This window comes from Ceratotherium simum, chromosome X (assembly GCF_057802395.1).
Source record: "Ceratotherium simum simum isolate JZ-2026a chromosome X, ASM5780239v1, whole genome shotgun sequence".
Taxonomy (NCBI): Eukaryota; Metazoa; Chordata; class Mammalia; order Perissodactyla; family Rhinocerotidae; genus Ceratotherium; species Ceratotherium simum.
This window is the reverse complement of record NC_141940.1, coordinates 43,528,156-43,589,103: the sequence shown is the minus strand read 5'-3', so window position 1 is coordinate 43,589,103 and position 60,948 is coordinate 43,528,156. Positions and strand designations below refer to the sequence as shown.

General features: G+C 42.2%; 2 protein-coding genes and 1 long non-coding RNA gene across 4 annotated transcripts; 2 read left to right on the top strand and 1 right to left on the bottom strand.

Moving 5' to 3' along the window:
• The first annotated feature begins 2,894 nt into the window (after positions 1–2,894).
• TCEAL1 (transcription elongation factor A like 1) lies at positions 2,895–4,679 on the top strand. The gene is made up of 3 exons (XM_004443711.3): positions 2,895–3,059; positions 3,507–3,571; positions 3,927–4,679. Exon 3 carries the CDS (start codon positions 3,939–3,941, stop codon positions 4,416–4,418), a length of 480 nt encoding a protein of 159 aa, XP_004443768.1. The 5' UTR covers positions 2,895–3,059; positions 3,507–3,571; positions 3,927–3,938; the 3' UTR covers positions 4,419–4,679.
• Positions 4,680–22,247: 17,568 nt separating this feature from the next.
• On the top strand, positions 22,248–25,994 carry LOC147911847 (uncharacterized). Its single transcript, XR_015550665.1, has 3 exons — positions 22,248–22,500; positions 24,626–24,707; positions 25,850–25,994. It is a non-coding gene; the product is annotated as an uncharacterized LOC147911847 (long non-coding RNA).
• Positions 25,995–33,630: 7,636 nt separating this feature from the next.
• Positions 33,631–45,020, bottom strand: MORF4L2 (mortality factor 4 like 2). 2 transcript variants are annotated; one of them, XM_087426944.1, is made up of 4 exons: positions 44,919–45,020; positions 43,432–43,521; positions 36,573–36,697; positions 33,631–35,184 (listed from the first exon to the last, which is right to left on the bottom strand). In XM_087426944.1, the coding sequence occupies exon 4, from the start codon at positions 35,158–35,160 to the stop codon at positions 34,294–34,296; it is 867 nt and encodes a 288-aa protein (XP_087283070.1). In that variant the 5' UTR covers positions 35,161–35,184; positions 36,573–36,697; positions 43,432–43,521; positions 44,919–45,020; the 3' UTR covers positions 33,631–34,293. The 2 variants fall into 2 exon arrangements, with proteins under 2 accessions (XP_087283070.1, XP_004443769.1); XM_004443712.3 differs by having other exon boundaries at positions 36,573–36,677.
• Positions 45,021–60,948: the final 15,928 nt, after the last annotated feature.

Sequence of the window (60,948 nt, the reverse complement as noted above, 5' to 3'; positions counted from 1 at the left end):
TTATTCCTTCTTGAGAGCCCTTTCTCTCAAGGGAACCCCAAATCAAGGCAGAGACTTAGAGCCAATACGAAGACACAGTCTTCATTCCTCCTTTCCCGGTTCTAATCCTTAAATCTCCCTTGTCTGCCCCCCCAGTTTACCAAGTTCTCATCAAGGGTTAATTCATACTGGTTTGGCAGCTTTCAGGGGCAACTGTGTCTTCTATCAGCAGCACTAGAAAGTAATCCCACCCTCAGAAGTCCTACTGAGAGTGGAAAGGAGGGGAACTGGCCTGACAGGGCACACTCCCGGCTGGCACACCCAACAGGGAAAAGGAATTTTTTCATTTGGAGTCAGAGCTCTTTGCTGAGATCTCCTTTAGATCTTTCCTGAGTTTGCTGAATTTATTATCGTATTTAGTACTAATGGCGTGCTTTAAATTAATATTTTGTAGCTCATGTCCTGAGTGACAGAATGAGGATTCAAAGAATGAGGGAATGAATCGAACAGGACAACATTTAATCCAGAAAAACAGAAGCTTCTGTACTTGTTTAAAATTAAAAAGATTTACACAAGTGCATTAACAGGGATGTATGAAAGAGATCTGGGGGTCTCAGTTGACTTCAACTTAAAGTGTGATATGGCATCCACAAAATCTAGTATGATCTTAGGATGCATCTATAGATGTATAGTGGCTATTCTAGAATGAGAGCTGTGATGAGATCACTCCATTCTACACTAGGCAGAATATTCAGTATTTTCAGAGACATTTACAAATTCAGAAGCATGTAGGATGGTGAGTGACTTTGAAAAAATATATCACGTCAGAAAGAGCTGAAATAACTGGGGAGATTAAACCTAAAAAAAAGTCTTGGTGAGAACATAATTGTTTAAGGATTAAATGAGATAGCATATTGAAAGTGCTTAGTGCAATGCCTGGCATAAGTACTCAATTAATTTTAACAATAAAAGAATGATAATTAGTAGTACTATTAGCACTAAGTCATTCTATTATTATTATTACTATTACTATAATTATAGTTAATGCTTATAGAGTGCTTTCTATGTGCTAGGCACTATTCCAGGTCCTTTACATATACTGACTTATTTATCCCTCTTACCAATCCTATGAGGGAGGTATTACTATATCTCCAATTTTGCAGATGAGGAAGTTGAGTCACAGAATGGTCAAGTAGATTTCCCAGTGTGTCTCACAGATGGGAAGGGGAAAGAACCAGAACATTAACTCTGGCAGTGTCAGGCTATCAAGGGTAAAAGGCACTTTTGTTATAAAATACTTGTTTTGTACGACTCCAGAGGGCAGAACCACGACCAATGTGTGTGAACTACTGGGAGGCAGATTTCAGCTCAACAAAAGAAAAAAACACTCTGAATGATTAGAACTGTCTGAAATTTCAATGAGATGTCTTTTAAGGTAGTGAGTTCTTCATCCCAGGATGTAAGGGAAAAAAGGATAGAAATGAATGAAATGGGGCTCCTCCTGGAAAGAAACCACACAAATGATGAAGCTAACCATCGGTGAAAAGGATAAAGAAGGTATAGTGAAACTTGGTTTAAAAGACACATCACTGAAAAATTGAAAAGTAAAACAGTTGTGGAAACGATATAAAAGTGAACTAATGTCTGTCTTGCTGCTATCTCAACACAAAGTAAATTAGACGGAGAGAAGCGACACAAAGCTCTTAAAACAGGAAATTTCACACATGAATTTCTGTTTGGAAACTTACTAGACAGCTTGGGTTTGAAAAAAACAATCCCAGGATCCTCACAGATCTGATGGCCACCTACCCTGAAAGTGTAAACTACAGAGAGGTATAGTCTGCTTTCTGGAGGAAAGGGCATCTACATGAGGAAGTAGCACCCAAGCTGATGTGAGTAGGTGAGAGGCAGGCATGAGGCTGAAGATCATAAAACACCATTAGATCCAAAAATATATACTTGTAATGACAATTGAGTATGTGAGCATGATTTTAATCCTGCTACTCAGTGTGTGATTAACAGAATTATTGCATAGTTTAATAGGAATGTCCTCTGTGGTGAATCTATCTTTTTGCGTCCAGCAGTCCCAGGACCCAAATATTTGCTGATTTAATGAACTAATATAAACTTTCTCAACCAGCAACACCAGAGGTGGCTGGTTAAGGATTTAGAGTTCCAGCAAAATCTCTTTCTTCTATTACCAATAATAACTACTGAATATATGTATATACATACATATACACACACATAATAGTATGTATGTATATATGTGTATATATATACATAAATATATAATAATGCCACACTCTCCACTAAATATGCTCCCATTTCAGATAAGTTTTCAGACTATTTGTACTTAGATGGACAAATGTGTATTTTGATTTATGAAAATCAAAGTGTTCAATCTTTTTAGATTTATATACTTTACAAACAACTTTTTCTAGAGTTCTAGAATTGAATGATTACCAACTTAGAATGGAGCTTCTATTCGTAATATAGGTCTGAAGGCTCAAAAAAAAAAAATGCTGAAGTCATGGAAAAGTGAAAGTTTATCTTTCATCAAAGTGACAAGAGATGAAAACCATGTTGATCGAGCCTAAGTGGACATGATGGAGTTATGAATGTGGATTAAAACTGGGAGAGGTGGTATATGATATTGATTCATTAATGAGAAATAGTCGAATTTCAGTGGAGGATCTGGACTGTAGAGGAAATAATGGGCCTTAGTGGCTGATGACAGGAGAATGAGGGAGAGGGTATCAGGCAAAGCGGCAGAGAGGAAGAGGCAATAAACCCCAAGACTAGACGCTGATCGTCTCTGGTAACCAGGAAAAGGCAAATATAAACAAAGAGAGGTGAGTGACGGTGCTTGGTGTGTTGGGGGTCAGGAAATACTGTCAGGTTGCTGCAGCACGGCCCCCGGTCAAAGCGGTAACTGGGGATCTGAGCTCGGCGGTGACGCGCGGCCCTCACGTGACCAGGAGCCTGTGTCTGCCCAAGTCCCTCTCGTCCTGGTCCTTTTTGCCTGTCCAGACAGCGTCTGCCTATTGCCCTTTGGTCGAGGGGAAAAGCACAACGAAGTAAGTCCCCTTGGTCCTCTTAAATCGGTGTGAGTGTCGGTGCCGCCCCGTAAACCCTGGAATCGGGATGGCAGCGTCCAGGCCTTTCCCTATGCCCAGCCCCGCCCCCCGCGCCCACAGTTCGGTGCAAAAAATGGTGGTCTTAGAGGTGGGGTAGGGAGGTGAGTGAGCCCCCCCCCCCCCGGGAGGGAGACACAGACACTTAGAAATAGTTTCTAACCCATCTTTCGCTTCCACTTCCCGCCTGAAAAGAAATGACGAGCATTGCGGGGTGGAGGGGTGGGGGCACGGAGGACCAAGCTTGAGATGGGGCATCGGGGGGAGGGGAACTAGAAAGGGGCTGGCGTGGGGGCAGCGGCTGGTGCCCAGAAAAAGGGCGTGTGTGTCAGTCAGTCTTTCCCTCCTCTCCACTCCCCGCCCCCTACCCTGTCTTGCGTCTGTCTGCAGGTCTGCAGGTCGCAGCGGGGCACCTCGAGAGGACGCCTGGGAACAAACGGCCAGGAGAGGTCCAGGTCGGGGAAGGGGTGGGCAGTGGGCTAGGATGGGGTGAGAGGGAAGACGCTGATGGGCGCGGAGTCCGCGGCACCACCGCCCCGCCCCTGCCACTGCGGGAGAGGCCTGTGGCAAGGCTTGCTGGGAAAATGGTGGGCTTTCGGGAAGGAGGGGGCGACAAGGGCGGGGGGACGAGACGCGGCGGGGTCCCCAGGGCCAGAAAGCCTCTCAGCAAGCGTAGGTTGGAGGACCTGGGCCCCGAATCTGGAAAAGGCAGGTTATTGGAACCCATGGCCCGGGTTTTGGTCCAGCCACCAAGTATTCTGACTCGACTCTGCCTTTCTTGTCTCCTATGAATAACTGTGCTTAAAAAAGACCATTCTCAACATGGAAAAATCCTGCAAAGAGAATGAAGAACAGCCACAGAGCGCGCCCAAGGCAGATGAGGAGCGGCCTCCTGTGGAGCACTCTCCTGAAAAGCACTCCCCGGAGGAACCCTCTTCGGAGGAGCAATCCTCGGAGGAGGAGTTTTTTCCGGAGGAACTCCTTCCTGAGCTCCTTCCTGAGATGCTCGTGTCCGAGGAGCGCCCTCCGCAGGAGCGCCTGTCTAGGAAGGACCTTTTTGAGGAGCGCCCTCCCATGGAGCAGCCTCCTTGTGGAGTGGGAAAACATAAGCTAGAAGAAGGAAGCTTTAAAGAAAGGCTGGCTCGCTCTCGCCCGCAATTTAGAGGAGACATACATGGCAGAAATTTAAGCAACGAGGAGATGATAAAGGTAGCAGAGGAGATGGAAGAGATGAAAAGAGTACGCAACAAATTGATGATCATGCACTGGAAGGCAAGACGGAACCGTCCTTATCCCATTTAATGTGTTCAGCGTTTAATTCTGTTTTGCCTGATATAAGTATTGCCACCTGAACTTTGCATTTTTCTCATATACCTTTCCCCATCTTCTTAATTTTAACTTTTTGTGTGGCTTTATTTTAGGTGTTTCGCTTGTAACTGGCATAAAATTGGGTTGCCCCCCCAATGTGCAAGTCCCTCTCTTTCAGTCCTGAGTCTCACCCATTTGCATGAAAAGATGTACATTATATATTGTGAAGTGAAAAAAAGCAATTTTCAAGAAGTATATGTAGTATCCCAGTTTTGTAAAAAAATGTATATTTATATATTAATATGCAAAGAACTGAAAGTATATACTTCAAAGGCTTAACAGTGACTGTGTGGTAAGATAATAGGTGATTTTTTTGGTTTTCCATTTTTGCTTTATAGGAATTTCTCATTTTTTCAACACGAACACATTTTACTTGTGTTGCAAAAAAATCCCAATATAATGAAAAATTGTAAAACAATTTAAAAAACTGTCAATCAGCTTATAAAGACAATGTGGCACTTAATAAATACTTGTCAGAACTTAAAAAAAGAAAAGTAAATCCCATGTTTCTTCTGAATCTCTTATGCCGAAATATAAACCAGGTACTTATATTTGTTTAAAGGTCATTTTTTTCCCGTTTACATAGGAATAATACTTGACTTACAAGGCTGCTGTGGAACCAAATGAGGTAAAGATTGCATGAGCTGTGTGTTTCTTTCCCCCACCCGCACATGCAGGACCCCAGCCCCTATAGATTCCCTTCAAATACACAGAGTAGTACCCAAAGGAGATCTCACTTGTGCTCACAAATAATTCCTGTGAGATTCCAGGTGAGTGCCACATTCTATTTCTGTCCTCCTATTCTCTTCCCTTGGATACAATCATGTCTGCTGGGCACAGCTGCTCCTTCTCCTGGGTTCTGCTCCTTCCCTGGTCCAAAGTGCCAGCGCAAAGCCTTACTGATTGCTCTGGAGTCCCTGCCGGGCCAAAGCTGAACTGTGTCTCCTACTGATATATGGAGAATGCACCTTCTCCAGCTTTAATATTAACACTTCTCCAGGTGGATGCCATCCCAGTGTTCCTTAAACCTCCATGTCTTAAAGAATTCTTAGCAAAATAGTCCTTCCCATTTTTTTTTTCTGAAAGCTTCCCTTTTCTCCACTGGAATCAAACATGAGTTCACTGGGTCCTGGGCTAGAAGAGAAATTGGTGAGCCAGACACAATGCTGTGTACTCAGAATTGGAATCTCCCTCCCAAATAATCTCCAAGGGTTTTTGTTGTCTAACACTTGCCTTAGGATGAGTTCCCTCCCAGGGGCCTCTGGCAGGCTTGCCTTACCAATTCAGCTGATTTGCTCAATTTGTATAAATTAAAGAGGAAAGTAAGACTTAGGCTCAAGCTAGGACATTTCCCTTCTGCCCCACCCCACATCAACAAGAAACATGCAAAAATACTTTGTAAGACATTAAAGTACTTAAAGTCATTAAAGTATATGTATATGCATATACATATATATGTGTGTATGTGTATCAGATATTATGATTTCTCTGTTTCTCTATCCTTATAAAACCTAAGATTTTGTTTTATTGATCCTGTTTATTGATTTTTTTATTGATCTGGTTAATTCTAGAAACACAAATAGTTGTTAACAATTTTTTTAAATTATGACCCAGTCATAAACCCTGAGTTTCTGTTTGATTGGCGATGTAAACTTCAGTAAGTGTGTTCACTTCTCTAGAAAGTATGATTTGCAATTCCAAAAGGATCACAGTCAGGGGAGGGATTGTTTCTCCAAATTCAACATTAAAATTATTTAAATATTTTATATATCAATGTTTCTCTTATCAAATATGCAGAGACCTGGGTGCTACCCCAGACCTAGTAAATCTGCTTTTCTGTAAATTAGGACACAAGTTAGACAGCCACTGCTATATACAATGTACTCTTGGTTTTATTTTATTTATTTATTTATTTATTTTTGTGAGGAAGATCAGCCCTGAGCTAACATCCATGCTAATCCTCCTCTTTTTGCTGAGGAAGACCGGCTCTGAGCTAACATCTATTGCCAATCCTCCTCCTTTTTTTTTTTTTCCCCCAAAGCCCCAGTAGATAGTTGTATGTCATAGTTGCACATCCTTCTAGTTGCTGTATGTGGGACGTGGCCTCAGCGTGGTGGGAGAAGCAGTGCGTCGGTGCGCGCCCGGGATCCGAACCCGGGCCACCAGTAGCGGAGCACGCACACTTAACCGCTAAGCCATGGGGCCGGCCCAACTCTTGGTTTTAGTAAGAATAAACTGTGACATAAATAGAAGAAAATATAGATGAGTGTATCAGAATTAAAAGGGTAAAAGTCTTTTCCAAGCATATGTTTTGTGTGTGAGTGAGGAAGATTAGCAATGAGCTAACATTTGTTGCCAATCCTCCTCTTTTTGTTGAGGAAGATTAGCCCTGGGCTAGCATCCGTGCCATCTTCCTCTACTTTATATGTGGGACGCCTGCCACAGCATGGCTTGATAAACAGTGCGTAGGTCCATGCCCGGGGTTCTGAACCTGCAAAACCCAGGCTGCTGAAGCGGAGCGGGCGATCTTAACGACTATGACACCAGACTGCCTCCCCAAGCATATTTTTAAGTAAGAAATTAAAAACAAACTCTTCAATTTTACTACATAAAATTTAGATTTTTTGCAACGAGGCAAGACCATACACAGAATAAAAGGCTAAGAGAGATGACAAAATAGCAAGAAGTATTTTCCATGATTAACGTTATGTAATGCCTGGCATTGCTTCCTTCCAATATGAGTAAAAGGCATCGGAAATAAATTCAAAGTTCTCCTTTAGTAATCAGCTCACAAAATTGTAAGCCAACTCTATGCCCTTGACTTTGTTTTTGTTTTAATTTTTTCACTATATGATGCCATCTGGGGGGATCTTCACGTCTCCAGACCAGTCTTCAAGGTTGCAACAGCCTGATGGATGCTGGTCGGGCTGGATTCTGGCTGGAGTGAGACGAGCATCCAACCAGGGGCTCACTGTGGCAGTTTTACAAGACAGGATGAATCCAGCCCCCTGGCGCTCTGAGGGGTGGCACTGGGGCAGCATGTGGAAGGGCTCACCCAAGCCACACTCCTCTCCAGGGTGGCCTGACTTTGGTTTCTCTGCTCCAGCCTGCAGCAGGCACAAGACCCTCCTAGGCTGATGGCCGGGCTGTCCTGACATGCTTACCTGGAGGACGACGACTGTCTCCATCACAGGTCAGAGCACTTTGCCTTTCTCTCCTTTTCCCTTTCTCATTTGGGAAAACTTTTGTAAGGGAGGAGATAAAGCCCCAAGGATTCCTAACTGGAAACATTGGTTGGGATAGTCTTTGAGCAAGCAGATATCTGACCTGCGTCTGATCAGGTAACTTGGGGCTGACGCAGAAGAGGCTGACCCTTCTCTCAGAGTCCAGTGAGGTAGGCACACAAAATGGGGTTAAACCTCAGACAAGACCTTACCTTCCCTCTCCCACCCACCTTTCTCAGACTCCCAGAAGGACCTCGGATGTACCCCAGCCTGTTTGAGTGGTTTTGCAGTGACTTTAGCTCTGTGTGTGCGTGGTGCATTGCTTCTGCTGTCTGTGTCAGCTCAGGCTCAGAGACACGGGAGACCCCAGGGAAAGGGTGCTTGCAAAGGCATGTGGTCCTGCACTCAGGAGAAAAGGGGTTTCACCTCCTGTGTGACCACCCCTATGCACTGCAGGCCCAGCCCACGACTTGGGGGCCAGGACAGTAAAGCTGTGAATTGGTGTGAAGATGCTTTTGAAGGCATTAATGGTGGAGGGTCAGCAGGATCCAGAGCCTGGTTCTCTGGGCCCCTCACCACCTCCCTGCCAGGCAGAAGGCTGGTATCTCAATCACATGTCCAAGAAGTGACTCGTCTGGCCAACTCCAGAGCAGAATGCATTGAGGTTCCAGGACCTTGGAGAGAGAGCCCTCTGCTGATCAGGATGCCCTGGCTCTGAGGAGACAGAGCATGAGAGTGGGAGGCCTTGTGCTGAGGCAGCGCAGAGGGATCAGGTTCAAGGTCCTTGCAAAATGCCCAGAGACTCCTCTTTCTCTCATTCAGAAATACTAATCTAAAGTCAATTATTTTTACAAATGAAGAATAAGATTATACAAATAAATAAGAGGTAGATCTTGTGTTCTAATTCAGATTTGTCTGAATCAAATTCTATATTCTCCCCACTCTACCACACTGCCTCCAATTTAGATTGTAGCTTTCCAGGACTTAGGGGGCTTAGGGAATAATTGACTTAGACTTGCTAAGTATGGTATCCCTGTTGGTTTGTACATTTGGGTGAGTTTTCACATTATGATCTTTCTCCAGGTGGAAATGTCCAGTAGGGAGTTAGATATAAGTGTCTAGAGTTTGGAAAAGACACTGACATGGAAATAATGGATTGTGGCTGGTGGTACCTGGTACATAGTAAGCACCCTATGAATATTTATTGAATTAAATGAATGAAGAATCCAATGTTATAGCCTTCTATCCTTTTCTATGAATATGTATTTTTAAAATAGAAGTGGAATTCTACTGAATGCACTAATTCATGACCAGTGTGTAAAAAATGAACTTGTTCTTTAAACCCTCTCTACCAATACCTGTTTTGAAGAATATTTAGAAAATAGGTGTAAGCTCGCCATCTGGTGACCAGAGACAGAACTGCGAGTGGAACACAGCTAACAAAGGAGAGAGGGAAGGAGAAAAACTATTGGGAAGTGCAGTGAGGAGGAGAGACCATATTGGGGAGGGGAATGCCTCAACCCTGACTCTCACTGGACCTGATCCCTCCAGAATTCAAAAACTCTTAGTGAGTCTTCTTATTTTCATGGCAATGTAGTTATTTGCATAAGTTCAGTAAAAATCTGTTTTCCTTGTAACAGGACACAATTAGAAACGTTGGTTATGTTACCAAGGCCTCGACTGCATAGGGGAGGAAAAATAATTTTTCCCTCTCCCCTTCTAGGTTCCTGGCTGAGAACTCCCTGTAATAAAAGACAGATTAACAGGAGAAAAACAAACAGAAGTTCAATACCATGTATACCACCTGTATACACGGGAGAGACCCAGGAAAACTGAGTAACTCCCCGAAATGGGCCAAGCCACCACCTTAAATACCATCATCAGCTAAAGACAAAGGAGGATGGGGGTGGGGCGCAGTTATGGGAGATTACCAGGCAAAGCACAGTAACCAAGGGTAAGGTTGTTAGCAGATTTAAGTCCTTGCCCTCTCCATTGATAAGAGTTTCTAAAGATTTAGTCATCCTTCCCTTCTTGGTACAGTACAGAAAGGGAGACACCCATACAAATGGAGATTTCTCTTGTAAATATAAATGTCCCTAACAAAAGGGTAACTTCCATTTGGTATTCAGAGATTCTCCTGTGTCTATAGCTTCTCAAAAATAATCAGCTCATAATAATCCTCATGCCAAAGAGGCATATTTTGGGGTGTCATATTCTGTTCCCTTACAACTGGAATGTCATATTCGAGAATGTGTCTAGATTCAGATATGACCAGACAGCTTTAAAGAACTAAGGATGACTTTATTTAGCCAATAAAGCCCCTTGGAAAACCAGCCTGGCACCTTGCTTACAGGGTTCACTGCAGCCTTACCAGGTGATAAAGGAAGGTCACTTCCTAGTAGGCCCAGTAACCTCAGGATATTTTGGGGACCTCAAGAAGAGAGGAATTCACCCAAATCTATAGGTATTGCAGGTGTCGGGGGAAGAGGGAGAATCTCCCTCTGCCCTTTCCCTTAAGGTTCTTCTGGCTGGCCAAATAATCAACAAGACAGGTTAGCAGGAGAAAATAATACCAAGTTTAATAACATGTATACATGGGAGAAAGCAGGGACACTGCGTTTCTCAACACAATAGCAGAAATTCTCGTCTTAAATATCATTTTCAGCCAATGACAAAGGAGGATTTGGGGGTGGGGGGAGTCAAGTTACAGGAGATTACCACTAAAGCACAGTAAACAAGAGTAAGGTTTATTATACAGCCCCAAGGCCTCATCTTCCACATTGATAAGTTACTAGAAATGAGCTCACCCCACCTTTTTCTCAATAAAGAGAGGAGATACCTTTACAAATAGAGACTTCCCTTGTAAATGATTGTCTGACAACTCCTCGCAGGGCCATCCAAAGAATGTGGCCAGAGAGACAGAACTCCCGATAAGATGGGCTTGTTGGTGCCTTTTCTATTGTAACCTCTATCCTAAATTATCTTTTATAACAGTCATGATAATAACCCCTTTCTAAAACAGATTTTTTGGTTTTAAATTTTTTTAGGCAGTTTGGGAGGAGAAACTCAAATATTTTTCCTGAGCTCTCTGAGTCCTTATTGTCTTCAGCTCAAAATAATCCACATACCAGAGTGGTGCTTCCTGGGGCAGCTTGCCCTGAGCACCATCACAGGCAAAGTCTGATGGTGAGTTCTTGGCTTGGTTTTCCGGCCTCAAGAGGTTTTTAAAAGTCCACTCAGAAAACTGTATAGAGGTTACCAGGGGCAAGGGAGGTGGGGGGTAGACACAAGGGGTGAAGGGAGACATGTATATGGTGACTGACAAACAATAATGTACAACCAAAATTTCACAATGTTATAAACTATTAAGACATCAATAAAAAAAAAAGCCCACTCTGAGACATCTTATGAAAAGTTCCAGGAAAGCAGATTTAAAAGAGTCTATATGGTCAATCACTATTCTTGTTGCATATATATAAATAATCAGGTCAAGTTTAATGAGACTAGACTTATTTTGCAAGCAAATTAGTCTTATTTTGATTATCTCTGATAGAAATGGGGCTGACCGTAGAGAGTAAAATTATGTTTTCAGTAGAAACTATAATACACCTGTCTGGATATCAGAGTCTGGTCCTATTAATTATCTTTGAGGTTTTATATTCTACCTGATAGCCTCCCATAACTGTACTCCCCCCCACCCCCCGCCAAACATCTTTCTTTTGTCTTTAGCTGAAGATGGTATTTATCGTGGTAGCTTAGGCCATTTCTGGGAGTTACTCAGTTTTCCTGGGTCTCTCCCATGTATACAGGAGGTATATATGGTATTAAACTTCTGTTTGTTTTTCTCCTGTTAATCTTTTGTTACAGAGGGGTCTCAGCAAAGAACCTAGAAGGGTAGAGGGAAAATTATTTTTCCTCCCTTACAAGATGCATGTACTTACATTGTGTGTGTATATCTCTCTTTTTATATACCATGTCAATTTACTTTTATATATAGTATATATGTATATTACTTTACATGTTTATATATTATACCTGCAAATACCTTTATGTATTCATTTATATGTTTGTAGTTATATCTTACGTAGCATATATTTTATTTACAGTATTCCTTTATTTTTCTTTGCACACATGCCATGACATTCATCCATCTGGGTTTTCCATCAACCATACCCCTTGATGGTGATGTCTGTAATGAAGATAGAATTGTTCTCTTTGATCTCAGAGGCCTATGTCTGAAGGCCATGTGAATGGACAGGTTCCCCAAAAAGCGTAAGGTAGAGGAAAGGGCAGCAGCTTTGTTTGGAGTTGAGGAAAGAAAGTCAAAATGATCAAGAACCTACTTTGGGCCAAGTGTTTTCTATTTAGGATCTCTTTTAATCCTTACAACTCTTTGAGGAAGGCATTATTACCTTACTATAGATGAGGAAACTGAAACTCAGAAAGTTTGAGTGACTTACACAGGGTCACACAGCCAGTAAGTGGAGGACCCTGGATTTGAACTCTAATTTGTCTGACTCTTAAGTCAGACCTCTTAACCATTATGCCTTGCTTACTCAGAAAATTTCACACCTTCTCTCTTATTGCCAAGTCTAGTGGGCATTCATCTTTTGAAATTCAGAAAAGTTGAGAAAACTCCCCCACTCTCATGCCCCACTCTTGTTGAGTTTGAATTTGCTACAAGCATGCTTTTGCAATCAGAAAAATTAGTAAAGAATTATCTCTTTCAAAATCTTTAACAAAAAAATCTCAAAGAATATTAAACTGAGGGCCGGCCCTGTGGCTTGGTGGTTAAGTGCGCGCGCTGCAATGCTGGTGGCCCGGGTTCAGATCCCGGGTGCGCATCGAGGCACCACTTCTCCATCCATCCTGAGGCCGAGTCCCACATACAGCAACTAGAAGGATGTGGAGCTATGACATACAACTATCTACTGGGGCTTTGGGGGAAAAAAATAAAATAAATAAAATCTTTAAAAAAAAAAAAGAATATTAAATGGAACGTGAGAAACTGGGATGAAATATTTAAAACATATGTTACAGATTTTGAGATATCTTTGAAAAATATAAATCTCCACTCACCCAATAGAAAATGAGCAGAATACATGGAGAAGTAATTCACATGAAAAGAAACACAAATTACACACGCACACATTCATAGACTCTAAATGATATCGCACAAACGGCATTATACTCTACATTTCATTTGAAAAAATGTTCTTTTTTTCGCTCCGTAGTATGTCTTGGAAATCTATCCATATTGTTACCTATTGTGGTATAATAAGAAATATTTGGTCTTTGTCTGGGTCCCTGGCACACAGCTCTTCAAACCCTTGAAATTTCCTGAGTGATAGGAGTGTCTTCTGTCATTCATAAGGAGCCTTCTTTGAGCTTATGCTATTAAGGTGATCTAGGGTGGGTCCCCTAGATAGCCTCAAGGTGGGCCTGGTGAACCTGAAAGACCAAGTGGAACTTTCAGCCCCACTCATCTACCTCTGGGAAGGGGAAGGTGGGGAGGGCTGCAGATTAAGCTCTATAAAAACTCTTGAATGGCAAATTTGATGAGCTTCCAGGTTGGCAAATGCGCCCACATGCAGGGAGGCTGGCGCACCCCAGTTCCTTGGGGACAAAAGTGCCTTCGTTCAGGACTCTTCCAGACCGTGCCCTTTGTACCTCTTCATCTGGCTGTTCATCTGTATGCTTTATAATATCCTTTATAATAAACTGGAAAATGTAAGTAAATCTTTCTCTGAGTTCTGTGAGCTGATCTATCAAGTTAATCAAACCCCTAGCAAGTTAATTGAACCCGAACAGGAAGGGGTTGAGGGAACCTCCAATCTATAACCAGTGGGTGAGAAGCAACTGGACTTAAGGTTGGCATCTGAAGTGGAAGGGGTGCAGTCTTGTGGGACTGAGCCCTTAATCTGTGGGATCTGACACTCCCTTAGTGTCAGAATTGAGTTCATTGCTTGGTGTGTTGAAAAAAAACACACATTAGACCTCCATCTGGTTCATATGTACCTGCTGCATATAGTGCAGAGTGCGCACATCTTGTAGGTTATTCCTTAATGATAGAGATTTAGGTGGTTTCCATGCTTTGCTGTTACAAACATGCTGCGGTGGCCTTTTTGTGCCTGACTCCTTGCACATAGGTGTCAGTATTTCTTCAGGATTACTGACTAGAAGAGGAATCGTGGGGTCATAGGGTACATTTAGGGCACACTGCCAAACTGGCCTCTGTAATGGACATTTGTCATCTGAATTCTTGCCCCACTTTGACTGGTTTGGTCCAGTCAGACCTTTGAGGCCAAACCTCCATGCCTTTGGTCATTCTGCTCCTTCTGTCTAGACTGCCCTCCCCTTCTCTGTTAAGCAAATTCCTATTCAATCTTTAAAACTCAAGTGAGGTACCACTCCCAGAGGACTTCCCTGACAGTCACCAGTGCAGGCTGACTTAGCCGGTTCTTTCCTGGTGCTCCTAAATTACCAGATGACTTAGACTTTTTTTATTATTATCATGTGTTAAAGCTTTGTTTAAATATCTATCTCCCCTATAAATCAATGAAACCCCTCTGGGACATTTGTGTCTTATTTGTCAGTGTATACAAGTCAGAGGACAGAACACTCATTAAATATGTTTGTTGAACCAAATACCCCAGATTCTTACTGTCTTCTCTGTTCCAACCTCTGTCACCCAGACCTCAGACTGGGGTTGTTGTGGGCCCTTGTGAGACTCCCTGAGGCCAAGAGTAAGGCTGTGAGTGTTGCAGCCCAGCAGGGAAGACCAGCACAGGACGAGTTCTGTGCTCTGGGCTCCTCTGGATTCCGGAAAAAGCAGCAGCAGCCACTGTCTGGAGAGGTCCCCACTCAGGCCAAACAGTGTTCCTCAGAGAAGCCCCTGTGAGCTGGGCAGCGTGGAGTCATAGCACCCTAGAGTTGGAGGGGACCTCATTCATTGCTCTTCCACTGCCCCTCCCCCCACCTTTTAGGGAGAAGAAGAAGGACACAAACAGAGGCAAGGAGAGGGGTAGAAGGCTCCCAGGCCTCCAGAGCCCTCCAGCGAGTGAGTGACAGCCTGAGTCCTGCCTAGCCCAGAGCCTGGGACTCTCTCCCTCTGGGCCAATGTTGGACCTGCCTTTCCTGTCCCTGAGTGTTTCCTAGCAGCCTGAGTTTCTACTCTACCTTTCCTCAGAGCCCCTTCCTTGTTTCTCTGGGCATGTACAGGATGTGTGTGGATGTGTGTGTGTGTGTGTGTGTGTGTGTGTGTGTGTGTGTGTGTGTGTCTAGACCCAGTTAGTGTGAGGCCAGAAGCAGCAAAGAGAAGGCTCTTATCATTGCATTTCCCACTTGGCTATTTCCCCTGGGGTGGGGGCGGGGGAGCGGGAGAGGAGAGCCTGAGAGCCACAGGCTGGACAGGGCCTGCTGCAGCGCACAGCAGCAAGTCTTGAGACCAAAGTACTGCCATAGGTGTCATTAGGAAAGAATGCAGAGGCTGCAGCAGCAGCAGGGGAACCTCTGGGCTGGAGAGGGCAGACAGGCTCTGCAAAATGAAACCAGACCTCTATGGGGTCTGTGCTGTAGAGGGGCTCACAGGGAGGGGGCTCTGTTCTGCTACAGAAGTGCAGCCTCACGAGGGAACAGGAATCTCTGAACCAGAAACCCATCCTGGGCTTCCTCAGATCCCCCAGAGAAAGGCCTCGCCCCTGGAGACTGTTGTCATAGCAGCAGCTGCCAGGGGCTGACTGCCTTCCCCCTTGCCCGCCTGGCTGCCCTGCCTGCCTTCTGATACTTTCAGCTCCCGCTACCTGAAAAGGCCTGTGCCACACACCCCGTCTGCGTGTAAATGTGGCTGGAGCCCACTTCTCTAGAAGTAGCTTTCACCAGGGGAAGACCCCTGTAACATTCTGAAAAACTCTGGAAGGTGAGATGTGGGGAGCAAGTCCCTCCTGAATTACATAAGCTAGTCAAGGAATCTAGTAAGAATAGCTTGGAGTCCACAGACATGTGTTCCAAAGCCAATCTCTTTCCTGGCTTGCTAGACGAACTTAGCAATATATTTACTCTTTCTCTGTCTCTATTTTCTCATCTGTAAATGAGGTCAAAAGAAGATTTATAAAATTGTGTCCTTATAGCACTCACAAATACCTATTTATAAATTTTTAGTCTGGTCTGAATTCAGAGATGCGCAAGAATGACAATTTGGACTTGGTTCAAAGTGGTGTTAGAATGGTTACTACTAAAGTAGCAAATATACAATGCAAGGGATATAAAAGAGGTGGCAGTGCAAGTGATTGAATGCAGAAAACCCATTCTGTGTCTTGTATGTCACTACGGTGTGGTCACAGCTCAGTGGTCTTGGCAGCCCATGGAACATGAGATGCTCAACAAGTCAGAGGAGCACAGAATTGTGAGTTCACTGCTTTTTAAACTTCAAGTCCTGTCAGCTCTCAGGAAGAACTTTGGACTAACCTACAAGGTGATACATCTGCTACTCAGTGAGCCACTTCAAAGGCCTAATGTCCAGGCTCTAGGCCTTGGCATTCTTTCTGTGACAGCACTGGGAATGCCTCTCTTCTGTGTTTGCTCTTCAGGGAGGGAGTTTTCAATGCTTGTCAACTTAGGCATTTTTTTTTTTTTGTGAACAATGGTGGCCATGATCTACTTTATTGAAAGGAGAATATTTCCACCTATGCTCAGTTTGGCAAAAGAAAAGTTCTAGGATATTTATTCATAGAGTGCATGGAAAGGAATTAAACATATAGCATAAGGGGAGGCATGAAGAAGGATGGAAAAAGAGATCAAAGGTGTTGAAAGTGAAGGATATCTTGTATGTACCACAAGAAGAGATGAAGTCAGATGTAGACTACAAACCAAGCAATGGTCCAGAGTGCTTTGAAAGAATCCCTTTTTCACTAGCCTGAGCTAAACTCTCTGCTTCTCTCCAAAAGGAATGGTGGGGTGAGGCCTTTGCTGTCATAGGATTGGCTACTTATTGCTCTCAGCACCTGTGGCCTATTTTTATGTTCCTGAAACATTCTAAGGAGCAATTCCTTCATGAGATGTATATTCCTTTATATTACCTATTCTTATTCCTTTATAGTACCAGGTTTGAGACAATTACTCATTTTAGGAGAATGGCACAGCAAGAGCACAGAGTGGGTAAGTATAAAGCATATTTGGGTCACACTGATTAGGGATCTCTTTTGGCTGGAGCAGAGGAAAAATGGTTGGCAAAGCTTAGAATATGTGACTCAGGCTGGATCCTGAGGTGCCCTGTTAGGATAGGGAATCTAAGATTATTCAGTGGAATGTGGGGTTACCATCCAGAGTTTTTGAGCAGGAGAATAGCAAGATGATATGAGGAAGTAAGGTAGATTAATTTGATCATTTACTTGTTCTTTGAATTTTTCTCTAATAACTCCAGTACACACTGGACATTATCTTCTCCAAGTTTCTACTGACCTGCTAATAATCCCTACCTTACAAACTGGTGAGGGAACACATGAGATAGTCCACTGGCCTATACAAAGCAACTGTCCCCATGTGGGGCACACAGCAGGCACAGTAATGATGAAGTTCCCAGAGGTCTCTAGAGGACAAGTACTATTTCCTTGTGGGTGGCTTTTGTGTCTTCCCCAACCTAAGCACCCTCAACCTAACACACCCTGGTGGATATACAAGAAATCATGACTGCCTTTCATTGCATGACCAAGATGTAAATCATCCCCAATTTAGGTAAATGCTAAAAATCTTAGCAGCAAAAACAACGTTGGTCAATTCAGCTTACAACTTAGAACTGTAAGCAGTAACTAATCTATGATTATGAATGGGTGAGTTTTGGGAGGCTTATTAGCAGAATACAGGTGTATGGGTGAAGTGAAAAACTCTGAAAGGGTCAAAGTAATGCCGAGGTGATGGGGCCGCCCGGTGGCGCAGCGGTTAAGTGCACGCGCTCCACTACTGGCGGCCCGGGTTCGGATCCCGGGCGCGCACAGACACACCGCTTCTCCGGCCATGCTGCGGCCGCGTCCCACATACAGCAACTAGAAGGATGTGTAACTATGACATAGAACTATCTACTAGGGCTTTGGGGAGAAAAAAGGAGGAGGATTGGCAATAGATGTTAGCTCAGAGCCGGTCTTCCTCAGCAAAAAGAGGAGGATTGGCATGGATGTTAGCTCAGGGCTGATCTTCCTCACAAAAATAAATAAATAAATAAATAAAATTTAAAAAAAATGCAGAGGTGAATTCACCTTGAAGCTAACGAATCTTAAGCTTCACGGCCCCTTGATTTGTATGGGCACCATCTGAGGCCTCTAGGAAGGGTTATTAGGAAGGGTTATGGTAGGCAAAATTCTAAGAGGGTCCCCAATGACCTTCACACTTGTATAATTCCCTCCTCTTGATTGTAGAGGGAACCTGTGAATATGAGATACCCCTCCCATGATCATGTTAGGTATATGGCAAAAGGGATTTTGCAGATACAATCAAGATTTCAAATCGCTGAGTTAATCAAAAGGGCAATCACTAAGTGGGCCTGACCTCATGGGATGAGTCTTTAAGGAGATGGCCTTTCCTTAAGTCAGATTTGAAGTAGGAAAGGGATTCAGTGTGAGGGAGATTTTCCACTTTGGGCTTTGAAGATAGAGGGGTCATGTGGCAAGGAATGTGGGTGACATCTGAGCTGAGAGTGGCCCCCAGCCGATGGCCAGGAGGAAAGCAGGACTTCAATCCTACAACTGCAAGGCACTGAATTCTGCCACAACCGTGTGTTGACCAATTATGAGGTAGACTCTGATAGACTTAAACAAAAAGAAGTTTGTTTGGGGCTTATCAGGACTGCAGCCCTGGAACACAGATTCAAGTATCACTTAGTGGTAGTAGCACTTGAATCTGTGTTCCAGTTGTGTTCTGGCTGTTGAAGGGAGAGGGAAGGTTTTACAGTCATGGCTAACAAAGGCAAAAAAAAGAGGGGGGAGGGGTGGGAAAGGAATGTTTTTTAATAAATTCCAGGCCCAAGGTAGTCATGGGGTGAGGGTCAGTTGAAACAAGCCATTAAAACTTAGGAATGTAGATGACCTTGACAGGAATGAGGTCTCTCTCCCGATAGTCTTATCTTCCTTGAGGAGACTTGCAGATGCATTTCAGGCATCTAATGAGTTCAAGAGTTCATCCTGAAGGAGGATCTTCTTCTCCTCTTCATGTCTGCCCGGCTCCATTATGCCTTAATATGAGAAACTCTGTCTTTTTTCAATTCCACACATGTAAGCTTGGAAAAGCACTCTAAGCTCCAGATGAGAATACAGCCTGACTGACACCTTGATTTCAGCCTTATGAAATCCTAAGCAGAGATCCCAGCCACAACATGTCTGGACTTCTGACTTACCGAACTCTGAGCCAAATAAATGGGTGTTATTTTAAGCAGCTAAGTTTTGTATTTTGTTAAAAGGCAATAGAAAAATAATATACGGGCCATAGTATGTCGCATATATTTTTGTAAAAGTTAGCAAAAGCAAGAATTTTGACCACAATTTAAGACTACATACTCTCTTTTTCCACTCCGACTTCCCTTCATGTTGGTGGTAAGATGGATGTGGGCATGTTTGGGATTAAGCTAAGGGGAAGTTGATTTGGAATTACATTTAGTTTCAGTTTAACTGGATAATATATTCATGTGTTTCTCAGTCCCTTGCATGTATAATTAGGTACAGTCGTGTTGATTAACAATGGGGACATGGTCTGAGAAATGCATTGTTAGGTGATTTTGTCATGTGAACATCAGAGTGTACTTACACAAACCTAGATGGTATAGCCTACTACACACCTAGGCTATATGGTATTAATCTTATGGGACCACCATCGTATATGTGGTCTGTCCCACGGTGCATGTTAGGCGGTGCATGACTGTAATTACTAGTAAGGTTCCACAGGGTAGTGAGTAGAAGCTCTAGGATTCAAACTAGGGTTGCCTGACTCTAATGCTAATGAGCCTAATGCTATACTTGACTTTCATATGCTTAGTGAACCGTGAACAAATCTTATAGCTCAAATTAAAAGCCTGATGGCTTAACACTGGCCACTTGCCAGCATTTGATACTATTTCCTAATTCATTACTTGATTCCAAGATACTTTTTTAGTCTTGGCTCCCATTGCTGCCTTATAAGTACAATATGATTTATCAAAAATGGACTCCCGGTCTTTGCTACACCATCCATGCCTGTGGCTTTGCCCAATCACATCTACACAGGTTCATATTCATTTTTTGGTGATTTGGCATGAAATACTGACATTGACTAAGATACTATGAAACTCAAAATCACTACTACAATGAGGACTGTGGGGGAGAAAAAATAATTTTCCCTCTACCCTTCTAGGTTCTTGGATGAGAACTCCCTGTAATAAAAGACAGATTAACAGGAGAAAAACAAACAAGTTTAATACCATGTATACCTCCTATATACATGGGAGAGATCCAGGAAAACTGAGTAACTCCCTGAAATGGCCCAAGTCACCACCTTAAATATCATCCCCAGCTAAAGACAAAAGATGTTAGTGGGCTGGGGGGGGGGGCAGTTATGGGAGGTTTTCAGGCAAAGCACTGTAACCAAGGGTAAGGTTGTCATGCAGATTTAAGTCGTTGCCTTCTCCATTGATAGGAATTTCTAGAGATTTAGAGTCATCCTTTTCTCCCTGGTACAGTACAGAGAGGGAGACACCCTTATAAATGGAGATTTCCCTTATAAGTGTAATTGTCTCTTAGGAAGGGTAACTTCTCGGTTTTCTGAGCTTCTTTGTCTGCTGTTTCTTAAAAATTATCAGCCTAAAATAATCTTTATGGCCAAGAGGCGTATTTTGGGGTGGCAAATTCTGCTCCCCTTCAGGACACTGACATCAAACTGGTTTGTGAGTGTCATTATTAAGAATACTTGATAAGAATCTGCACAAGAAAACTTAAATTTTAAGCCCATACAAGAAACTTGACAGAGGTTGACAGCAGTTTACTCAGATTTGACAATACTAAAAATTTACCCATCACCAATAATGAGTTGTAAAGCTGGAATATTTATCAATAATAATAATAAACTGATTAACCATGCAAAGGAAATATTAAATTACCTTTACATTTTTCTCCAGGAAAAACAATATTAAAAAAATGTCATATCGGGGTCTGCCCTGTGGCATACTGGTTAAGTTCGAGGTGTTTTGCTTCAGTGGCCCAGGTTCACGGGTTTGAATCCCAGGCATGGACCTACACCACTCGTCACCCATGCTGTGGTGGCAACCCACATATAAAGTGGAGGAAGACTGGCAGAGATGTTAGCACAGGGCTAGTCTTCCTCAAGCAAAAAAAACGAAGAAGATTGGCAACAGATGTTAGCTCAGGGCTAATCTTCCTCAGCAAAAAAAACAAAAAAAAAAAAAGGAAAAAAAAGTCATATGAAGACAGGATCAAAGAGTTTGTAGCCAAAAATTGTAGGGAAAAAAATCATTGAGGTATGCCTGGCAGTTAATAAAAATGTTATTTGTATGGAAATTGGGATGTTTTGTATATGTCAGCTGTTCAAATTTTGTAATTTGTTGTGATTTCTTTTCTCATTGTAAATAAATATTAACTTTGGTATCTAATTTCCTGCATTGCCCATACCTTTTTAATATCCTTTTTCTTAAAGAGGGTCCCCCAAATTGTAAATTTCAGGCCCCACAACCTAGATCTGTCCCTGAGATGGTAAGAAGTAGTAGGAAATTTTGGTTGCAATTGGAAAGGGTTAATAGGGATATGAATATGGTAGAGAACTGGGCAATAGAGCAATTGTAGAGGTTGAATTAATAATTTTGAAGACCAGAACATTGTGACCAGCTTTTACAATCTGAAACTCCAAGGTGTCCTTGGTACTGTGAGATTATGTGACCTCGGAGGCTGACTTCATGGAAAGCCCCCTCCACCAGGGGCCCCTCACAGGGGGAGCCTCCAGCTGCTCTGTACATTTCAGACTTGCAAAAAAGTGGCTGCCTAAAGGATCTATATTTGTATTATCACTGAGTAGGGAAAACAGGTGGCTGGATTATTGTTTACCCACATAAACTCCTGAATCCACTTCTTGCTTCTCAAATGACAACAGATGGCTGTTTTCTATCTTTTAAAGACAAAGAGGATGTAGGCTGATATTACTATCAGTAATAATAATAACCTTAAGGAACAGAACTGGCAAAAATTAAAAAGAACTAGTAAAAATCTCTGACTCTTCACTCTGAGCCTCATTTCCTGAACCCCATTTCATGCCTGGACAGGACTGCAAGGGAAATGGTAGACCTTCGGCTCTTGGGGGAGGGGAGGTAGAGAGTCTAGGCAGCGGGCGAGAAACAAAAGATATGGTTGATTAACCCCAAGGGACTGATCCTCCATGATAATCTGAGAAGGGCAAATAGAAATTCCAGGGAGATAATACACTTTTCATGTTTCTGGCAAAGACTGAAAAGATTAACAGTGTCAAGTTGGGGAGAGGGGCGGGGAGCGACGACCCGGCTCCTGCTGCAGTGCTATTCGGAGGGTTAACTGGAGACTCTAGCTCACTGTTAACACGGGCCTCGCTGGACAAAGGGCAGACGTGAATTTAAGTCACTGTGTAGTCTGAGTCCTCTTTCCTGCCTCAGCACCATCTCCCTATTACCTTGGAGGCAGGCAGGCGCGCTTCTGGACGCCAGACAGAAGAGAAGGAGACTACCTCCTGCCCCGGATCTGAGGAGGTTTGAAAGAGCAGAGGATATCCGAAGGCGAGGGCGAACACCAAAGCAGGTCCAGAACTGCATTGCCCATACCCCTTTCCTGCCCCTGCTCCGGTCCATTTTTGGGCAAAAAAATGGTAGGCTTGGGGGAGGAATCTGGGGAAGAGACGGGGGTCAGGTTCGGGTACCAGTTTCTTATTGCATTGAAAGCAGGCTGGCTTCTGGCCCAAGGAAAAAGGAGGAGGAGGAAAACACCCGGGTTCCCTGCAGGTGGATGCGAAGGTGGGAGCCACCTGAAAACCACTAAAAAGAAAAAGGGGGTGTAAGCGGACCCCGCAGCAGGTCCTGTACTGCAGTTCTCACACCACCGCCACGCTCTCTATCCATTTTGATTCAGAAAATGGTGGGCAACAGGGCATGCTGGGGAGGTGGGCGGGAACCATGCGTGCGTGCCAGCTTCCTATTGCGGAGGATGTGGGTGTGTTGAGCGGAAGGTTACGAAAGAGAGGTAAGCACCGCTGTTCTCTGCATATGGGCCCCGAGGTGTGGGGGCGGGCGGGCAGATATGGAAGCGAATCGTTTTCCAGGGCTGCGTTCCCCACACTCTTGTTCTGCCGCGCTCGCACGCGAGCGCGCGTGTTTGTTTAGGTGGAGTTGATGGAGCTCTCTCGAAAGGGATGCTATGGATTTTTTTCCATTCCTCTCCTTCAGGGAAAAGATGGTCTTTTTTCAAAAGAAAATTCCTGACATGATAACACACCAGAAGGTCAGAAGGTTAATATCTGTGTGACAGAGTTCTGGATTTTTATCTTAATTTTTCCTTTTTGCTTGTGCCTTCTCAGTTTTCCAAATAGAATATCTATTACTTGGGTAACAAATACTATTATGAGGTTAAAAAAATGAAAAATTATAAAATTCAAAAGGATTTGTCAGTCAGCTAATAAGATAATCGAGTAGTTCTCTTCAATCGTCACTAATCCCTAAGTCTGTCCCCCAACATATTTTTGTCATACAGTATGCATTTTAACAAGTATGACAGGTGACTCCATTGCACTCTAAACTGAGAGCCATCGCTGAGTTTGTCAGGTTAGGCTAAGCATATGATGCTAGGGTAACAACCCCCAAACCTTAGTGGCTTAACACAGCAAAGGTTGATTTCTAGCACACAATAAATGTCCACCATGTGTTGATGAAGGCCAGGGGTGAGGGGGCTTTGCTTCCCATAGTTTGTCAGGGACGCCAGCTGACAGAGGCTCCACAACCTGGAACATTGCGGGTCACTGTGGCAAAGGGCAGTGTCATGATCTCGCACTCACTCTTCTAAAGTAACCTCAGAAGTAACATAAGTCACTGCTGTGCACAGCTCATTGGCCCCAACTAGTAACACGGCCTCACCTAACAGCAAAGGGCTGGGGACGCTATGGGACTAGGAAGTACAGTTTTCTGTGTGCCCAGAGGGAGTGTAAACTATAAAGTGAGAAAAAGAAAATATTTGTAAGAATTCAAGGGGGGCATGCCTTTGTAAAGCACTAAAACAAAAAAATTAAAAATTACAAACAGGGCTGGCCCTGTGGCTTAGCGGTTAAGTGCGCGTGCTCCGTTACTGGCAGCCCGGGTTCGGATCCTGGGCGCGCACCGACGCACCGCTTTTCCAGCCATGCTGAGGCCGCGCCCCATGTACAGCAACTAGAAGGATGTGTAACTGTGACATACAGCTATCTACTGGGGCTTTGGGGGAAAAAAAGGAAGAAGATTGGCAATAGATGTTAGCTCAGAGCCGGTCTTCCTCACCAAAAAAAAGGAGGATTAGCATGGATGTTAGCTCAGGGCTGATCTTCCTCACCAAAAAAAAAAAAAAAATTACAAACAAAAAATGACAAGTGTAATATAAGAAAATTAAGTTTCTATGAAGCAAAGCAAGAATGACTGTGCCCTTGGCTTTTTCTTTTCTCTAAGATGTCATTTCGGGGATCTTCATGTCTCCAGACCAGTCTTCAGGGATATGGCAGCCTGATGGATGCTAGATTCTGGCTGCAATGAGATGAGGGACCAGGGGCTCACTGTGGCAGTTTTACAAGACAGGATGAATCCAGCCCCCTGGCGCTCTGAGGGGTGGTACTGGGGCAGGATGTGGAAGGGCTCATCCAAGCCACACTCCTCTTCAGGGTGGTCTGACTTTGGTTTCTCTGCTCCAGCCTGCAGCAGGCACAAGACCCTCCTGATGGTCGGGCTGTCCTGACAGGCTTACCTGGAGGACGACGACTGTCTCCATCACAGGTCAGAGCACTTTGCCTTTCCCTCCTTTTCCCTTTCGCATTTGGGGAATCTTTTGTAAGGGAGGAGATAAAGCCCCAAGGATTCCTAACTGGAAACATTGGTTGGGATAGTCTTTGAGCAAGCAGATATCTGACCTGGGTCTGACCAGGTAAATGGGGCTGAAGCAGAAGGGGCTAGCCCTTCTCTCAGAGTCCAGTGAGGTAGGCACACAAAATGGGGGTAGACCTCAGACAAGACCTTACCACCCCCCCCCACCTTTCTCAGACTCCCAGAAGGATCTCGGATGTACCCCAGCCTGTTTGGGTGGTTTTGTGGTGACTTTAGCTCTGTGTGTGCGTGGTGCAGTGCTTCTGCTGTCTGTGTCAGTCCAGGCCCAGAGACACAGGAGATCCCAGGGAAAGGGGTCTTTGCAAAGGCATGTGGTCCTACACTCAGGAGAAAAGGGGTTTCACCTCCTGCGTGAACACCCCTATGCACTGCAGGCCCAGCCCACGACTTGGGGGCCAGGAAAGTCAAGCTGTGAAGATGCTTTTGAAGGCATTGATGGTGGAGGGTCAGCAGAATCCAGAGCCTGGTTCTCTGGGCCCTCACCACCTCCCTGCCAGGCAGAAGGCTGGTATCTCAATCACATGTCCAAGAAGTGACTTGTCTGGCCAACTCTAAAGCAGAATGCATTGAAGGTCACGGACTCTGGAGAGAGCCCTCTGCTGATCAGGATGCCCTGGCTCTTAGGGGACAGAGTATGAGAGTGGGAGGCCCTGTGCTGAGGCAGCGCAGAGGGATCAGGTTCAGGGTCCTTGCAGAATGCTCAGGCCTCGGGCAGTAGAAGGTATTTGGATGACTGCCAGGAAAAAGTCACCAGGTCTCTGGTGGCCATGGAGTCACATAGCTCAGATATTTCCTCAAAAGAACGTTGGAATTTTTTCTGACATTTATGCTAAGGCCCCACTTTCCCCACACTGCTCTCATACCATAACTGAGCAGGTTTGGGCAGCTTGAGCCGGGCCATTTCTGCTTGTTGGAGGACTCCTTTAATCTTTGCTTGTCCTCCCTGTTGGCCTGGTGCAGACTTTCTTATTATTGCACTGCAGACTGAGGTTCTTCCTGCCTAATCTTCCTTCCTTCGCTCTCTCCTTTCACAGGTGTGAGACGTGCATCACAGTCGGAAGGCTCTCTCCATCTCCTCCTGCTCCTTCTCCCTTTATCTTTCACAGATATTTCCTCAATAAAGCTCTTGTATGTCTAAGCTTGTCTTGGCATTTGCTTCTAGGAGGGCCTGAACTGATAATAGGGTCAGGGTACTTTCACAGATGAGATCTCAAGTTTCACGTTTCTCAATAGCTGTACTATTTTTCAGAGAGGCAGGATAGTATAGCAGTTAAGAGCTTAACTAACTGGGTTCAAGCCCCAGGTCGACCACTTTTAGCTGTGTGTCCTTGGCCTCTGTGCCTCTTTTGTAAAATGGGGATAATCACATTACTTCCCCTTAGAGTTGTTGTGACGTTTATATGAATTATCATACAGACCACTTAGTGTCCCACACATATTAAGTAATATCAGCTATTTCACCATCTTTGATAGATGGAGTCAGAAGAGGGGAGGATCTTACCAGGTCCTGTAACTATTGATGAGTTAGGTCGCTAAAACTCGCAATCTAAAGTTCTGGAGCTCTAAGTATATATGCTCTATTGATTTTTAACCTAGAAACTAAAATTAAGGTTCAGGAAAACACATGAACCAGTTAATGGCATGATGATTGTGTCCCCTCCCTTCAACTCCACTGGGTGGGTAACTCCCAGAGGGAGAATGGCGTGATAATATCGTCCCTTTTCCTATACTGTATCTGTCAATCAATTCTGGAATACAGACATGGCACTGAAGATCATACCTGCGTTTCCCCTTTTTGTTGTTACATTTACAAATGCTCTTTATGGTAGAGTGTGTGAAAGGCATATTTTTCAAGAAGGGAAGAGGCAGGGTGGGAAGGGAACTAACATTTGCTTGAGTGCTCACTGAGGGCCAGATGCAGTGTTTGGTGTTTTGGGTTGATTCTCTCTTTAATCCCCATAGCAATCCTGTGAGGTAGGGAGCAGTATTTCCCTTGCACGAAGGAGCAACAACACAGAGAGGTTAAGTGTATTTTCCAAGGCCCTAAATCTAATAAGTTGCACAGCTTGTATTCTGACCCCAGTTCCTCACACTCCAAAGCCCATACTTTACCTTTTAAATGTCTTTAAACTTTAGATGGTGACCTTTCAGGACTGGGGGATTGCTTGGTTTAAATTTGCATGACAGGATGTTAAATTGGAAGTTTCCTCTTACACATCAAGATATAATAGATACAAAACTCTAAAGCCAGGTTTTCAGAGGAAATAACCTTACAAAACGTAAAGCAGCAGCTCTAAAACTTACAAGGAGAATGAAAAGGGTCAAGAGAGAGGAGATATGGAGAAGGAATTTTTGTGAGGATTTCTTTGGAGTGGGCTTCCAGCGGGGAAGAGTTGGAATGCTTTCCCCTTCACCCCAGGGCTTCAACTGGACCCCTTGAAGCTTGATTTGTAACTCCTGGAGTTTGGAGGAACAGTGAAATGGAATCTGACTCCAGCAAGAGAAATCTTATAGGCTAGAGAATGTGACTGTGGTGATGGTGGGAGCAAAGGAGACGTGACTTTATTGGGATGTTTACATTCCCAATTTGTTGGGGGCAAAAGATACATGGGTGTTTATCATGTACCAGAAGTGGGCCTTGCAGGAGAGCAAGCTGCTTGGTATTGCCGAAGAGAACTGTTTGGGATTGCTGTGGATTCCACCACAGAAACTGGTTGGAATGGACAACTGGAAAACCCAGAGCTGAGGGAAAACAGCAATAGAATGTTTAACTCTTGACACAGGAGTTGTAGTAGGGGAGCCTCAGGTGAGAAAGAGTCAGATTTAAACGTCAGCTAGACTCAAACAGCATGAAGCCAACTTACTATGAGACCAGTCAAGAACTTGCTGCTTACTCCCTCCCTTCAACCCCAGACAGGCCTGAAGTCTAAATTAGCAAGCTGGGGAGGATGGGAAAGAGAAGAAACCCAGAGCATCCTTTCCCCCAAAAGTGGTAGGTCCACCTGAAGTTGGTGCTAGCTGAGGGAGGAGAGGAGGTTTAACTCTAAATTGAGTTCAGAGGGTCCTCTATTATTTGGGACTGGGGGTTCTAATCACTGAAATAAGGCTCAATTTGTGATTTAAAGTGACTGTAGGAGTCTTTGGAGTGAGCAGCAAAGCCATGGGGCCTGGGAAAAACTTAATTTTAAAGGTACAGGATTAGACAAAAGTAAAGTTGCATTTTTGATCACATCTCACCAGCAGTTCTTGTTCAGTATATTGACTACATCCGCTTGGTATGGTGTTTGTGACGTGCCATGTTCCTATGGGTGAACACTACTAATGTTTTTGCATTAATTTTACTACACCAGCTTTCTTTTGCTTAGTATTTGCCTGGTATATATTTTTCTATTCTTTTCTTTTCTTTTTGTGAGGAAGATCAGCCCTGAGCTAACATCCATGCCAGTCCTCCTCTTTTTGCTGAGGAAGACCAGCCCTGAGCTAACATCTATTGCCAATCCTCCTCCTTTTTTTCCCCTTTTTCTCCCCAAAGCCCCAGTAGATAGTTGTATGTCATAGTTGCACATCCTTCTAGTTGCTGTATGTGGGACGCCACCTCAGCATGGCCAGAGAAGCGGTGCGTCGGTGCGCGCCCCAGATCCGAACCCGGGCCGCCAGTAGCAGAGCGTGTGCACTTAACCGCTAAGCCACGGGGCCGGCCCCTCTATTCTTTTCTTTTGAACTTTTCTGGATAATTTTAAGAGCACCTCTGAGAAGAAGCATGAAACTGGATTCTGTGCCTTGAAAAAATCCAATCTGAGGTTTTCTTTCTTTTTTTTTTTTTTACATCTAGACTCAAATCTTTATTTTTTTTTTAATTTTTTGTTTATTGCAGTAACATTGGTTTATAACATTGTATAAATTTCAGGTGTACATCATTATACTTCTATTTCTGCATAGATTACATCATGTTCACCACCCAAATACTAATTACAACCCATCACCACACACGTGCCGAATTATCCCTTTCGCCCTCCTCCCTCCCACCTTCCCCTCTGGTAACCACCAATCCAATCTCTGTCTCTATGTGTTTGTTTATTGTTGTTATTATCTACTACTTAATGAAGACCTAATTCCAACAAGTTGAGGCAATGGCAAGTACTTTAGCATTGTGTTTCCTAAGGCTTCATGATGGCGCTAATGCCTGGGCCTCAAACAAATTCTTTCTTTTAATGAGTTTAATCCATGTACATTCATTATGATTATTGACATATGGGGAGGCATATTTCTACCTTTCCACTTTGTGTTTTCCGTTCATCATGTTTTTTCTTTGTATCCTTCCCCACTTCTTTCCTGCTTTCTGTTGGACCAATGGAGTTTTCTTTGGAATTTTGGAATTTACATATTGTATTTTTAATCTTTTAGTGCTTATCCTAAGATTTTTCTAAATTGTTTATCTAACTTTATATATTCAAACAAAATCTAGACTATCTCCAACTTTTTCTTTTGTTTCTTTTTGTCAGGAAGATTGGCCCTGAGCTAACATCTGTTGCCAATCTTCCTCTTTTATTTTTCGCTTGAGGAAGATTGACCCTGAGCTAACATCTGTGCCAGTCTTCCTCCATTTTTTGTATATAGTATGCCTCCACAGCATGATTTGATGAGTGGTGTGTATGTCTATGCTCAGGATCTGAGCCCATGAACTCTGGGCCGGCGAAGCAGAGTGTGAGAACTTAACCACTATGCCACCGGGCTAGCCCTATCTCCAACTTCTATTCTTTTTTTTTTTTTTTGTGAGGGAGATCAGCCCTGAGCTAACATCTGTGCTAATCCTCTTTTTGCTGAGGAAGACCAGCTCTGAGCTAACATCTATTGCCAATCCTCCTCCTTTTCTTCTTCCCCAAAGCCCCAGTAGATAGTTGTATGTCATAGTTGCACATCCTTCTAGTTGCTGTATGTGGGACGCGGCCTCAGCATGGCCGGAGAAGCAGTGCATTGGTGCGCGCCCGGGATCCGAACCCGGGCCGCCAGTAGCGGAGTGTGCGCACTTAACCACTAAGCCACCGGGCCGGCACTCTCTTCCTTATACAGACTTTTACATTTTGAAAATTTTTTTTCAAAAAAAATATATACAACTTCTGATAATTGGCATTTCTATAAGCAAGCAAACTGTTAACCATTATTATGATAGTTCACAGTTCATGATGCACTTTTAAATATATTATCTCATTTGATTCTAGAAAAAGCTCAGCTAAGTGTTACCTTCATAATGAATTAATGAATTAGGAAAAAAAGAAAGAAGAGTAAAGAAGAGAAAGGAGCTCTTCAATTCTTAATGGTAACTTTAAAGACCCTTAAGAGTCTGGGGACATCCGGTTGAAAACCACAGATTTTAGGAATATATTCTTCACCCTTTCCTTTTGGGGAGGGAGAGAGGAGAGAGAATTATCATTTTTGAACATTTATTCTGTGCCAGAAATTTGTCTTAGGCAAGACAAGCCTTATATTTAATGGCTACCTTCGTTACTTTCTAGGTGTTTTATGGGTGTCATGAGAGATACTTCACAACGTTTCTGTACAAATCCACATACATTCTCATGAATGGAAAATGGGCTTATTTATGTTGATAATGATATTGATGAAAATAATAAAAAACAATTATAATAGCTATTGATCATGGAACCACCAATGTTAGCTAGATACTGAATCTCATGGGGTAAAATATATTCTCAAAACCACTCTTCAGTTTTAGAAGGGAAGCCATTTAGTCATCTAGATGGCTAGATGAAACTCTATCCCCTGTGTAGTTTCAGAATAGAGAAACTTGCTAAATCAGCAGAGATTTGGGTAAGTTTGGGTCCATTTATTATAACTGCCCTCTTTATTAATGGGATGGCCTGGTTTAAATCCTTATAAAGTACTTTAGGCCTCTCCTGAATATTCCTAAGTTTTTGTTTTTAAAAAATGAAATGCTTAACAAAAGAAATCAGCTAAAAAAAAAAGAAACCACCTATGAACTTAACTGGAAAATATTGCGTTATCAGTCATTGAGATATTAACATATGTATTATATTCTTTTATTTTTCTCTCCTCCCATTTCCTGCAGAGATCCAGGAGAGGGAGGTTTGTGGCAGAGCTGGAAGTAGAAGCTGTTTGTAGCCAGTAGCTTTTCTATTTTAAAAAGCATTATGTTCCTTGATGAAATCAAGCCAGATGTCCCTGCATGGAAATGGAGGGTATCTGAAGGCAGCAAGAGAAGAGAGGTCGGGGTTTGTGGGTCCTTCCAGTAGCAGAGACATGAGTATTTGTCCATATCAGGACCCAAGGAAGGCTCTGTGATAGGCTCAGGGAAGCTGGGCACCTAGTCTTGCCAAAGATTTCCCTACCCAGAGGGTTGGATGGAAGCAGCATGGACAAGGGATCTGAAGATTCCGTGTCAATTCAGTAAATGAGAATCTCATCCCTAACCAGTGTGGCCAGACATCTTATGACAGTGGGGATCTCTTCAAGCTTTGGTGCTAGATAAGACCATAGGATATTTGTACAGCTAATGGAGAGGGGGAATCCCCAATAATAACTGAAGTGGGTATCCCACCAACATGCTATGGTTGGATCTCAGGGTCATATTTATGTTCATTTAAAAGCAATTTTAAAATGTGATATTTCTAACATGCTCAAGCATGTGAGCTAAGAACCATCTGTTGCTAGCCCTCCTATTCAGAGTTTCAATAACAAAGGAAATAAACCCTTATAGAGTGTTTCACGAGTGTCACGAGTTATTACACAACTGTCCTCTGAATGGATGAGTCCTTCTTAATAACTCTTCTAGTTGGCCAGGCCCTAGGTCCCACAGAGGACATAATAATTCTAAGAATATATGCCAAAGTATGAACTATGGTTATTTCAAGTATGTGTATGCTAGAAATCCCTCATTTATCCCTCTGATCCACTTTACCTCCCTGCTCTGTGTGCCTCAATCTTACCAATACGGACTACGTCAAAGGTCTTCCTTGCCTTTTGGCTTCAAGTTTGGCCAAACGGAAATACCCAGCAGGAGTTAAAAAGGAGGGAAGAGTGAGGTCAGGTATTCCCCGCTCCCCCCATCCTAGATTCTCTCTTCGAGGTCTCTGTGAGCTGAAATGTCTGTGACCTGACTGTATCCTGATCACACCTGCTGTCAGGTGGCCCTTTACACCCAGCTGTCTACCATTCCAGTAACCACTGCCTCCCCTCTCCACCTCACCTGCTCACTCCCACTCCATCCCTCCCCAACTCCCTCTCTTCCTCCTCCCCCACACTCCCTCCTCCCACTCCTTCCCCTCACCCTGCTCCCTCCCCTCCTCTCCTCTTTGCCTAGAGGTAGTAACACCATGTTACTGGCAGAATTGTGTCACCTCCAAATTCACATGTTGAAGTCCTAACCCCCAGTACCTCCAAATGTGACTGTATTTGGAGACAGTCTTTACAGAGGTAATTAAAATGAGGTCATTAGGGTGGGCCCTAAACCAATATGACTGGGTTACTTATAAGAGGAGTTTAGGACACAGAGGAAAAGACCATGTCAAGTTACAGGGAGAAGGCGGCCATCTACAAGCCAAGGAGAGGCCTCAGAAGAAACCAACTCTGCCAACATCTTGATCTTAGACTTCTAGCCTCTAGAACCATGAGAAAATAATTTTTTTTTTGGTGAGGAAGATCAGCCCTGAGCTAACATCCATGCTAATCCTCCTCTTTTTGCTGAGGAAGACTGGCTCTGAGCTAACATCTATTGCCAATCCTCCTTGTTTTTCCCCAAAGCCCCAGTAGATAGTTGTATGTCATAGTTGCACATCCTCCTAGTTGCTGTATGTGGGACGCGGCCTCAGCATGGCAGGAGAAGCAGTGCGTCGGTACATGCCCGGGATCCGAACCCAGGCCGCCAGTAGCGGAGTGCGTGCACTTAACCGCTAAGCCACGGGGCCGACCCAAGAAAATAAATTTCTGTTGTTTAAGGCACTCAGTCTGTGGTACTTTGATGTAGCAGCCCTAGCAAACTAATACACACCATGACCCTACTTCTCTGCTGACAACTTGGGAAAAAATTCTCTATTAAACTCCTCAAACCATCCATTTTGAGTCTCATTTATTTCCTGCTGGGACTCTGACTGATCCAGTAGGAGTATACGTGATTCTTACTTCCATATTTGTTCTTACTGTATTTTTCAAAATTTCTGCAGTAACCACAGAATACTTTTTTTCACTTAAGAAGTAAAAAAACAGTCATGAAACAAAACTTGGTTTGACTGGGAAATTTCCATATAAGATGGATTTATAATCACAGACATCCAACACCATCCCTCTCCTCCACAGATCCCCTACTCTAGGGAATTGTTATGTCCAAGGGATTATAAAAACAGAGGGAACATGACATCAATGCTGGAACTAGGGAAAGCTGCCATCCTTGGCCCAAAACTGGTAAGTATTTCTGATAGATATAATACTGAAGGGGACTGCCCATGCTTCCTCTGGTGGGAAAGAGCAAAGCTCTGCGTAAATGTAAGTGACTGTTACAGTGCCCACTAAATATCTGATTGTACCAGCCCAACTCAGGAGCAAGGAGCATCAGGAACAAAATTGGCTCTTACAAGCAGCACTAGAAAGCAATCCCACCAAGAAGCCACACTGAGAGGGGAGAAGAGAGAACTGGCCTGACAGGGCGTACTCCTGGCTGCCACACAGAAAAGAAAAAGGAATTCTTTCATGAAGAGTCAGAACTCTCTCCTTGGTACCACCTAGATCTTTCCTGAGCCTGCTGACTTGTTAGCCTTGGTAACATTAAAGGCACACTGCAAATTACTTGCTTTGAAATTTAGAAACAAATTTTATTTAAGATCTGAAATACAATTCCTAAAATATCAACTTCTCCAGAAAACCATGGCTACACAATAATGCATTGCCTCTATCATGTTAGAACGTGCATTAGACTCAAATACAAAAACCATGAAACAAACCACCATCCTTCAACAATTTGAGCAAAGATAGAATGCCTAAGGAACAACATAGATGGACTTGCAGAGGATGGGCTGTTTTACTTCAAGCACCATAAAAAAAAAAAAAGAGCACAAATGCATGGGTTTTCGGGTATATACATTAAGTTGAACCTTTGGCACTAGGAATCAGGGCATTTTGTCACGTAGCATTAACACATATTAGAAAATTGTGTAGTGTCAAAGGGATAGAACCACCAGCATTCAAGCAATGTTGTCAACTAGGCAATAAAATGTTCTACTTAATTTTTCTTCTTTGTCTAATTACTGCATACACTGGTAGCAACTTTGAAATGAGAAAAGGAGCTTGTACTCCTTTTATTTTCTGTTGAAAACAAAACAGAAAACAAACTGAAACATAAGCCCTGTTATACGTTAACAATTTTAAAGAACATCAATTATACAAGAAAAAGACTAAGAACAAAAAGAGTGTTTACAGATACCAGACATAACAGTGAGTGGTCAGTAGACCCTCACAGGGCTTTGCGGTGGTACTCAGCCGAAGCCACTTTGTAATCACTGGCAGTAAAGAGAGATGCAGCATTCTTTGCCAGATATTTTAGGAAATCATGCAAATAGCCCAACAATAATGCAAGGCTCTTCTCATCAAGGGGCGTATATGCCAACATTGCTCCGATTCTTACGAATAACCTCAGTAGGTGTGGCGCTCCATAAACCTGGGACATCGGTGCATCAGGGTGAGCCAAGAGGATTTCAGCATACTGGGGCCTCTCAAATTTGTAGAGCAGCTGAGTGCCCAACATCACGTTGAAATATTCTTTTATTCCTGCCACGACTTCATTAACCGCATATTCCTTATTATCAACATTTCCCTGCGATTTCTTGCAATCTGCATACTCTTCCAGAATGGCATCTACATTTTTCTTAGCAGGGAGTTGAAACAGCTGCTTCTGCCTGGTAACTAAGTCCCAGTCCTCAACAAGCCATGGTTTCAATTCTTCAGGAATCTTCACTTTAACTTCCATTCTATTCTTAAACACCTCCTCGCTTTCAACAGTGGGGTCTGCCCGGGCCCTTTTCTTCCGAGGAGGCTGAGGTGCTTCGCTGGTACTGCCACCATCTCCGTTTCCAGGAGTCTTCTGTTTGTTCTTTCTTGTCTTCCTCACAGATCCTGAAGGTGGGTTCTCCGCAGAGCGACCCCCCCACCTGCCTGGGAGAGCCGGTTCCAGATTCTTCTGCTGTGGACCAGCTGTCTTCTTTCCTGAGGAGGCCCCTCTCATCTTACTTCTCTGCATATTGCTTCTAGTTGGTTTTTTGAAGTTGTCTTCTTCTGCAGATTGTTGTCCACGAGTTTGAGAACCCTGCTTTCTGGAACTCATTCACCCCTGTTTTTATTCCAACCACTGTAATATATAAAGTAGTTTACTTGGTTGTTTTCTATGGTGACCTTTAACACACTGTGCTTCATAAAGGTCCATCAAAGCACAACACATGCTACTCTCTTGGAATCTGGATTCCAAATCCTATTTCAGGACCATGTGGAAGTGACTTACTACCTCCTCCCTCTCTCTCTGTTCCTCACTACCACCCACTACTCTCATCCCACCCAATCACTCATCAGACCTGCCCATAAATGAGTTTTTTTGATGCCACTCCAAAGATACGAATATAATTTTAGAGAAAGAATTAAAGGGGAAAGAAACTACAAAAGGCAGTGGAGTTGAAATTCAAGACTCTTGAACAGGAAAAATAACAAGATGAAAGAAATAAGAAAGAGTAATTTAGTTGACTAGAGGCAAAGTGAGTAACAGTGAAGGTTTTTGTAGAAGTCCAGGTAGGCCTGAACTAGGGTGATGACAGAGTCAAGAGAAACTGAATATAGAACTTGGTAAATGAAGGAGAGGGAAGAGTCAAAGGTGGCTCTGCAATTTTAAGCCTGGATAATTAATGAATTAATAAAAGCACTGATTTTTAATGGTTAGTTTGGAATCAGCAATAAAATCATAGGATATAGGTAATTTATCCATTTAGTTAGTCATCATACATTACTGCATATCTGCTTTGGGACAGGTACTATGCTAGGTGTTAGGGAGGGATTCAAATATCTAAAGTGACAATTATAAAACACCAAGGTTAGTACAATGATAGTTATAGGCACAGAATTTTGGGGGAGCAAACAATAAATGGTACATGACACCACTTTCAGCAATAGCTTGTTGGAGAAGGTGATAAACTGGTGAGGGAGGAGTCAGTGATGACTCCCAGGTTTTGAGGATAGATGATTAGGTCATTAGTATTATCATCAAATGAGACTGCATCTAGAGGAGGAAATGGATTAGAGAGGAAAGAAGTTGTTCAGTACTGGATCTAAGTGTAAGGTATGCAGTTAGCTATATGACTTTAAAGCTCAGGTGAGAGGTCAGAGCCAGAAATGGAGATCTGAGAGTAATCATCATACAGCTGGTAGCAGAAACGGTGAGAGCCAAAAAATCATTTGTAGAGAATAGAGGAAGAAAAACTGAACCAAGTATGGAATTCTGGAAAAACTTAAGAAAGAATGATATTTAAGGGGTAAGCAGAGGGAGACCACAAATAAAACAAAAATGGTTAGAGCAGCCATAGGAGAAACAGGAGAATATTATTTTGGAAGACAAAGAAGTTGCGAGTTTCAAGAAGAGAAAGGGATAATCCATAGTGTAAAATGAAGCAGAGAGGGCTAGCAAGATAAAGTTAAAAAATAGTGTTCTATGATTCTTATGTTGTGACAGATGAAAAAATTCCTTTAACTTACACAATCCTCTTCCTTCTTTCCCTTCCAAGAACTCCTAGTGTTTTCCCAGATGGAATCTTATAGATCTTCTGGGATGATCTGGAAGGATGAGGTGGGAGAGACAACCTAGAAAGGAAAGCAGGTATCTGCAATGAAGATGAACTCTTGTGAAATAACATAGGAAAAAGAACAAAATTACCTAATTTATAAACATGTGGTTTACAATTGTGGTATCAGAGAAAATACATTAGTTCTGCTGTTAAACATACTTCTACTTCAATTAGGCTCTGCCATTTATGAGTTGTGACACCTTGGGCAAGATATGTAAGCTCTCTTAGCCTCTTTTTCTCATCTATGGAATGTGGCAAATTCCCCCTAGCCTTCAGAGATTCTTGTTAAGAATTTCATAAATACCATGTGGCTGAAGAGCCAGCATGGTACCTTGCAGGAATACCTGCACACGTAAACACGGATACAAAGATGTTTGTTGCAGTGGTGCTTGTGATACTGAAAAACTGGAAGGAAACACCTAAACATTCTTCAGTAGAGAAATGGTAATGTAAATTATCATGTATGCACACTATGGAAAAACATTCAAATGAATTAAAAGCAGAGATCCATGTACTGACACAGTAAGATGTTCAATATATTAGGTAAATAGGCAGGTTGCATAATACGTACGATAGGATCTTAAAGAGACAGACAGCACAGGTAGAAAAATAAACATCAATCTCAGTTCTTACGCAGTGTGTTCCAATTTCCGTATTTTAAACTGATGTGTGTAAATGCATAGGAAAGTAGATGGATCAATACCAGACTCTTAAAATTGGGGTAACCTCTGGGAAAGAACAAGGGATGATGGTAGACCAGCCTTAAATCAGGTTTCTCTGGTAACTACAACTTTCACCCACAGAAAAAGCCCTTCGGCCAATCTCTAGCTCTTAAGACAATGTGGGCAGGTGTTAGGGAAGCTCTAAGGGGGAAATAAGAGGTAAAAGATGTTAGAAAACTAGAGCCCCGAATCAGAGAAGCCAATTATTGGGAAGAGGCCTGGGTGCTAGCACTTTTTTAAGCAAACGACATCCTCTAATCTGAGCACAAATTAAAGGGCGAAGGTGATCCTCAGAGAGCATCAAAATCTGTGAATACAGACACTGACGCTGTGGGAATCAGAAACCTTCTAGCTAGAGGGATATGCAGACACATCCTGTGAAGGATCAGACAGTGGCTAGCCTGTCAGAGCATTATATTGTAAGCTATCATGCTTACAAAATAGTATCTCAAAAAAAAAAAAAACTGAGATTTTTTTTTTTTTGTGAGTGGGACAGAGAGGACACAGTATCTGAGGATATCAGAGAATTCATTTAAGTAATACAGTATAGGTGAAACCCAGAAAACCTACCTTGGGGGTTAATATAGTGCAGAGCTTCCACAAAACAAGGTGACAGTTAAAATACCAACTAAAGAAAGCAAGATGGCCCAGTGCCAACCAGTCTGTGTAAAACATACAGAAGTAGAACTAGGCTGGACAGGAAGTATTTTGGAAGTCATACTGGTCATCAGCAACTCCTTACTGAGGAGGAACTTGAGAATGACAGCTGAACCTAGTGGATAGCCTTGATATTGACTGCATACATTCACGCAGAAGAAAACTACAAAAAGGAATTCTACCTGGTTCCCATTAAGCGGGTGAGTTGTGTCATTCTCTAAAAATTCTTCTATCATTCATATAAAGGCCCAAGTTGAATAAAATATCTGACATTTTACAGAAAAATACCTGCACCACGAGTCAAGGTTTGTGCTCAGAGTGACTAAAGCCAGGGCAGCAGCCTTTCTAAGAACTGCCTTAGTACCTTTATTTTCATCTGAGTATCCTACAGACCAAGCAAGTAACTAGTATTACCTGGGAGTCAGAAGCCAGACATCAAAGGAAGGGAAGACCCATCCTTCCCACGTCTGGTTCCTACTTGTAACAAATCCATAAAAGTTTATGGATAGCTTTAGTACAGTCACTGCTCTTTGTACCACTTTCCAGAAGCTTACACTGCTCCATGGATTGGTTGACAGATGTGCTGTGCACACTCTTCATTAAAAAATTCGGCACTATATATTGCTTTATTTTGAGCTGTTTAAAACTCTGACTCTGCCAGCTTCCGGCTTTATTGTTTACCGGCTTAGTATACCCGCTCTGCTCCAATCGTGCTTCCTCCCTTCTCTCTTATCTGAATACCACGAAAGTACCCTTTCCTCTTTAAATCTCCAGTAACTACTCTAGCCCACATTTCTCTCCCATCTCAAGTACCATGTGAAGCTGACGTTAGTACTCCAGAGCTCAGTATTTAATTATCTAAATGTTTCATGTGTTAATTTTGCTTATAGAACTACACCATTAATCTCCACTTGTCATAGGTCTTATGTTATACATATCCCCCATCTTTTGCAACAGCACTTAGGTCCCTGGGGGATATACAATAGTGAATCAAAGGGAGGAGGTGATTCAACACGTGGGGAAAATGGAGGCACAAATTAGGGACAAGTCATTAAATATTTTTCCACTTGTTCCCTACGGGTCAGCTCTAGGGTAGGCCCAACATTGAGAAGATACATTCGCATGTTTCCCTTAGTTTCTACCTTTAATCTCTGTGTAAATACTCACTTAGAGGTAAACTCATCTGGATATCAAATCTTAGGTCTTCCCTTTAAAAAAATTTGCTATTACAACTAATCATTTTCTCACGTTAGTAAGGTTATAATATGCATACATCTTGAGAGCTGTATGACATCCCATCAAATGTGCAGACCTTAATTTCCTTACCCATCCCCTCTCTGCAAACAGTGCAACTCCCCTCAATTTATCCTACAATAATCATTAAAACATTTGCCTTCATTTCATATTATGATTCCCAGATGCAGATTTAGTAGGTCAAGAGGTAGTAACATTTAATACGTTGCCAATTACCTCCCCCCAAAGCTGTATCAATTTCAAATCTCACAAGTAGTGTGTAAAAATGTCTATCACGCCTCATACTCTGGTAGGCACTGGCTGACTATCCTCATTTAAAAAAATATTTGTGACTTTGGTAAGAAAAATGGTTTTAGTTGTCCAGTTTATATCAGTGATGTTTATTGGCCATTTATATTTTAGCTCGTGTCCTTTGCCCATTCATCTTGAGTTGGTTTTTAGTGATTTTAACATTTGTAGGAGCTCTTTATATATACAATTGTCATTTTTTGCGCAAATAGTTCTCCTAGTGTGTTCTTTCATAGTGTATGGCGTTAAGATTTTTTTAATATGATGAAATATAGTTTTTCCTTCCATTAAGATTAATTTTGATGTTTTATATTTTAATTCTTTAATCCACCAAGAAATTTTGTAAGTTATGAACTGAAAATCTGTATTCTTTTCTCCCAAGTAATTAATTTTGTGGCACCATTTATTAATCTTTCCTTTATATACCTATAAATACCAAAACATATAAAGATGTGGGCATTCTCCCTTTAGCACCTCCCCAATCCCAGAATGTGCATGCTTTCAAATCTTTTTATGTACACATTCACACAATATCTTTGAAAGTAAATGTGTACCATATACATGTGACTATGTATGATGCATTTACTTAATTTGTCTTGACAAAAGTGAGATACATATTGCTCTGCACCTTTTCTCACTTTATCACGGGCATCTTTCCATGTTCACACACACCTAGCTCATTCTTTTTTTTGCTGAGAAAGATTCGCCCTGAGCTAACACCTGTGCCAATCTTCCTCTCTTTTGTATGTGGGTTGCCGCCACAGCATGGCTGCTGATGAGTGGTGTAGGTCCGTGCCCGGGGAACCGAACCCAGGCTGCTGAAGCAGAGTGCACGAACTTAACCACTAGGCCACAGGGCCAGCCCCCTAGCTCATTCTTTTTAATATCCATATCATTCTATAATATGTATCATAATTTAACCAGTCCCATATTCATGAAAATTTAGGGTGTTTCCAATACTTCATTACAGAAATGCTGTAATAGACATCGGTGTATAGATATATTAGAGCATTAGGTAAGTATTTCTGGAGGATATATTGTCAGAAGTGGAACTGTTCAAAGGATTTGCTTATTTACCACTTTGATGAGATAGAGGCAAATTCAATTTGTAAAGAACGGCTTTAATTTGTACTCCCAGTAAAAAAGTAAAAATTCATTCACCCACACCTTCAGCAACACGGGATGAACATCTTTTTGAAAAAGATTTTTTTTTTGCCAATCTAATATGTAATAACCTATTTTATTTGAATTTGTGATCCTGAGCATCTTTTCATACATTCATATGTATCTTTTTCTTATATGAATATTTCTGTCCCCTTTTCTACTAGGTTGTTTGCTTCTTTTACTGATTTCTAATTATGAAGTACTAAGTTTTTTCAGTATGTTGGAAATATTTTTTTCCAAACTGTCATTTTTTTTCTAAGTGGGTCTGTATGTATATATATAAATATACATATCACACAGACGAATGTGCCAATCTTTTCCTTTGTCAACTTTGGCATTTATGTCATGCCTTGGGAAAATGCTCCTAAATCAATATTCTAAAAATGATTTCCTATATTATCTCTTGTATTTTTATAGCTTCTTCCAAGTATATAAGTAAGTTTTCCTAATATTAATTATTAAAGAGTCCATCCTTTCCCCACTGATCTGAAATGCTATTTTATAACATTCTAAATTTCTAGAGGTATATGGGTCTTTTAAGGTACTCTCTTCTCAATGATTTCTGATTGATTTTAAGAAGTATCACTGTTTCTAGGTCATCTGTTCTGTCAGTGATGTCTGTTCTCACATCAGTATCACCTTGGTTTAATTATCATAGTTAAGACATAAATGTTGCCCTAAAATAACACTTGTAAATGGGTTCAAGGATGTTGGATGCAGTATTATTTGAAGTAGCAAAACACCGGAGTCAACCTAGAAGACCATCAATAGTGATTTGGCAAAATAAAATGTGATATATCCGTAATATGGAATATCAAACTAGTTAAAGTAAAGGAATGCCACTTTGAAAGGAATCCAACAGAACTCTATGAATGGACATGAAGACATCCAAGACAATTTGTTGAATAAAAATAGCAAGTTGCAAAACAATGCCTATAGCGTGACACCAAATTTATGTAAAAGAAAACACAAAACAATATTTTATATATATCCAAATACATTTTTTAAACAGGTACATAGAGATCTAGGAGGAAATAGAACTGATAATAGTGGTTAACTCTGGGGAGGGTAAGAGAATTGGGGGTGGTGAGAAAAGGAAACCTGAGCCTACTCTGTAATATTTCAACTTTTTACATTACAAGGAGAATGTATTCACGTATCAATTATGTGACTAAAAATTTATATTAAAATACATATATTTAAAATTCACAATGATTTTCTGACTTATTCTTATCCACGAACCTCACACATAGCTGGACAGTTCAGTTAATTATCACTGTGTATCGTATCCTTTGTAGGCATACCATTCGGACTGGTTTCCCTCCTTCTAGGTTCTGCCCATCCTCAGAGGCTCAGGTCAAGGTTCTTTTCCTCCTTGAGGCTTTCTCCATTTCAGGCTACCCTGGCCTTTGCCTTCTCTGAGCTCCTATTGGCCCAACAGTCCACCTCCCTTCCTTTAGCCCTTAAATCATTCTCCAAATGGTCTCCTGTAAAGGGATTTTGTGCCTACCCATCTATTGCATCTTTTCCACCAGGGCAGTGCCCTCCTCTGCAACCTAGCTTTCAGAAGGGAGAAAAATAAGAAAAATATAGTGACTCCATGGGAAAATGAAGCTGTCAAGAGAGTGAAAAACATTCCTTCATCTCCTCATGCAAGTGATGGACCATTCAGGAATGCAGACTCCAAATGCTAACACCTTTGTGTATGGGTGTGTTACAAATGAGTGTGAACAACATCTACAGTTTGTTGGAATAAACCTTTAAATGCACATACACCCTGTTAGTTACATTTACATCAATTCTCTCTCTTCTCTCGATCTTGGAACACTTCCTTTATGTTTAACAGACATTTTTGAGTCCGAGACAAAGAAGGAATGATATAAAAGCTGTTAGACTGAATATGGTTATTATTTGCTAGTTAAAATTATAGCTCCTGGAAATTCCCTTATAAATAAATATGATCAATATACTCAAAATCTTTCTAGATTGTTAGGACAAGCCAGAAGTCATAATTTCAGAATTCAGTTCTAGTGGTAACTGCTGCTTCTGGAAAATCAGGAGAGAAACCAAAAGTATTATTATTTTTTTACAATTCCAAAAAGTATCCACTGCTTTTAGAAGTGTAAGTGTGCATGTGTGTGTAAAACAGGATGTACCAGAAAGACTAACAGAGCCATAATTATTATTAAAGCAAACACAGTGCCAAGCACTGTCCTGGTACTTTACATATAATCCCCTTAACAATCCTATGAAGTAGGAACTATTATTATCTTTATTTTATATACCAGGAAATTCAGGGACAAAGTGTGTAAGCATCTTGCCCAGGATCACGTAAGTGGCAGAGCCAGGATTTAAATTCGGTAAGTCAGCATTTGCTCTTAACCACTAAATTATGCTGCATGTGAGATGCCACAAAGTGAGAAAAACACTATATGAATGTATGTAACTAACTATAGGGGATCAATTGCAGTATCTTTTATCAAGGAATTAAAAACTACACAACCCTCTGTTGTTCAGGCGCTTTCTATACTGGAAGCACCAATGGACTTAGCTCCATCCTCCCCTTAGAATTTAGAGTGCTTTCCCGGATAGGCGCTTATTTATCTTCAAAATATTTCTGGATAGTTAGGAATGTTGTGTGAAATTATCTTGTTTGAGAACTGAGGCCAGAAGGGAGGCACTTACCCAAGTTTCTGTAATCAGGGACGGTTCTGCAATCAGGATCAGATCTTCTGATCCTTACTATATAGCAAACTTAGCTTTTCTGATGATAGCCTAGAAGGTCAAACAAGGGGACAGGACAGGACATAAAATAAAAAGACATGAGATGATGGTTTTCTCTTCTATCAGTCAATACATTTTATCACACACAAAGGACAACGGAGCTGATAAATAATGTACAAGTGTTTCTTTTTCCTTTCTTGGGGTTATATTTTCAAATTTATCGTACATTCATCCTGATTTTTGACAAAGTAATTTGTTTTTGCCTTTTTTTTACTTTTTATTGAGAATAACTTCAAATGGATAGAAATGTAAAGGGAATATTACAAACCTACCCAAATTTATCATCCAGCTTCAACAATTACCAACTGAAGGCCATTTTGTTTCATCTATAACCCCACCCACCGCTCCCCCCAACTCCGATTTTTTTTAAGTTCACTGAATAGCTGACTTTCTGTATTTTATTATGGAAAATTTCAAACACATACCAAGAAAAACAGAACATAAGGAACCCCACATGCCCATCACTCAGCTTAAACGATTACTAACTTAGGGCCAATTTTGTTCCATCTATACCCCTCCCCACTTCCCCCTACCGCTGAGATTATTTTGAAGCAAATTCTAGTCATCAACGTATTTTGAAACCAATTCCAGATATTTTATGACTTAATCCGTAAATATTTTCATACATATTTCTACAAGATAAAGACTATTTGAAAACATAACCACAATATCATTATAACGTCTAAAAAATCGACATCAATTTCTTAAAAAAACATCAAATATCGAATCCGTCTTCAAATTTCCCCGACGCATCCTAAGCAGTTTTTTTTTTTTTCCCACAGTTGGTGTGCTCGAATACGGATCCAAACAAGGCCTACTTATTGCATGTGGTTCATCTCCAGCTCGCTCTCGTTCTCCATCTCTCTTTCTCCCCCTCCTCCTTTTTTTAAACTTTTCAATATGGAAAATTCCAATCCTCGCTATTTGAGGTAATTCCCAATTAGCAAATTAATTCATGAGTAAAGATTTATATGTCTCTCTTATATCTCTAATTTCTTCTAAAGAAGAAGTTGATGGGCAGGAAAAGCACTATAATGAACGAATTTACATAATCTATGTTTTTCCTCATTCTGTTACGCGGGTTTTTCTCTCCACAATCATGGTTAATATCTTTCGGAGCCAGGCTTCGTATTAAGTGCCTTATATACACGCATATACAGTACACGCCTCTGAGACACAGGTCTCTGAGGTAGATACTATTATTATCACCATTTTACAAACATGGAAACCGAGACACAGAAAGAACAGGAGCCAGCCTAAGCTGGGCGTTGGCGAGTAGGAATTTGAATCCAGCTCTGCTCGATTGTGAAGCCATTAGTTAACCTTGTCTATATACACGACGATAAGAGGAAATCGTCAACCCTTTCTCCCCACCCCCACCCCGAAACCTGAAACGAGAATCCAGTTCTTTCCAGCAGCCGACGTGTGATCACTGCCGTCCCTCCAACCGCCATAGTAAAGCCAGGTTTCTCTGGCAACTGATATCCATAGGCAGACACGTCACCCTGGAGGCGGGCTTATGCCCTTCAGCCAATAACAATCGTCTCGTCTAAGTTTTAGAATGTTCCATTATCAAATGATTGGACGAGGCCCACCACGTCAGCAATGACACTCCACCGCAGTAAAGGCAGGCGCTAGCAACCTGCTTCTTCACGGTTAAGGCTTAGGGCAAGCCAATCATCTTCCTCCTTTAGTGCGGGCTCTGGCCAATGACGTTCGCCCCCTTAGGTTCTGAGCCCGCCCTCCAAAAGCGCGACAGTCGTTGGGTCATAAGTCTATAGGGCAGGGTGTTCACGTGGCCTATTTTCACGACCCAGAGTTCCGCTTTCACCAGAGGTTTATTTTTTTTTATTTTTTTTTTCCTGCACGGAGGCATTATGGGTTTTTTTTTTCCCACTGGGAAAGGAAGTGTCTACGTGGCCTGCGGAAACGGGATGGGCGGAAATGAGCTAAGGTTCCCGCGAGTGGGGAAGCGCGAGGTCAAACGTGGGGCCACGCCCCCGAGCCTCGCGCAACTCTTGGAGAAAAAAAAGGAAGAATGGGGGTTTTGACATGTGTATGAGTCGGGGTGGTGGGTGCTGCGGCCGCGTGGTGTGGGGGCTAGTGTATAGGTGCGCGGGCGAGTTTGCATGGCCTTGCGGTTGGAGTGTGTGCGCGCGCCAGTCCTCGTGGCGCTGCAGGTGGTGGGTGTGCGCAGGCGTGCGCCTCTAACGCTGGGGCCGGCGTGTGTCCGGCAGCTAGGGTATGCGTGCCTCAGTGCGTACGTGTGCGCGCGCTCTATATAGATGGCTCTATACTTTTGCATATGTTTGAAAATTGTTCTAATGAAAAGGAAAATAAAGTCAAGGCGATCGTAACAGAAATAAAGGGCCTTTGCTAGAAATATTTAGGTCTCCCCTATCGATATAATTTTAGACCCTAAAAATACACTTTCTTCCCACGTTTTTCTCCGTGCCAAAATCCTGTTTTAAACCATTGCCCTCCAGTGGTTAAGAGCCAAACCCTCCCATTCCCATATTAGCAATTCCAAAGAGCCGCTTCTTTCCTGTTGCCTAGTACCCCCCCGCAAGTTGCGTGCAATTCTCCTGGCACAAATATAATTTTATGCTGAGAATATCTATATACGACAGCCTCCGAATACTAGACACTCCGAATTTCTGTGGGGGCTGAAGCTCTCTTACCTTTTTGTCCTTAGCTCCAAGCACAGTGCCCTTCAGGCAAGTACACACTCAGTTAATTTTCCAGAAAGTTCTCTGGGTGAGGTTTATACCTTTTGAGTCCGCCACTAGATGCCGCCAAATCCCAGCAAAGGATTGGCTGTTTGGTCCCTGGAATTATGGGATTTTGTCCCCCCCTCTTTCTGATTTGCTGAACTCTTCAAACAATCCATAGGGATCATGTATATCTATCTTTGCTAGGGAAAAATGAAATTAACTTCTCGAAATACCCCTACCAGGCAGAGGCGTATGGGCAGAGAATCAAATGTTTTTCCTTATTTTCTTCTTTAAAAAAAAAAAAATCCCCCCTCCATCCCTCTTTTCTTCCTTCCTTGCCTTTTTTGGGGGGTCAGAATTCATTAATTACCCCAGGCACTGCTGCTGATGAAGATTGTAACCCTTTCTGTGCACCTTTTCAAATGCTCACCATCTCCCCCAATGGAAAATATAGGTAGCTGTTTAGTCAGTAAAGACACATAAGAACTTGGACCCTAATATTGAAAACTGATCTTTTCCTCTTGAAATTTTAATTAGGTATGCGTGTTCGCACCCTATTTTCTATAGTGATATTGCTAAACTTTATTATGTCTCTGGAGTCAGAGACCTAATTTTAAACCCCATTCCACCACTTACTAGCTCTGAGACCCTGGATTTATGTTTTGTGATTCTTAGTTTTTTGCATGCTTTCTATATTTTAGATGTGTGATATCCTTCACATGGGTATTCTTTTATTCCTCACAAAATCCTTATTAGGAGTACTAATATATCAAAATCAAACAACAAAAATTATACCTCTTTCAGTTATCAATCATATACATGAGTGTGTGTGTGCACACATACACAGGGGAGGGGGATAGAATTTAGAGGAGTTCTCCAAGTGTGTTTCCCAGACACACCATTAACACCATTATTATCTTTTGAAAAGTTGTCAGAAATTTAGATTCTCAGGCCTCACCTCAAACCTAGTGAATCAGAAATTCTAGGAGTAGAGTTTGGCTATCTGTGTTATAACAAACTGTGCTGGTGATTCCAATGTGCACTGAAGTCAAAACCACTGCTTTGGAGGGTGGAGATATGATGCTTATTTTTGTACACTCCGCTAGAGGGTGCTACAGAATGTAAAGCAAAATTATTTTTTTTTATTGAGACACCCTACATATTATCAGTCCCCTTTTACAGATTAAAAACTAATGTGTAAAGGTGTCAAATTGTTTTCCCAGTGCATACAAAAAGTATGGGAACCAGGATTTGAACTTTACCTGCCTCTGGAGCCCAAGCCCTTGACAATACTCTGTTGTTCAGCCATAATAGCTTGTCTTTCTGGGCCTCAGACTACATTACAGATACCTTGTTTCCTGCTTTGGCTAATGTTGACTACAGCGTCAAGAAGAAGGCAGGAAAGCAAACCAAATGAATGGAAATATTTTGATGATTTTGTACCCTTCCTAATCTCCATTCTATAATAATATATCACATAAAAGTTCATAAGTGTTTCCCTTCTTGCTTTTATGTTTCCCAAATGCTCTCCACTCTGCAGTTATCTTTTTGAGTTTATGTCTGAACCTCTCCTATGTGTGAGGAAGGAATCAGGGGGGTGAGGAAACACAGTTGCTGAAAGCCTATTATGGGCCACATACTCTATATAGCTCTCTACCCATTAATCCCAACAATAGGTTTGTAAATTAGGTGATGCTTATCATCATTTTATACATGGTGAAAGTGAGTTCTAGAGACTATAATTATTTTTCTTTTGTCATGTATGTTGTAAGTAGCGGAGCCTGGGTAATTCCTGGTATATCCAACCCTACTATCCTGCTAAACTATCTACTGCTAGGTTTTGAATCTGGTTTAGTTACTATTAATGTGACTTTCAACAAGTTCTTTAACTTTTCTGACCCTTAGTTTCACCATATATTAAATGGGAGCAATTATTCCTGCTTCATAATCTTAGAGCTGCACTATCTAATATGGTAGCCACTAGACACATATTGCTATTTAAATTTAAATTAAGTAAAATTAAAAATTCAGTTCCTCAGTTGCACTAACCACATTTCAAGGGCTCAATAGCTACTTACAGCTAGTATTAGTATCATATTAGATACCAACAGATACAGAACATTCCCACCATCACAGTAAGTTCCAGTGGACAGTGCTGATTTAGAGTATATAAGGTATGTAAAAGGGCCTAGCATAGTGTATATTTCATAGCAGGTGCCCAAGAGAAGTGATTTTCTCTGCTCTTTCAGCATCAGAGCTAGAGGTGTTCTCCTGTTTTATTGATGGGGTCAGGAAAGGGGAGTAACTTACCCAACATACTATAACAGGGTATGTGTCTGGCATTGGGACCCACATCTCCTGACTCTTGCTCCAATATTCTGTCAAGTAAACCCATCCTTATGCTCTACTGGGTGAAGTCTCAGGGCCAACGGTGTGAATAATGTGAATTAACTTTGGATTAGGAGAGTAGCAGAAAAAGACATAGTAACTGAATGCCTTCTATGTGCCAGGCAGCACCATGCTCAGCACTTTACATCTTTTATCTTAGTGAATCCTCACTGAAGTCCAGAGAAGTTAAGTACTCACTCCAAGTTGCCAGTGAGTAAATGGCAGAGCAAAGATTCAGAATTCTCTCTGACTGCAAAGCCCTGTTTTTTCCCATTATGCCATGCTACCCTCTCAAATGTGAATACTCTCTTGCCCCTTCCACTTACTAGTGGGAGAAAGCTTCAGCAGATTCCTGACTCTTAGTGGGTCCTCAGAACATACAAGTTACTCTTCTTCATCTCGGATTTACAGTTGAACCATTGTCTTCGTAATCGATTTCAACTGGAAGAGAAAGATAGTTTAGGTCAATGTTTGTTTGGCTTCAAGGCTCAAGGCCAGACAGAGACTATTTATGGTCCCAGCCTTCACAGAACACCAAGATCTCCATGTTAATTTTCAAGGCCATTATTTGCTCATACAATACCTTTGTGCTAATTAGAAACATGCTACCTGGGGGCAGAAAAATTGCAGAGAAGTGTTCACTTCAGTGGAAAATGAGGAAAATACTTTTCTTTCTCAAGGATGTTGAAGCCTTCGCAGGGCAGCTGAAGAATGAATTTTAGCTTCCACTTGTTCCCTCTCAATGGGATACCCTTGTGCAGGGTGCAACCTGCCCTGCCCAACAGTATTTGCTGGCCTTGCTTGTTTTACCTCGTGGCTAAGAGTCTTCCTAGGTCTGGTAGGTAGTGGCCAGTCTATTCTGGAGGGTGGAGAGAGACACCAGTGTCCTCTCATGGCTTCTGCGTGGTAGATGAAATTGGTCCATTCTAAGGTTAATTTGATATTTTTTTCATTTGATTCTGACTAGCTTATTGAATGATTTTTTAAAAGAATGTTTGGCTAATTTAAAAGTGAAAAAAAAACCCCTGATATTTCAAGTCTAAGCAAAATGGTATTTCTTTAATAACAGTGTTTTTCTATCTATTTATACCTGCCTCATTCCATAGGGATTTCATGAAACTAGTTCAACAAATTAGTCTGGATCAGTCTAGTTTGCTAACCCATGACAGACAGGGCAAATGATGAAAATAGTGATGGGAAAGTTTTATCCTTTTAGAGATATCTGTTCTCTTCTAGATCCTCTCTCCTCCTGTAATCAACCTCCCCCTGCCCTGACTGACCCATCCATTTGGCAAAAAGGGGTTACTTCAAATGACTAAGAACCTGAATCTAATCAATGTAGTCCTTGGGTGACCTTGAGGGTGCTGGACTTGCACATAATCCCTTGATTTCCCGTTCCTGAGTCAGTAGTTTAGCATACAATTTACCAAAATTTGTGATTTTGTGAACCACAGATTTCACTTGGAATTCATTTCAGGTCATCAGTGTTACAAATCAACCAACAGAGATTAGGCCTGATTTCCACCAGTGTATGCTGACTCCTACAATCTGATCATTGCCTTGAGCCAGTTTTCCAGAGATAGCCGTTTATGCTTATAACTTGCCCCTACAGTCCCCATTTTACTGGGATTGATAAAAGCTATGTCTTTCAAAATTTCCACTGTCATATTATTAAAGAGGACAAACTAGTAGTCCTTCAAGTTCTGCATCTAAATTGTTGAAGCTTAATGATGGATACATGGGGGTTCATTATACTATTCTTCCTACTTTTGTGTTTTTTCTGAAGCTTTCTGTAATAAAACATTTTAAAAAGACAAAAAAAAAATCCATTAAAAGTGCTTCATCAGTCCTGGGGAGGAGAACACACATGGGTTTCTTTTTAGAAGAGTACTTATTAACCAAGGGATTGGGTAGAATATACACCCCTTTAGTGGGGATGTACCATGTAAAAATCTGTGGAGGGGGGTGTTTTATTTTTCTGTAATTTAGTTGAATTTATTCTACTTAAGTTTTCTTTTTTTATTGAAGTATAATTGAAATACAATATTATGTTAGTTTCAGGTTTACAACATAGTGATTGAATATTTTTTTTTTTTTTTGTGAGGAGGACCAGCCCTAAGCTAACATCCAATGCCAATCCTCCTCCTTTTTGCTGAGGAAGACTGGCCCTGGGCTAACATCTGTGCCCATCTTCCTCTACTTTATGTGGGACGCCGCCACAGCATGGCTTAACAAGCAGTGCGTCAGTGCGCGCCTGGGATCCAAACCAGTGAACCCCAGGCTGCCGCAGCGGAGCACGCGCACCTAACCGCTTGTGCCACTGGGCCGGCCCCTTGAATACTTTTATACATTATGAAATGATCACAATATGTCTAGTTATCATCTGTCACCATACAAACTTATTACAATATTATTGACCACATTCCCTATGCTGTACATTACATCCCCAAGACTTGTTTATTTTATTTATTTTTATTTATTTATTTTTTGTGAGGAAGATCAGCCCTGAGCTAACATCCGTGCTAATCCTCCTCTTTTTGCTGAGGAAGACCTGCTCTGAGCTAACATCTATTGCCAATCCTCCTCCTTTTTTTTTTCCCCTCGAAGCCCTGGTAGATAGTTGTATGTCATAGTTGCACATCCTTCTAGTTGCTGTATGTGGGACGCGGCCTCAGCATGGCTGGAGAAGCAGTGTGTCAGTGCGCGCCCGGGATCCGAACCCGGGCAGTCAGTAGTGGAGTGCGCGCACTTAATCGCTAAGTCACGGGCCGGGCCCATAGACTTGTTTATTTTATAACTGGAAGTTTGTACCTCTTAATCTCTTTCACCTATTTTACCCTTCCCTCCATCCTCCTCCCCTCTGGCGACCACTAGTTTGTTCTTTGTGTCTATGAGTTTGTTTCTGTTTTGTTTTGTTCATTTGTTTTGTTTTTTAGATTCCACATATAAGCAAAATCATACAGTATTTGTCTTTCTTTGTCTAACATTTCACTTAGCATAATACCGTCTAGGTCCATTCATGTTGTTGCAAATGGCAAAATTTCATTCTTTTTTATAGATGAGTAATATTCCATCTTATCTTCTTTATCCATTCATCTATTGATGGACATTTAGGTTGGTTCCATATCTTGGCTATTGTAAATAATGCTGCAGTGAACATAGGAAAGCATATATCTCTTCGAATTAGTGTTTTCGTTTTCTTTAGATGTATACCCAGAAGTGGAATAACTGGATCATATGGTATTTCTATTTTTAATTTTTTGAGGAACCTCCATACTGTTTTCCATAGTGGCTGCACCAATTTACATTCCCACCAACAGTGCATGAGGGGTCCCTTTTCTCTACATCCTGGGAGTGGGGTATTTTAGATCGAAAAAGCCTCAATGCCGGAAATTCTGATAAGGTCTCCTTGAAGAGGAATCTCCTCTGGCTCGCAGTCCCCCTCCACCAGACCCCTAAAGAAGAGTTGCTGTAATGAGCCACTGTTAGTGAAAGAAGTGTATCATATCCCTTGGGCATTTGGGGGTGGAGGGAGTTTGAAAACCAAGGAAACAGGTCTCAGCTAATTGGTGAAAACTGTGTTAGCCAGCAGGCAGAGAAACAGGCAAAGGGAACCTTGGGGCAAGAGATAGCTAGTAGTGTAACAGGGCTTCATTCTTACCCCAGGTGAGTGCTGGAGAGGGCAAAGCTGCTAAGGAAGGAGGAGACCAGAGAGCAGAATATGTGGCAAAGAGGCCCTCACTTGGGATCTCAAAGGATATTCTTTGAAGGCTCCAGGCCCTATCTGATTAGCAGGATTTGAAACAGTGGAAAAGCCCTCTGAAGGCAAAGATTACACACACACACACACACACACACACACACACACACACACACACACGAGTCCAAGGACCTAGAACCTGTCCCTTCAGCTTGGAAAGGCAGGCTCCATAAAGTATACGTTGAAAACTGTATGGTTTGGTTACTTTTTGTTGTGTTTTTACTATGTGACTGAGCAAACGAGGGTGTTGATACACTGCTGGGAGTGAGAAGATAAAGTTGGAGAGGTGGGGCATTGTTTAGGGTGTGGAGCCCTAGGAGGACATGTTCTTTCAAGGCCCTGAGGTTGAGAGAACATGATTAGAATGTGGGTACAGAGAAGAGAGCAAGGGCAGTTCCTGAAAGGTACAAAGCTGAGATTCGCCCAGCTGCTCTCAGGCCAGAGTTGTGGGTGGGACGTCAGTGAGACCCAGGCGGGTGCAGCCAGCTTTCAATAGAGCTGGTCTGTGAAACTTGGCTGAGAGGACAGAGGAAGATTGATGTTTGCTCCAGAGTGGGGCTGTCAGCTGTGCTCACCGCCTCACCATGGTCCCAGCTGTAAACAAAAGTCCTGGCCCTTCATGGCACTGCAGAGCAGTCCAGGCTGGCGTAAGTCTCTGAGGACAGCTAGACCATTTTCTCATGCTGGCTGACAACCAGAAGACAGAAGAAACAATAGAAGGTGGTGGTGGTGGGAGGGGGGCAGGATTGGAAGAGGATGAGAAGCAGTGACCGTGGGAAGGAGCTGTTGATTCCAAATCTTGGGTCTTTGGATGCAAGTTGCAGAAATCTTTCAGGGAAGGCAGACCCCTTTTCGTGTCAGCTTCACAAATAATAGTGAATTACTAAAGGAGGCCTGTAGGGACTTTAGTGCCCCATTCATTCATTCATTGAGTACCATATGTGCCCATCACTGTGCTAGGTACCCTAGATGATGCCAAAGTAATAGAAGATAGTTCATGAAGTCAAGGAGCTTACAAGGAGCTCAGGGATATGTGTAAAGTTAAGTACAGTACTAAATAGTGTATCTTTAAATGCGAAGTGGCAAGCATGGATAGTTTAGAAGCAAGTGAAGCCATATCTGGCCATGATCAGAGAAGGTGGGATTTGAGAGGGCCTTAGAAAGATAGACACGATTTGGCTAGAAGGAAAAGGCACTTGGCATTTCAGGTTGGGACCAAGGCATTAGCAAAGATGAGGACTACTTTGACTAAAGCAGAAGGTTACTTGACCGAAGACTGTCTTCAACTCTTCACTGCCTCAAACTCCTCAGCATGGCTGACCCAGCCTTCAAGTCTCACTTGAAATGTCATTTCCTCAGGGAGGCCTTCCCTGATCTCCAGGACCAGGTTAAGTACCTTTGCTTTATGTTCCTCTAGAACACTGCCATTTTCACCTGATGACCTACTCTTGTCGCCCTACAATTTGTTCTCCACACCTCACTCAGAACGTTATTTGCAAAATGCAAATCTCTTACATCATTGCCCTCTTTAAAACTCTCCTACCCTTAACCCCTCTGTTCTTTTTTGCCTCCCTTTATGTCTTTCCTCCTTCCCTCCCTCTTACTTTTCCTTCAGGTCATATCTTAAATGTCTCTGTCTCAGGGAAGCCTTCCATGACATCGCATCCCCCAACTTCTACCGCAACTAGGTCAAGTCCCCCTCTTATATATTTCCATAATACTTCCACGTTTCCCCCATTTTACTATTCTCCAACAACTTAGCCAAAATTTGTGTCCCCTGCCAGAATATAAGCCCTCTGAGGACAGGGCCTATGTTTCCTCTTCACTGTGTTGCCTTTGTATTTAATACAGTGCCCGACATATTGTGGTAGGTGCTTCACAAAAATCTGTAAATGAATCCAAGGGAGATGAGGCAATATTGGCAGGCGAAAGCCAGCCTGAAGAGATTGTTCTTACATCTATGTGCAAAGGGAGACCTTTAAAAGTTTTTGATTACAGGACGAAGAAATCATTAGACAATACTGACTTTTGAAAAAACAATTCAAACAAAACCCAGAGAACTCCAACCTCAACTTACCCCAAACTTTAGCTTCCCAATTATCTTATGGACTCATGTGTTCTTACCTGTTCTCCCACCACTCCCTCCTCTAAATACACAAGAAAACTTACACATTGTTCCTTCCAACCAGAGAGATTTGGCAGTAGGGCCAAGTGCAGTTACTTCCACACATGCAGTTGTTCATTCGGCTGGCATTTGTTGCCCACCTCCATTGTTTCAAGCACTGTGCTCTTAGCTACGGACGAAGAAGACCTTATTCCTACCTTAATGAAGTTCACAACTGAGTGAACCACTCTTACTGATCACTCACTTGATAGCTTCAAATTTCTGGTGAGGGTCTTTGCCTTACCTGAGCTCAATTAGGGAGACTTTTCAGGGCACTAAGAGCCTACAAAGGACCTCAATCTCAAGGGTAGGTACTCTGTAAAACTGGGGACTCAGTGAGACTCAGAGAATGGATGCTTATGCCAGTCCACACTAGACTTTTACCCTCCCACGAGGAGGCTAAATAGCAGGGTGGAGAATGTCTGGAAGGACATTCAGGCAGGAGCCATTCCTTAACCTTGTGAGGCTGAGCTTAATAAGGCAAATAGGCCTCTAAGGTGCACCCCTTGAGTAAAGCAGAGTGGAGGAACTCAAGGAATGACAAGAAAAGGAATTAGATTTCCCAATAAAAATTGAGGAGTTGTCCTGCCCCCTGAGGGGGGTAGGGCTGAAACAAAAATGTGACTCCAAGAAACCTTCCAAAGACAATCAGAAAGCACCCACTCCCACCCTGGGGTAGATATTAATCCAGGGGATGGTTTCTTTTTATCTTAGATTCAGTTCCCAGGTGGTTAGGAAGATAGCAAATGAGGATGTCAGAGAGATAGTGCACCCCTACCCCCACCCCAAGGAAGGGTAAAGGGAAGAAATGGGTATTGTTTTGTGGTGGCAGTCCTAACTGGTTATCTCTTGGTTGAGGGATAACATCAAACATAGTATCAGTGATGCTTTGAAGATATATTAATTAGTTTTGACCCTCTCCCTCTCCCTTGAATCCCTTACCGCAAACATGAATCCACCCCAAGAATATCAGGGAGAGTGAGTACATAAGTAGCAGAAGGACATGAATGAGATTAATTTCTATGATTTATTGCTCTACTGTGTTAGGCGGCCTTGGGTGAAGAGGGTTCATACACCTGGAATTTGAAATCCTAAGAGATGGGACAGGAAGGGTTAACTCCAAAATCAATGGAGTATATTTTATAGAAGGATAACAATGTATTAATGAGGAACTACACTGTGTCCTTCCTTAAAGGACCAACCTGAAGCTTAGGCCAATCAAACGCTGACAACAGGTTATGTTTCTATTAGGGAAAGGCTAAAAGAAGTATAACTCTAAAGGATTCACAAGTAAATTCACAAAGGATCCCTGGAAAAGGACACCCTGAATTTGTAGAATCTGGAGCTTGGCATGACCATTTTACACCTGTAATATCATAACTGTTGCCAAGATTTGTGCTATCCTCTTTCTATGGGGACTGTGGGCATCTAATATGAGTATCAGCCAACAGATTAACATGGCAGAGGTTGGGGACTGAATGGTCATCACAGGGACAGTTTCTTAGCTACAGATTACTTTTAGCCTTCAATCTGCCACAGTGTACATGTCAGAGTAGTCTCAGAAGTGAGGCTCTGAAACTAATAAATTATGACACACTTTGGTCCTTCACTTTCTATTCCATTATTTCCCTTCACAGCTTCAAGTAAGTTGAAAAAAAAAAGGGAGTTAAACCTCACCTATGGCCTGTATTTTGCCCAGTCAGGCCCTTGGTGTCCCCATGTTGTCAGATGAGCCAACCAGTCTAAATGATCTGGGAAGGCCCTTCCAGCTCTGTTGTGCCAGGTTTTAGAATTCTAAGACATTGTGATCTGTTGACCCAGTTGCCTTATGGGAAATCCCATGAGAGATTAATTTTCTAAAAGAGCCAATTGTTTGTTTCTCTGTGTGGGAATAGTGGTAAATGCAGTCAAGATAGTAAATGTGCTGCTGTGACCGAAGTCCCAAGCATTCTTGCCCTTCTGATGGTCAGGGCTGTCTTTATAACAATGATTCTCACTGCCTGAAGTAGTTAGGGATTGGTGTTAAACTGAGGACTGATAAGGCTGAGATCAGTCAGCAAGGCATTGTTAGTAAGTGTAAGGGGAAGGAGGCTGGTAAGTATTCAGGACTTTCATAGGGTGATAATTTGAAGAGAAGCTTAGAATCAGAAAGATGCCCAATTGTTAGATTCCTTTGTCATGACTGCCCTTCATTTTGGCCTATTCTCAAAAACTGAAGTCTTTCTATACTATTATCCAAATAATACAGTTGTAACACCCTTTGATCTGTTAAATGGATTACATGTGAAAGTTGAAGATGATGCAGTTTTGTTTTTCAGATTTTTTAAAGCAGCAGTAAACTCTCTCCTTGTCCCTCCCCACACTCCTACCCCAAACAAAATATTATGGTGAAATAAATACATCAGCTGAAAGTAGAGTTACTCTGACTGAAATGTCTGTATAGTGGGGTTGGGGGGGGGGTGGCTGCCTGTTCTAGGACTCCTTGAGGTTGACTTTGAAAATCCCTTGCTCGGGAGTTAAGGCATTGAACTGAGAAATAGAAGACCCGGGTTTTGGTTTTGCCACTGTCACTAACTAGTAGTGAGACTTGGGTGAGTCGCTTGGCCTCTCTGAGTCTCATTTTCTCATCTCTTGCATGGGTACATGGTTATTTTACCTCAAAGGTATGCTTTGAGGATGACATGCCACTTAAGTGCTTTGAAGAGGATAAGAATACAAGGCTGCTTGTTACCTTGATAACATAGTCCTTCATGACACTACTCTTGCAAAGTAAGTATAGTTGATGAGAACTAATGCTACAATTGGCTGATTGAAAAAAATTTTTTGAAGAACTACAGTGCTCAGTATTTAAAAAAAGTTATCTAGCAAACACTAATTCATTTCATGCTATGAACTTGGTATGGGGAATTCAAAGATACATATATTATATTCCTTGACCTCAAACTCACATTTATGTGTGAGGAAACAGACAAAAGAACGCTATCTAATCTTCCAAATACAAGTATAGCACTATGTACAGGGTGTTGCTGGAAAACTCAAATCTGTCTGGATGTTGGGGTGACAAGAGTTTGAGAAAGCTTCACAGAACATTTGATATCTGGTTACAGTCTTGACAGCTGAGTAGGGGAACCTCAGGTGGAAGAGGTCAGAGGAGGGCATTTAAAGGCTGGGGAACAGCATGTGCAAAGGCACAGAGCATCAGAGGGGATGAGTTACTGGGTTCAGGAATCTTTGGGTGGATCAACATGGCCAAATGTGAGGTGCATTTAGGGGAGCTAGGAGAGTAATTAGAGAAGAGGCTGGAGGCACTGGCAGGGGCCAGACCAGAAAAATCTCTTGGAGGTCAATTTAAGGAATATGGACTTTTTCCTGAAGACTATAGGGAGCTATTGAAGGATTCAAAGCAAGGAAGTATCATAGAAAGATTTATGTTTTAGAAAGGTCAAATTGGCAATAGTGTGGAGGATAGGAAATGACACTGGAATCAAAAGCTAAACCAAGATGAGGTCAGGGAGGGTAGAGAAAGAGGAACAGATTTCAGAAATATTTGAAAGGTAGACTCAACAGGACTTGGTGACTGATTTGATCTGGGAGCTGTAGAAGGAGTTGTCAAGGATGACTCCCAGGTTTCTGGCTTAGCCGACTGGGTAGGTGAAAGTGCCACTCAAGATTGGGAAGATTGGAGAAGGGGGTGGAAGAGGAAGTTTGAAGGAGATTGTGAATTGTTTGGCTCTAGACATGTTGAGTTTGAGGTACTTGTGGGATATCCTGGTGGAAACTTTCAACAGAGAATTGGAAAATAGAACTAAAGCTGTGAAGAGTCTGAACTGAAGGTAGAAATTTGGGAATCATTGGCCTACAGGTTATTACAGCCGTGGAAATAGTTGAGAACAGCCAAGCAGTAGGTATGCAGCGAGGAGAGGTGAAAGCCAAAGAGGAAATCCTGGAGAATAAGTATACCAAGAAGCACTGGCCAGAGGGGTGAGAGAAAAAAACTGGAGAATGAAAGCCAAGGGAGAAGAGAATTTCAAAGAAGGTGTGAAAACTCTGACAAATGTTACAGGAAGTCATGAAAAGTTAAGACAGAAAAGTGTTGACTTGATATAGCAATAAAGAAGGCAGTGTGAGGAACATGGAAAAAGCATTTTCGGGAGGGAGATAAAGGGAAGAAGGCAGAGGATAGATTAGTGTGTTAAGGAGTAAATGGTAGTCGTGTGGATGTGGAAATGTCTAATAAGGATATCCCTTTATGAAACTTGGTGATGAATGAAAGGAGGGCAATAGATCAATAGTTAGAGAGAAATTCACGGTTGAATGGAGAGTGGTTTTTATTTTTATTTTCCATTTTGAACAGGAGAGACTTTCCCTTTCCCCTCGCCTCTTCTTCTCCTGTTACTCCTCCTCCTCTTCCCCCTCCCCCTCCTCCTCCTTCTCCTTCTTCTTCCCTCTCTCTCTCGCAATGAAAAAGCTGAGGCTCAGAGAGATTAAGCAATTTGCCATGGTTACATAATTTGTAAGCATGTTATATGCCAGCAGGAAGAACTCAGTGACAATGGAGAGACTGAAAATATAAAAGAGAGGTGATTTTAACTTGATTCTTTTTGTGAGTGTGGACTCAGCAAGATAAGACACATAAAATGGAAATCTGAAGTTCCAGCCAGGCCCATGTGCTCGAAATTTGACAGTGTATAAGAGAGACTACAATGATGTGGTCTGATCATGTAATAGCTAATCTTTGTTGAGCACTTACTGTGGGCCAAGCACAGAGTTAAGCACTTTACCTAGACGATCTCATTTAATTCTCACAACAATCCTATGAGGTAGGTTCTGTTATTGCCTTCATTTAACAGATGTGAAAATTGAATCACAGAAGGGTTCAATGATTCGCTCAAGGCCACACAGTTATTGTGTGCTAGATCTTTCAGAGACTTCAAATGAGCCTTTAGAGGAGGAATCTGAGGCTGAGGGAGGTGAAGTCATTTGTCCAGGGACCCCTATCTAGTGAGTGTTGGACTTGTAATGCAAACCCAGGCTCTGTCTGGTACCAAAGCCATGCTCTTAATCACCACACTATCATGAATGGAAGCTATTAAAATAGAGAATATGTGCATATTTTTTCTAGATCCAGCTCTGTAAGGCAAAACATTCCCTGAACTTGAACGATAGTAAGAATTGCCCATATTTCAGGGAGTTGATGGTGACAGCATATACTTCCTTGGCAATGCACCACACAGTATAATGCAGCCAGGGCAGTTGTAGAAAGCCTCATGGTGAAAGCAGACTGAGAAAACAGAGCTACTCAGGCGGGGCGACAATAGCTGAGTTCTCATGTGGCTTTTTCAGGTGGCTGCATGACAGCAGCCATACTTTGTTCTTTCATGGAGACAATGCTCTGTGAACAAGAAAGACCCTGGCTCAGATGTCCTTCCTCCTTCAGGTCTAAGATCTGCTAACAAGCTGTTCTGATGCCACCAGTCCAAGCTTGTAGTCTGTGAAAATTATCCTAGGTGTGAGGTATAATGGAGCATGGAGTGTGAGGCTGGGAAGAACAGCCTAATTGCTATCCCTTCGGGGATGACTGGCTCTCCAGTGGGAACAGCATGTGGAGCAGAGAAAGGCACATTGTTGTACTGCCCAAATCCTTGCTACTGTGCTCAATTGTCACTGCTAGAGTTTTCATTTGGTGATTGGTTTTTGAGAGATGGCTTGATACTAGTCTTCATATTTGGAATATCATTAATGTTTAATCAGATCATTATCATTCTTTATTCAACAATGCGATTTACCAGGTTTTGATATCTTCTTAACTTTGATTCTGTTATAACCGAGGACTAGCTTGTGTGTTTGTGTGTGCATGCACATTATGTGTGTGAGCTCTATCTGATTTTATAAGTTCCCTTCCAGGTCTATTTTTCTGTGATCAATAGATTAATGGAAAGAAAATGAATAGAAATGTAGTATATAATAAACCATGTGAGAAGTCATACTTTCATTCTACATATACGTACCGAGCATTGCTATGTATCCGAAGCTGTGTGGACTAAACAGTTGTGTAAGATGCAGTTCCTGCCCTCAGGGAGCTTATTCTACATTTCTTCCATTCAGCAAGTGACAACACTACCTGGGTTCCTAATCCCTTGGTGGTTCCCATGCTTGGCTCTTTTGTCTTTCATCAGCAGCGCAGCCTAGGAAGATCTTTAATCCCAACATAGTGAATTTGAAATTTAAGATTTTGACAGCCAGAAATGATAAGATAATAACAATAATTACAACATTGATAATAGTAAATTGAGAATGGAGAGAAGCAAGTGGGGACACATATAAAGATTCCCAGGAGGTAGTATGTTCTGGACAAAGCTGAGATATTTGCATGGCTTAGTGAAAAGGGAAAA

Coding starts and splice junctions, on each gene's coding strand:
- MORF4L2 (XM_087426944.1), bottom strand. CDS start 35,160: ATGAGTTCCAGAAAGCAGGGTTCTCAAACTCGTGGACAACAATCTGCA.
- TCEAL1 (XM_004443711.3), top strand. CDS start 3,939: ATGGAAAAATCCTGCAAAGAGAATGAAGAACAGCCACAGAGCGCGCCC.